General features: G+C 40.0%; 6 protein-coding genes across 8 annotated transcripts in view; 4 read left to right on the top strand and 2 right to left on the bottom strand.

Moving 5' to 3' along the window:
* The window catches only part of mylpfb (myosin light chain, phosphorylatable, fast skeletal muscle b), a 3620-nt gene extending 2103 nt beyond the window's left edge, over positions 1 to 1517 (top strand). Inside the window, exons 3-6 of the mRNA XM_017484242.3 lie at positions 231 to 411; positions 678 to 756; positions 868 to 916; positions 994 to 1517. Of these exons, the coding sequence (XP_017339731.1) occupies positions 231 to 411; positions 678 to 756; positions 868 to 916; positions 994 to 1095 (411 nt within the window). The 3' untranslated portion in view covers positions 1096 to 1517. The remainder of the gene's footprint in view (positions 1 to 230; positions 412 to 677; positions 757 to 867; positions 917 to 993) is intronic.
* Positions 1518 to 4116: 2599 nt separating this feature from the next.
* pgap3 (post-GPI attachment to proteins phospholipase 3) lies at positions 4117 to 13506 on the top strand. The gene is made up of 8 exons (XM_017483483.3): positions 4117 to 4582; positions 6540 to 6637; positions 7921 to 8073; positions 8641 to 8703; positions 9223 to 9284; positions 9512 to 9648; positions 9989 to 10193; positions 10438 to 13506. Exons 1-8 carry the CDS (start codon positions 4384 to 4386, stop codon positions 10499 to 10501), a joined length of 981 nt encoding a protein of 326 aa, XP_017338972.1. The 5' UTR covers positions 4117 to 4383; the 3' UTR covers positions 10502 to 13506.
* A 2065-nt stretch (positions 13507 to 15571) lies between these two features.
* On the top strand, positions 15572 to 38168 carry erbb2 (erb-b2 receptor tyrosine kinase 2). Its single transcript, XM_017483481.3, has 27 exons — positions 15572 to 15889; positions 23487 to 23638; positions 25310 to 25478; positions 25578 to 25718; positions 25859 to 25927; positions 26989 to 27104; positions 27191 to 27332; positions 27551 to 27679; positions 28041 to 28167; positions 28575 to 28648; positions 28810 to 28900; positions 29393 to 29595; positions 29768 to 29900; positions 30057 to 30147; positions 30238 to 30392; positions 30551 to 30595; positions 30719 to 30854; positions 31168 to 31290; positions 31643 to 31741; positions 31986 to 32171; positions 32405 to 32560; positions 32682 to 32757; positions 32850 to 32996; positions 33246 to 33343; positions 33608 to 33781; positions 33917 to 34268; positions 34379 to 38168. The coding sequence occupies exons 1-27, from the start codon at positions 15796 to 15798 to the stop codon at positions 34687 to 34689; spliced, it is 3789 nt and encodes a 1262-aa protein (XP_017338970.1). The 5' UTR covers positions 15572 to 15795; the 3' UTR covers positions 34690 to 38168.
* On the bottom strand, positions 37483 to 51348 carry kcnh6b (potassium voltage-gated channel, subfamily H (eag-related), member 6b). Of its 3 annotated transcripts, XM_017483476.2 has the most exons (12): positions 50850 to 51348; positions 49632 to 49782; positions 46443 to 46859; positions 45755 to 46151; positions 44957 to 45156; positions 44552 to 44804; positions 44083 to 44276; positions 43900 to 44005; positions 43544 to 43813; positions 43164 to 43338; positions 40719 to 40917; positions 37483 to 39729 (listed from the first exon to the last, which is right to left on the bottom strand). In XM_017483476.2, the coding sequence occupies exons 2-12, from the start codon at positions 49743 to 49745 to the stop codon at positions 39430 to 39432; spliced, it is 2625 nt and encodes an 874-aa protein (XP_017338965.1). In that variant the 5' UTR covers positions 49746 to 49782; positions 50850 to 51348; the 3' UTR covers positions 37483 to 39429. The 3 variants fall into 3 exon arrangements, with proteins under 3 accessions (XP_017338965.1, XP_017338963.1, XP_017338967.1); XM_017483474.3 differs by lacking the exon at positions 50850 to 51348 and having other exon boundaries at positions 46443 to 50489; XM_017483478.3 differs by lacking the exons at positions 40719 to 40917; positions 50850 to 51348 and having other exon boundaries at positions 39603 to 39729; positions 46443 to 50493.
* A 142-nt stretch (positions 51349 to 51490) lies between these two features.
* On the bottom strand, positions 51491 to 56963 carry LOC108273850 (translational activator of cytochrome c oxidase 1). Its single transcript, XM_017483479.3, has 6 exons — positions 56830 to 56963; positions 56310 to 56545; positions 55817 to 55923; positions 55230 to 55363; positions 54966 to 55128; positions 51491 to 51853 (listed from the first exon to the last, which is right to left on the bottom strand). The coding sequence occupies exons 2-6, from the start codon at positions 56539 to 56541 to the stop codon at positions 51644 to 51646; spliced, it is 846 nt and encodes a 281-aa protein (XP_017338968.1). The 5' UTR covers positions 56542 to 56545; positions 56830 to 56963; the 3' UTR covers positions 51491 to 51643.
* A 1805-nt stretch (positions 56964 to 58768) lies between these two features.
* Positions 58769 to 70369, top strand: part of pth3r (parathyroid hormone 3 receptor) — a 16568-nt gene continuing 4967 nt past the window's right edge. Inside the window, exons 1-5 of the mRNA XM_017482831.3 lie at positions 58769 to 59073; positions 64971 to 65076; positions 67190 to 67300; positions 67635 to 67759; positions 68670 to 68764. Of these exons, the coding sequence (XP_017338320.1) occupies positions 59017 to 59073; positions 64971 to 65076; positions 67190 to 67300; positions 67635 to 67759; positions 68670 to 68764 (494 nt within the window). The 5' untranslated portion in view covers positions 58769 to 59016. The remainder of the gene's footprint in view (positions 59074 to 64970; positions 65077 to 67189; positions 67301 to 67634; positions 67760 to 68669; positions 68765 to 70369) is intronic.

Here is a 70369-nt window from a genome sequence, read left to right as displayed (position 1 = left end):
TGAATGAATGCCTTTTATGGTCACTATACATATGTACAATGAAATTAAGAGCCACTCCTTTTTGTTCCGTGCAAACATGTACATATCCTGAATATCATGAATAATGAGCTTTAAAATGGTGTCAGAACTTCTAATTAACTTCATATTGCTGAGAAGGGTCCAGAATCATGGCTAAACTTCACATCCATGCTGCCAAAAAGAATTAATCCTTTGTCAAATTCTTTTCACAGGCCTTCACCATCATCGACCAGAACAGGGACGGCATCATCAGCAAGGACGATCTAAGGGATGTGTTGGCCTCCATGGGTCAGCTGAACGTGAAGAACGAGGAGCTGGAGGCCATGATCAAGGAGGCCAGTGGTCCAATCAACTTCACCGTCTTCCTCACTATGTTTGGCGAAAAGCTGAAGGGTAGGTTGCAAATTAACATTAGCCACATTTATGTCATTTGAAACAGAATTATATAACAATAGCATGTTTTCTACTCTCATGATTTCAGTTTGTTTATTTGGGGGAACAATTAAGGATTCTATGTAGAACCATACAACAGATGGTTTCCCTTTCAGAGAGGGTTCCTTGAAGAACCATTTGACAACTGAAACAGCTGTTTATAACTATACATAGTGTAAAACATACAGATTATGAAATTTATCATATAACATCTTGCAACCTTTAAGGTGCTGATCCCGAAGATGTCATTGTTAGCGCTTTCAAGGTCCTTGACAGCGAGGGTACCGGCTCCATCAAGAAGGAGTTGTACGTGCGGTTCTCATTTAGCTCAATTTATTTATTTTTACTTCCTTTGACAGAGATATTTTGGATGAATGCATAAACACTTATGAACTGAACTTTTCTCCTTCTCTCCAGCCTTGAGGAGCTTCTGACCACCCAGTGTGACAGGTTCAGCGCAGAGGAGGTGGGTTTTCTGTAACTAGCAAAGCATTTATGTTTGAAGTTATTGATCATTAAATAATAAGACTCTTATTGTTTTAGATGAAAAACCTGTGGGCCGCCTTCCCTCCAGATGTGGCTGGCAATGTCGACTACAAGAACATCTGCTACGTCATCACACACGGAGAGGAGAAGGAGGAGTAGACTCCTTTCCATCTACTATTTATCTACCTCTTACCTCAAACCCCTCACATGTGGCTCCTTCATTGGTTCCTTCTTCTCTATGGCATGCTCAGGTTCTCCCCTTCCTCTCGCTCCCACGGCTGATAATGAAAGACTTTATCTCCATCTCTGAGATCCTGAACTTGGTGGTGGGATCATTTTCAATAAACAATAATGCCGTGTCATCAAACCACGCCATTTCGCAATGTTCTCTCTGCTTTTCTTTGGTGCATGTTTGTTTATTATCATAACCTACAATAAAGAGCAGAGGAACAAGCATTTTTTGGTGCTTCCATCAACAATGCTGTTGTAAATATGCTGAAGTATTTTTTTGTTTTGTTTTGTTTTGAATTTGAGAAAAGCAAGTTCAGTTTTACAGTAAAATACAAATCGATTCTCCTCCATTCATGTCCTTTCTTTATTTCTCTGGAAGTGAGAGACGACAAGGAGAAAATAGTGAGATAATCACCTGAACACATAATAATAATAATAATAATAATAATAATAATAATAATAACTTTAACAAGCTTACATCTTCCTTACCTTTGTGTTGGTTGGCCGGTTGGTACTGAAGGCCATAAGAAGTCCCCCAAACAACCTAAACACTGAGTTTACTATATGTATATAAGGTTAAATATAAGTATGTAGTTACAGCATGTTGTTTAGCTTTCCATTTCATTTATAATTTTATTCAAAATTGTTATTCTCTTGAAATGCTACCCAGCTAACATTAGCTACATAATAATTCCTTCCAAAAACTTATTTTTACTTGAAATTTTTACTTTATTTTTACATTATTTCCTAGCTTAATTGAGCATTAATTTACTGAATAATAATTTAAAAATAAAAAAGTTTATAGTTTTGATATTTTCAAATAAATAAAGGATTTTGTACAACTGAACAAAAATGTAAAGCTAAGACATTTTACACATCTCAGGTAAACATACCTACGTTATAACATTCCTATACAAAAAGCTGTTTACCTGAGAAGCACAATATTTAGTACCTTTAAATTTCTGTTCAATGTACAAAATCCTTAATTTGTTGAAAATATCGAAGCAGTACTTCGTTTATTTTTCATTTACTCTGTTTTATGTTCGTAGCAAATTGAGCCGATGAGTTAGCGCCACAGCTAGCAGTAACAGAGAACTAGCTGCTAAATATAGTCAATCTTTCACAATTTTAAAGTGATTTTTTTTTTTTTTTTTCATTTTATGAACTGGAATTCATTAGAGCTGACTGTTTAATCATCTTCGGTAGTAAGGACTATCCATGCCACGTAGTGATGTTTTGTTCACGAACGAGTCGAATCTTTGGCCCGGTTCTTTTCTGTGAACGTTGGAAACCGACTCACATTTCCGAAGGGACTTTTAAAACAACAACAACAACAACAACAACAAATTAACAACATGATGTTTTCATCGAAAAGGTTTCAGTTCATATATTCATATATCTGTAACGCTGCTAATTACACGCAGGTCAACCGTGAACAAATAGAATCCGGCGAATCAATAACTGAGTCGTTTGGCGAAACAGCGATTTAGAGTCGGTGTAATGTACTGAACAGTTATATACCTACACAAAACAATTCATTGAAGAGTTCAAGCGATGGATGGCTGACAACTTGAGGGGAAAAATCCTAGCAATGAGAAGTCTGGGAAAGAGTCGGCTCTTATGATGGTGTGATGAGCCGACTCATCGGACTCACTGAAAAGAGCCATTATGCACATTGACCAGTAGGGGGCGATGTAGCCATAATCGTCAATGCCGCAAAACGCTGTATGGAATCAAAAAGTCTATTACTAGTTAATGATTAGATTTTATTTATTATTATTTTTAGTTATCAAATTCGCCATAAAATATTATTCAATTTTAAATAACGGATTGTTGAATGATACGAACCAACCATATAACACATGTTCATAAAAAATGTTTTTAATGTGGTCCCTTCAGCACCATCTCAGGTGGCATTTCAGGAGAAACTAGTTCTGCAGGATTTTCTCCCTCAGAGTTTTCTTAGAAACCAGGCTGAAACAAAGGCTGAAACATGTCTGATGATCTGATCTGCTGCTGAGGAATATATTAATATTAACTGATCATCTGGATTATAATTACATGGCTATATTTGCCCTCATCCTGACTTCTTCTGTTTTTGTGTATATCTCATACTAAATTGCTTCAGAAATTAAAATGAAATCTAAGATAAAACAAAGGCGATCTGAGTAAACACAAAATACAGTTTTTAAATGATAATGTTATTTACTGAAGCAAAATAGTCATCCAATACCAACTGGTCCTGTGTGAAAATGTATTTGACCCCATAGCTGCTAATGCCCACAAATCTATGAAACTGCATTGATAATGGGGTTCAGCTGGACTAGACACAACCAGACCTGATTACTGCAAACTCTGTTCAATCACATCATCACTTAAATAGAACTTTGCTGTAGTGTAAGAGGAATAAAACACTTTGTGGAGGTAACAGTAACAGTAACTCCACTTCTTTACACCACCCTGTTATGGAAAAATAAGAACGATACCTTGTTGTAAAGATTTTTAATAAACGATTAGTATCAATGATGACTGATTTCCCTGCTGAAAACAACAACAACAACAACAACAGGAAGCATCAAATAAATTCTAATGGTTTCCGCTACAAATATCATTACAAGCCATCAGCTAACCATTAAAACCATCACTGATTCTTAATGGTATCCACTTGACATAACATGCCACCAATAGAAAGCAACAGATTTCCAGTAGAGAGCCCACGGGGACAGTTACAGTTTCCATTAAAACCAGCACGATTCCCATTATAACCATTACAACTTCTAGGACAGTACATTTGCCTAAACAGTCTATGAACATGTGAATGAGCGAATGCTTTGTTTATACAGAAGACGTTTAGGAGTTCAGTTGGCTACTTTCCACTTTGGGGTGGAAAAGTACAAATTTCCACAAAGCGCGAGAGTGAGAGAGATTTACTTCCGGGTTTCTGTCCGAGCTGTTCTGCAGCTAGCTCTCCGCGCGCACCGCGTTTCCGCATACTTTCCAGCAGATTCACCTGCGCGTGTGCACGCTCAAATAAAACGCCCAGGTGTTTATAACATAACAGAGCGCGAGCTGTCATGTCGCCGTAACCACCGCTGGTTAACGTTCATCTCAGCTCACATGACGTGACAGGGACGGATCGCTCTCTCGGTGCTTGTAGGTTTTTTTTTTTTTTTTTTTTTTTTAAACATATATTTATATATACACCGTGTGGACACCATGATGGCTTGCTGCACGTCATTAGGTCTCGCGCTTTTCACCGCGCTGCTCCTGTGCTCACCGAGTCGCGTGCACGGCTCTCAGGGCGATAAGGAGCCCGTGTACCGGGACTGCGTGAAGCAGTGCGCGCGCACCAACTGCACGGGCGCCAAACTGCGCGGCTTCCAGTCCGCTCAGCCGCCTTACATGGCGCTCACGGGTAAGTTTCCGTCTCACAGCTGACAAGTTCAAACTGTACCAGTCTTCTATACTACATTACATCATAAAAAAAATAAAGTAAATGATCACGTCAACGATACTGGATTTGCTTAAAAAATGTATTTTTTTGTTTTGTTTTACTACCCATATTCGTCTGAGAAACGGAAGTCCGGTCCCGCCTTCTGCGCTAGGAATGGTCAGCAGTCCGCGCTCGTGCGTAGTCCCCGGCGCTAATTGGACAGCGAAAAGAGCTGTTAGCCAATCCGGTGCCGATTTATCAAAACAAACATACGAAATTATATTATAAATAATTTCATGAAATTATATCTAGCGTTAGATAGTTAAATAAAATATATAAACGTTGTTGTTTTTGACCAATTTGTGCCCCCCCCCCCAAAAAAAAAAGTTCCTTCAAAGTTTTCAAAAGCAAAAGGCATGAAAACAGTTCCCCACGTCACAGAATCAAGACCTTGTCCAACTGAACTGACTACATTTCACATAAAGTTTTGAATTATTAGGTTGACAGCTAGTTCCTTTGACATTTGAGAGTGAACAAACACAATACACTAGTTCTAGTGGCTAAAGTGATGAGAGCACTGTTGCTAGGCCACTTACTGTGTACATACAGACACCAAGTATAGCCTACACTATTAGCTACTGACTGAGGCCAACAATTTAGCTAGCTAGCACAGAGTCCTGTATGTAGAAATGTGAAGGCAGAGTGACAATGGAAACCATACATTATCCGTCAAGAGCGTCAACATTTACCTCAGATGTGTTGGTTTACTAATAAAAGACTCCGTATAATATAGAATTACATGTTGTAGCATACACTGCTCGCCAAAGCAATCTGGGTTTCTGCGGAAATTGAGTAATTATTGGGGCACATCTTTTTAGTTTGGTTTGTTAAAACAAATTTGACAGAAAACCAGTTACTTCAAACAAATCTGTCGGTCATAACCCAGCAAGTTGTGTGGTTATATCTTCTATTAAATTTTTAGCTGCAAAAACTGCTGCTTAGCTAACTTTTTATCCCCCAAACTTGTTGACACGATGAATTTCATTCACACTGCTTGTAAATATGTCTTGAAGAGTTATAAGGCTTTTTATGACTATTTATGCTTCTCTGTGGAAAAGAATACCTCGCGGAAATGATCAACGTCAAGAAATCCACGATACCAGCCTAGTTCTTGGCATGCTTTGACACAACATGTCTGTCACTTTATCAAAAAATCGATCAAAATTGGTTTAGCAAGATATTAAACGTTAACTGGGAAACATGCACGGCGAGTTAAAAAGCTAAACCAATCGAATTTTTAGCTAAAGTTTAATTGTGTTTAACATCACCACGCCACTTAAATGTTAGCAGTTCTTATACAGTAGGTTTCTAAAACTTTCTACAGCACACGTTTCACAGAAAATACAGAATTGTTTTAAGCGACTATGAAAAGCGAGGATTTGTTAAGAGCAAAGCGATGGCACGGCTTGGATTTAGCATAAGTAAGCTGAGGAGAATATGAAAAGAATGGAAGCGTCATAATGTTGAGTTTCCTGCTTTTCCTGAAAGAAAAAAATTTCGCTTGGGAAACTCTACTGAAGTTAGCTTTTCTTTTTTTTCTTCTTCTTTTTTTTAAGTGAACGTTTTAAGAGCTATAACAGTGTAATAAATGTATTTCCCACCAACTTCATAATTGGGGGGGGGGGGGGGGGGTATTTTCTTTTCTGGCAACTGATCATCAACCATTTAAGATGTCAAATGGCAGCTGCAAAACCACAGCACTATTCAGCACACGCTCGTGTTAATGATCGTGGCCCAATTTGTGACCACCCACTCGAGCGCCATTGTCTTGATGGTCCCAAATGGATCCCTGTCCTGATGAACTTTGTAAATATTTCCTCACTTTTGGTGTCGTCGTGTCTGGTGTTTATAAGACTTCAGTGTGTGATTCTCACTTCAGGTTGGACGTGTCGGGATGATTGTCGTTACCAGTGCATGTGGACCACGGTTGGACTTTACCAGGCCGAGGGCTATCGAGTGCCTCAGTTCCACGGCAAGGTATCGAAACAGCACCCGACATAATTTTACTGCCTTGAAGTTAATAAGACAAGAATAAATAAATAAATCACAGCTTGTCATGTTCCTCAGACACGATAAAGCCTGAATTCCTGAAGATGTTTCGGAAAGCTAAAGTTACAGCTTTCAACCTCTGACTGTTACAAAGCGCTGACACTGGAGACTCCTTCCATAAATGTTACATAAACATCACTTCACAGAAACAAAAACATATTAGAACGATTATAACACATTGTTATAAACCGTCTGACAATTAGAGTCCAGAATTCAACAGCGTTGTAGCATAAAATACTTAAATTAATACAGAAATAAGTTTAAATTCCGTTGTAGTTTGATGAACGTTACTGAGCAAACCTAGTTAAGCAGTAGAGTACTGAAATCCGACCCTTTCCAACACAACTCCAGCCTTCAGGACATTCATTAATGGAATGTGGCTCTGGTGAAACAGTTTAGTGTGTGTGTGTGTGTGTGTGTAAATGATACCATTTCATTAAATGTTCAGTCAGAACAGGCAAATATTGACCCAAGTGGGCAGTTTAAAGTGGGTTTTTTTTGTTTGTTTTTTACCCCCACATGGTGAGGTGACATTTGCATTAAATTAACCCTGAGGCATTTGCTGGAAGTATTACTCAAAATTCAGAAAGCCAAAAATACACCATACTATGAACAAGGAATACTTGGAAACAGCAATAAACTCAATACAGGGAAATGCAGATGAGAGGAAAAACAAAGCTTATATGCAGGTGGTGGAAATGAATAACTTGGCCGAAGAAATTAGTAGTTAATGTAATTTAAGGCCACCCCCCCCCCCCACAAAAAAAACAACAACAACAAAACAAAAAAAAACATTCATTTTATTATTAAAACTCAATAACATTACTCAAGAAGTGTTACTATGTCATAAATTACAAGAGCCAATAATATACTGATCTTTCTGGTGTTGGGGGCGGGGTGTGTAATTTGCATATTTACAGAATGTGGATTTGTTGATGAAGGTAAAAGTGTTGGCGCTTAATATATATATATAATGTATATTTTTGCCAGTATATTATTCGATATAGAAATGTGAAGGTCTACATTACTAAGTATTGCCTAAATATGGAAGGTGGTGATAAAAATGACACGCGACTGAAATTTGATTTATCATTTACTAGAATTTTTTTTTAATAAAAAAAAAAGTTTTTTTTAAAGTTTACGCCTTGTAAGAATGTTTGTTTTGTGAAAAAGGCGTATTATTCTGTGTAACGTTTGTAATGTGTGTCCAGTGGCCGTTCGTGCGCTTCCTATGTTTTGAGGAGCCGGCGTCAGCTCTGGCGTCACTGCTCAACGGTCTGGCGTGTTTACTGATGCTGCTGCGCTACCGCAGCGCCGTCCCACGCCAGTGCCCCATGTACCACACCGTCACCGCCTTCTCGCTGGTGAGAACCCTTCGTGTTTGTGATGACGAATATGTTTGTTTATTTATTAACAGGTTCACTTTATAAAGCAAGTTGTTGTTTTTTTTTTTTACACCCACGGTTGCTTTACATAGTATGTAACACAAGGGAACACAAATATATAATACATTTTGGCTACTTACTGTATTGTTATCACAACTTAAAAAACAGGCCACGCCCACTATACACAACCCTGGGGTGTTTTTTTGCTTGCTACATAGCGTACGTTAATGTACAATGTAACGTAGTTAGTTGAAGACTTAACCTTAACTTATCACCTCGTGTCACTTATCTTAGTTTTTTCACGGGTTACCTTGGTTTCACTTGTAACACGTACTAAATATATAGCTACAGGACGTACACAAAAGCACACCTTTTATAACTAATCGGATGTAGATTACTTTTACCACACTTTAGTCAACAGGAACGTCTTATAAAGTCTGCCCGACTTTTTCTTGCCCCGCCCACTAAACTTAACGCCAGCCATCACTTCACTTCCTGTTGACTTAACGTGAATATTCCTCTTTTCTTTTCTTTTTTTCCCTGCAGGTGTCGCTGAACGCCTGGTTCTGGTCCACAGTATTTCACACCAGAGACACTTATCTAACCGAGGTACTCGAGTAAAGTCAAGTTTAACAAATATGTCTTTCATAGGAGTGCAGCTGCTTCCAGTCAGTCTCCGCCCACTCGTGAATAATACAGGAATCCCGCCTATTTTGTAAGGAATTGCAATATAGTACGAACAATACAGGAAGAATCATCGTAAAAACGAACACACTGGCGATGAGGAGTTTCAAACGTGAAACTAACCAACTAAGCTAGCGACTAATTTCTGATTACGCAATACAGTACATTGCGTAAGATATCTTGTTAGCAAGCCTGGCTACTGTTTTTCACCACACAGTCAGAAAAGAATTTACCTTTCAATATCACCTGTGCTGAGGTAACCGTATAGCTAGCTAACATTAGCAAGCTGACGCATGTATGTAGCTAGTTCTACTACTAAGCTGAATAAATGTTAAGAAAGACTGTAAGGGAGCGTAACTCGTGAACATTTTTTTGGTAAATATTTTTGATGTGATGCAAAATAACATCTATAACAGCTTTTTTTTTTTTTCTTGGTCGCTCTAGAAGATGGACTATTTTTGTGCATCGGCGGTGATCCTCTACTCCATCTACCTGTGCTGCGTCAGGTAAGTATTTATGAAACGATATATTTAACCAAACATGTTTGTCTTAGCATCTTAGCAGATGTTGTAAAGTTGGGACAGCTAGCCCACATACGTAGCCTGTAAAAAAAAAAAAAGTTAACCATGTATGATTTAGCTTAGCGTTTTTGTAAATTTAGACTTAGGTTCTGATTTAGGAACACAGATTTAGGTTCTGTGTTTTAAATGAAATGATGCTGTGTGGTGTTTAGGACACTGGGTTTGCGGCGGCCCGGTGTGTCCAGCATCGTTGGAGTTTTGCTCATCCTGGCCTTCACCTCTCACGTCTCCTATCTCACCTTTGTTAGCTTCGACTACGGCTACAACATGGCCGCCAACGCAACTATAGGTCGGTAAAGACTTTTCACTCTGTGTTTATTTCTTATTAGAAACCTTGCAGTCACACGTGTTGATGTTTAAACTGTGATGTGATTGCGTCCCAGCTTTCAAACCAACCAGGGATTAAATAGCATCTAAGAATAGTATCTATCTTCAGAACCCGCCTGCTAAGCTAGTTATCGATTAGCTACTTCCATAGGAGGTAGCGGATGAGGTCTTTTGGCAGTCGGACATGGGAGTGTCTAAATTTCCATATTTATGCACAGTGGCGCTTGAAAGTTTGTGATCCATTTTAGAATTGTCTATATTTCTGCATAAACGTGACCTATAAACGGATGACCCGGTTTCAGGCATGATAAACCTGCTATGGTGGCTCGGTTGGTGCTGGCAGAATCGGAGGACATTGCTATACTGGTGGAAGTGCGGCGTGGTGGTGGTGCTGCTTCATGGCCTGGCGCTGCTCGAGCTCCTCGACTTCCCGCCGCTCTTCTGGGTGCTGGACGCTCACGCCGCCTGGCACCTGGGCACTGTCCCCGTCCACTTCCTCTTCTACAGGTACACAACGTCAACACAGCGTCTTCTCCTCTGACGCTGTCGCTACACAAATATTGTGCTCGTGATCGTTACAATGCACTTGAATATAAATTTTTATATCTGGATTCTGATTCATCAGAGGATGTCGATTAACGCGCTTGTTCCAATACGTTATCGTTTCTATAGTAACAGCTCAATGAAATCCAAACAGGGATGAATTCTTAGTACTTTAGAATTTATTCTTACGAACGATTCCGTTTTTCAGTTTCCTCATAGACGACAGCCTCCACCTTCTCAACACGGAGAAGGCAGGAGTCAAGCTGGAATAGGAGGAGCCTGTCTCGGAGCCCCGCCCCTTCCTCTCCCATCACTCCAGTCAGGACGAGTCTGTGAATTTCGAGTTTACGAATTGAGTTTACACTTTTTAACCACTCTGCTACAGACGGCTGTGAAGAGAGTTTCTTTTGGTTGCTTTGCTCACGCGTGTTTGATTTTTTTATTATTATTATTTGTATTATTATTATTATTATTATTATTATTTTACATTTATCACCATGCCTTTTTTTGCCTTTACTGAGCTTTGCCTTGAGTAGAAGAGCTTAGAGTTGGATATTTCGCCAAACTGTATTGACATGGTTTGTTTAAGGGTTAGGGGGTGGGTGGATTGTTTGAGAAACTATTGAATTGACCTGGTGAAACACCATCTACGCTTTTAAACAACGCACTCCAGGGTTTTTTTTTTTGCGGTCGCGGAAATGAACGCAAACTCAAGCAAACACTGCGATATTCGGAGGAGCTTGCAATTTTATTTTTATTTTTTCCAAAATTATCACAGATTTTTCCACAGATTTGGGTCCAAGACGCATTTGGTGTTCGCTAAAAGGTCTCGTTTACCGACAAACATGACCGCGAAAGAAACAATTCTGTGCAGTTGTGTTTTTGCAAAAAAAAAAAAAAAAAAAAAACACACTAAAACCTTGCAACATTTTGAAGATTTAAAAAAAAAATGGATAAATGCAAACAAAAATAATTATCGTAATTATCGTATGTAATTTTTAGAATTATCGTAAGTTTAAATTGCCTCACGGTGTAAAACCAGCGCCCACCAACTATCGCACCAGCGAGTCCAAAAACACCAGCGAGATGCACCAACATTTCTAAATAAATCGTGTCAAAATACCACGTTAACATCAATAACACACTGTTTTGACGTATATTTTAGTGCAATGGTGCTGTAATGTTTTTTGTTTTTTTTTTCTTTCTCCTTGGTGCTAGCTGAAGCAAAAAAAACCCACAAAAATGAATTTAGACGTATTGAAGGGTAAAAGGGGTGGGGGGTGGCGATAATATCGTGATACGACTCGCAGACGATATGTTGGAGCAGCTGTAAGGTTTGCTTCTTTTCACTGCTGCTGTATTTGCTTCTTTTGTATTGTTGTGTTGATTTGTATTATTGTTTTCCCTTCATGAAGGAATTTGAAGCGAGATTTTCACCTGGAATGCCTTTTAGAGTTTGAAACCATGTGTGTGTGTGTGTTCCACGTATGCCTTATCCCATCTTGTCCAACATACAGTTGCTGTCTCGTGTCTTCACTGAAACTCCACTGTTTCCGTTGAATGATGTGAGTGCTTATTTGCTCCCTGGGGAATTAACACCGATGTCAGCGTGTCTTTGTTCCAAATTGCCACTTGTGCACTTTTGTGGATGTGTGTGTGTGTGTGTGTGAGAGAGAGCATGTTCAGCTGGCGGGTAAATATAGCCTTAGATATTTTGGAGTGCTCAGAGTGTGTTCATAACAGTCACCATGAGAACGCTGAAACACTGAGAGGAGTCGACCGGGTTTTGATTCCAATGAAAACACAACCAAATCTTTTACACACACACACACACAAAACATTTTTTTGTTTGTTTTTTTTTTGCACCGAACGATGTCGATCAGCCAAGAAGTGTTAAGAAATCTTTTCTCAAATAACGTGCTTGCTTCAAACTACATCGTTACGCTCCGCAGTGTCGTTTTTTTGTTGTTGTTGTAAATGAACAATTGCGTTCAATGGGAGGCGGGACTAGAGGGCGACATGGACGTATAAAATGGCGTCTTCCATGAACATTGTTCCAGTTTGAGCCACACGGTGAGGTTGAAGAACTGAGGCATCGACCATTTTTGGTTGAAATCGACTTGACTTCCACTAATTATGTTAGTGTACGTGGCTTTTTCTAGACCGGTCCAGAAAACCTTTCTGGATTTTCTAGATCAGTCTAAACGAATCGAGCCAGCCTTGAACCCGTGAGTAGTTTTTCTACATTGATCGAGGTTCACGTAGATTTTCCCTGACCTTTTATCGGCCCGACGATGTAGCTAGAGTTCGATTTTATTCCGAGTCTAGACAACGTAGCTACGTAGAAGAAATCTTCACACACCCCACCCCACCCCCCCCTCCCGGACATGTTTCGGCTAATCATCGATGTTGTTTGGATTAACGGGATTAAAACTCATGTACGTTTGATTCAGATTTTTCCACACGAAGTTGAGAAGTGAAATGGTTGTTAAAAATTGTTGTTGTTCTCGTGCACTCGGACATAATGATAGTTTAATAATTTATCATTTTTTTCCACCTTGCTTGTCAATCATCCCATTAATACCAAGCTGCAATAAATGGCTTATGGGTAAAAATGAAGGTTAAAATAATCACTGTTCAACATTTGGTCAATTAAAGCCATGATACGTTTATTTATTTAGTTATTTTCCCCAATAATTTTGATATTGCTCTTGGTTACACAAATAAGTGTCATTAACCAGCCCAATAGATCACACTGATATTACCCCTTTTAGTCTACTCACAAAATTGATTAATCGCTACTAATTGATCAGGAACAGATACAAGGACATTGTATTTTATTGTAGCTCCAGCTAGCTAGATTCAAATTTAGACCGACCTGGCAAGTTTTTCTAGACCTGTCTAAAGAAATTGAGCTAAATGTAGATGTGTTTCAATTTAACTTGATGTTTGTTAATCCAGAAGATTATCTAGAATTTTATCTACAGTATACATTGACAGCAATGGGAGTCGTCCCCCTCCCCCCCCCCCCCCCCCCCCCAATTATGTTTATTAGATTACAGTAGAAAAAAGGGGTTCAATGTTAAAATGCGGAGTTACGACTTGAGTGTCCCAACAGGTCCACCAGCCAATAAGGAAGCTTGAAGGCACCATGTTGTTGTTTTTTTTTTTGCCATGTGCATGTCCATCACGCTCTCTTTTTTCTTTCTTTCTTTCTCCCTTCACTGGTGTGTGCAAAGAAGCTTTAAGAAAGAAATAAAGTGGTTCTGTATTAAAACTTGTTGTTTTACTCCTTCCTTCGGCAGTAGTGCACTATGTAGGGAGCAGGGGGCTGAATCCCACATTACCAAACTTCTAGTGCACTAGATATGGCTAGAGGCTTTTCATTTATTCCCTACATAGTGTTTATAATATGTAGTGTCATGTTGGTAATGAAACTGATTTTAGCAGCTCATCCAATAGAGGGACCCATTCTAGGCAAAAATGAGGCTGGGGTAGGACACACACACACACACACACACACACACACACAGAGTGGGAGGAGGTTGGAGAGTCTTGTGAAAGGAGTGTATTCTTTACCCGAATGCTGAGACACAATCAGGCTTGTGATCAGTGCGTGGCAGAGCATGCCATTGTAAACTGCTGGAATGTAGTGTGTGTGTGTGTGTGTGTTTGTGTTTGAGTGTGTGAGCACACTGAAGAAGTCAAACCCGTCCCCGAACTGTCATAAACAAGCCTGAAAACAATCTGCGCCTGTGCTTGAGTAATACTTAATTAAGCACTTAATTAGGTGAGTGCACAATCACAATAGACTCATCTAGCCAGTATGGAGTGACCTCACATCCCAAATGCCTTGCTGTTTAGACACACTGGGCACTGCATAGGGCCTAGGAGCTATTGCTTCCTATCCTATATAATGATGTAGTGATTAAGGAGTAGTGAGTGGAATACCAAGAGGCTCTGTATCAATCGCATATATAGTGCACTGTACAATGTTAGTGCCATAATAGAGAGTGCAGGGCACTGAATACCAAATGACTCCATATCACATGCATATATAGTGCACTATATAGTGTAGGTGCCATGACTTTAGTGCACTATATAGAGAGTGCAGTGCACTGAATACCCAATGAGTCTATATTAAATGCATATATGGTTCACTATATAGTGTAGGTGTCATAATACATGGTGTAATGAGCTAAAAATGCACTCTATAGTGTAGATGCCATGAGCTTAATATAGAGCAATATATAGAGACTGTAGTGCACTGGACACCAAATGATTCTATATCAAATGCATATATAGTGCATTATATAGAGTAGGTGCCGTGAGCTAACTATAGTGCACTGAATACCAAATGACTATATCAAATGAATATATAGTTCACTATATAGTGTAGATGTTATGATACAGGCTGTAGTCAGCTAATTATAGTGCACTACTTAGAGAGTGCAGTACACTGAATACCCAATGAGTCTATATTAAATGCATATATGGTTCACTACATAGTGTAGGTGCCATGACACATGGTGTAATGAGTTAACTATAGTGCACTGAATACCAAATGACTCTATATCAAAAGCATAGTTCACTATAGAGTGTAGATGCCATAATATGTGGTGTAATGAGTTAACTATAGTGCACTGAATACCAAATGACTCTATATCAAAAGCATAGTTCACTATAGACTGTAGATGCCATAACATGTGGTGTAATGAGTTAACTATAGTGCACTGAATACCAAATGACTCTATATCAAATGCATAGTTCACTATATAGTGTAGATGCCATAATATGTGGTGTAACAAGTTAACTATAATGCACTGAACACCAAATGACTCTATATCAAATACATATATCAAATGCATAACCCTAACCCCTAACCCTAAATATATAGTGTAGTGAGCTAACTATAGTGCACTGAATACCAAATGACTCTATATCAAATGCATTCTATAGTGTACAGTAGGTGCCATGAGCTAAATATTGAGCACTATATAGAGCGTGTAGTGCACTGGACACCAAATGATTCTACATCAAATACATATATGATTATAGGTATGGAACATGATATAGCCCAGTGATATAGTGTAGGTGTGAAAATGCTCCCTACTGTAGGTAGTGCACTTGTATAGATAGAGTAAGAGTAGCTAATTAAATTCCAAAACGTTTACTATAGTAAATACAGTGCACTTCTCGATGTACTGCAGTTATAATAGGGACTTAACAACAACAAACAAACAAATCATTGAAGAGTGCCGAGGCGTGCGGCGCTCACGAGTGCGCGCTTGGCCGAGGAACGCGCGTCACCGCGGCCGAAACTGACAAGTCTCCTCTCTCGCTCGCTCGCGCGCGCACGCGCGCTCACTCGCTCGCTCCTCGGCAGGAAGTTGTCGAGATTGAAAAGGGTGAAAGAGACAGGACAGAAAACAAAACAAAGCCGACGCGACTTATTTATGTTTCGGGAAAAGTTAGGGAGTCGTTTCAGGGTTGAGTAAATCTCGGAGGGATCACTGAAGGGGGTTTAATACCGCAGATAACGACCTGGAGGCTGAATATGGACTGAATGGTGGCCGAAAGCCCTATGGAGGCGGCGAGAAGTTTTCGGTTCGTCCTGCTGCTCCTGCTGTTGGGAATGACGAGAGTCTCGGCGAGAGAAGGTGGGTCTCTGCGCAACCTTTCTCAATATTTATCAATATTTATCAATATTTATCAATAAAAAAACGCATCGATACGAGCTCCACGTGGCCAGACGGTGTTTTCAGAGCTCAACGCTGTATAAAAAAGCGCTCATTAACGCTACATAGTTTCAGTGTGTTTCAGTAATAAGGGCTGCACCAATATATCGCTCGCTCTTTATCGCGATATAAAGCACTTTTTACCATAATTCTGTAGTCGATAAATCACAGAAACCCACAGTGTAAGTGTTGCTGCATGCTATTCAGACATCAGTGTGGTGTTATTATCTCTCACAGCTCGGCACACTGCAATCACAATAAGAAGCAATGTAATATGATCTTTTGCTTCATGCTATGTAGTGTCCACACACACACACACACACACACACGCACGCACGCACGCACACACGCCTGCCTTACAACCTGCCATTATATGCACCGTAAACAGAAAGCTCAAGGTTTGGGCAAGGTAAACAAACACTGATGTGAATGCGAAAGAATGAGGGTGCGTTCATGTTTTTAAAAAAAATAATAAATTATTATTGCAGTTGTTCATAAACACATTCGATACAGTACACTGCTGCAAAAGTCATGCGATAGTCAGTTTTATTTATATAAGGAGGACAAAAAAAATGTATATAAAAAAAAGTATTATTATTTTTTATTCCTTACTTGTCGAAAAAACCTGGAGGATATGCAGAACATGATAAAAAAAAAAATATATATATATATCGTCTCTCCTGTGTTAATCTCAGTGACACTAACCGATCATCTTTGAGATCACGTATATACGGATTGTCCATCTTATGAAGAAGTTTATGGAAAATGGATTAGATGTGTAGAAATTCAAATAACCTAAAGTTCATGTGCCAGTCAAAGTGTCCCGGTGTGTGTTTGTGCCAGATGTAATCTCGGCCATGATACGATGCGTCATGAAGATTAGATTAGTGCGCGTGTAAAGCAGGTTTCAGAGTGTACTGTGATCCTTTAAATAAATAAATACATAAATTTTTAGAATGAAAAAACTTTCATGCGGTTTCAGGAAGTTTGATCGGACTGTTTTCAGTCAACACTGAAAGTATATCTCAGTAAAACACACAGGGACTCTTTCCTGGTAGTTTCAAAGGTCACAAGTGTGTCAGGGTTTTGATTACTCATGGAACAAACTTGGACTGTTGCACACAGGTGTGTGTGTGTGTGTGTCTGTGTGTGTGTTTGTATGTCTGTGTTATTGATTTGTAAAAGAATAGGTGGGAATAAGTTTGACTGTATCCAATCGGACAACAGTTCCTGTCCCCAGTGCCAGTATAATCAATCAGAAAACAGTTCTTGTCCTGAGTTCCACTGTACCCAGTCGGACTACGGTTCCTGTCCCCAGTTCTACTGTACCCAGTAAGACTATGGCTCCTGTCCCCAGTTCCACTGTACCCAGTCGGACTACGGTTCCTGATCCCAGTTCCACTGTACCCAGTTGGACAACAGTTCCTGTACCCAGTTCAAGCCCAGTTCCTGCCTCGAATGCCACTGTAGTCAGTCAAGCTGTTGTTCCTGTCCCCAGTCCATTTCTTCCAACCCCCAAACCAGTATGCTGGTCGTGGCAGTATTTTTTGTTATACCCGTGAGAAGTTAGTCATTGTATGCTAACTTGGGGACATTGTTATTGTTAGTGCGGTTACAATGGCATTCAGTAGGCGAGGATTTTTTTTTGTAATGACTTTAAACCTAAGTGATAGTGGTCCAGGATTCACTGTTGCCTCCTAAAAACATTTTGCAGCGACGTTCAGCGCCGTATTAATGAGAAATCCAGCGTAGAATAGTGGAGACAGCAAATCTGGAAAAAAGTCCCAGAACGAAGCGGAGCTATAGAGATGCGACGCGACTTGGCTAGTTAGCGATCTTCAAGTGGACGAATGTGATGCTGTTGACAGCCGTATTAGCTTGATTATTAAGCATTGCTCTCTTAACTGCAGGAGGTAGTTTAGAAGGTTGGTGACCGGTATTGTGGGTAATGTAGGAAAAGCGAAAATGGACCAACATGTCAATGAAAGCCGATTTGTTTTGTTTTCGCTGCGCTCAAATCATTCATTGTCAAGGAACAACAGCGGCTGATCAATCGTCGAGTTTTATGTTTTAAAACGTTCACCAGTTGCACTTTGACTCCTGTGCAGCGCGTGTCTCAGTGCTCGCCGAACTGAATTGCAGTCTCTCACACGTGACAGTTTCTCTGCACTCTCGTGTCCCTGCTCTGCACGCTCACGCTGGCCGTACTATTAAGCACACCATTTAAATGCCATAACGATGTTTTTCTAAGGTTACTTGTATCGTATGTAGACGCGTTTAGTTCCAAATTCGCGTTCTAATATCTTCAGGGAATAGGAGTTGAGGCTTTTTTGCCGTTTTTCAGTAACACGAGAGAGTACGAAGTCGCCATGGGGAGCGACCGTTACGTATCCCGGTCACAAGTGACCGCTTATTTGGCGGACGTTCCACATCGTTGAAGGTAGCTATGAACGGACAAAAAGTACGCTGTTGATGAATAAAGCCTTTTTGTGACGATGCCGTTTGTGTTCTGAGCAGGAAGCCAGAGGCCGTTGGGCGCGTGCGGACGTTTTCATTTCGTGCGAATGTGTCATACTTCGGAATCTGTGTGCTGCTGCTGCATTCACGCTTTGTGTGAGTGTGCGCGCGTACGTGCACCCATCACCTGCGCACTCACACACTCCGCAGCCGGTCCAGATCCTGTTCTTCCTGTTGGTTGAGCAATACTCGTTTGTTCAAGGATTGTGTGTGTGTGTGTGAAAGAGAGAGTACACAGTGCGATGCTGCATCGAGCTTGTTTTTTTTTCTTTCAAATTTACTGCTTAAATGTGTAAACAAATATGCAGAGTTAAACATGGTATAATAATTTACAATGATATTATAAATAATATTAATATTTAATAAAAAATAATAATAATATTTGTTCTGGAAATGGATGTTTGATGTGAAATAAATAAAATCATTTAACGTTTCTGACCAGGCGCTCGACGGATGTGTTCTGTAAAGCTGCCGGTGTTTGTATAGGCGCTGAAGTGGTAAATGATTTGATTGGTCGGATTGGCAGGTACAGTGATGACATCAGAGGGTGTGATGTCATCGAGTAGTGGTGCTGTGCAAAGTGAAGGTGTGTCTGGGATCATTGTCGAGCTGCTGATTTACATACTATCTCTAACTCTCTCTCTCTCTCTCAATTTTTTTTTCTCTCTATCTCTCAATATCTCTCTCTTTCTATATTTATCTCCCAATATCTTTCTCTCAATATCTCTAACTGTCTTTCTCGCTCTCTCTCTCTCCCACTATATATATATATATATATATATATATATATATATATATATATATATATATATATATATATATATATTACACATATACACAGTATCTCACAAAAGTGAGTTCACCCCTCATATTTTTGTAAATATGTGATGATATCTTTTCCTGTGACATCACTGAATTTCAATTCAATTTTATTTGTATAGCGCTTTTTACAATAGACATTGTCTCAAAGCAGCTTTACAGAAATATCAACATGGTAAACAGATATTAAAGGAGTGAATTTATCCCAACTGAGCAAGCCACTGAGTGGCGACGGTGGCAAGGAAAAACTCCCTAAGATGTTATAAGAGGAAGAAACCTTGAGAGGAACCCGACTCAGAAGGGAACCCATCCTCATCTGGGTAACAACAGATAGTGTGAAAAAGTTCATTATGGATTTATATGAAGTCTGTATGGCGTTAGGAGCAGCCGTAGTCCCAGCAGTCTGGAATTAGAGAAGATTTGAGCTCCATCCAGAGGCAGAAAGGATCTGGATCTCTAGTATCTCCATAAATTTGTGTGGGGCTCGGCGAAAGGAGCCCCTTTGAAACGACACTTTGCTACAGTGTAAAGTAGGGAGTGTACATCTTGTGTAACAGTGTAAATTTGCTGTCCCCTCAAAATAACTCAACACACAGCCATTAATGTCTAAACTGCTGGCAACAAAAGTAAGTACACCCCTAAGTGAAAATGTCCAAATTGGGCCCAAAGTGTCAATATTTTGTGTGGCCACCATTATTTTCCAGCACTGCTTTAACCCTCTTGGGCATGGAGTTCACCAGAGCTTCACAGGTTGCCACTGGAGTCCTCTTTCACTCCTCCATGACGACATCACGGAGCTGGTGGATGTTAGAGACCTTGTGCTCCTCCACCTACTGTTTGAGGATGCCCCAGAGATGCTCAATAGGGTTGTTTATGTCTGGAGACATGCTTGGCCAGTCCATCACCTTAATCCTCAGCTTCTTTAGCAAGGCAGTGGTCGTCTTGGAGGTGTGTTTGGGGTCGTTATCATGCTGGAATACTGCAGACTGATCATGCTCTGCTTCGGTATGTCACAGTACATGTTGGCATTCATGGTTCCCTCAATGAACTGTAGCTTCCCAGTGACTTCAGCACTCATGCAGCCCCAGACCATGACACTCCCACCACCATACTTGACTGTAGGCAAGACACACTTGTCTTTGTACTCCTCACCTGGTTGCCGCCACACACGCTTGACTCCATCTGAACCAAATAAGTTTATCTTGGTCTCATCAGACCACAGGACATGGTTCCAGTAATCCATGTCCTTTGCCTGGTTGTCTTCAGCAAACTATTTGTGGGCTTTCTTGTGCATCATCCTTTAGAAAAGGCTTCCTTCTGGGACAACAGACATGCAGACCAATTTGATGCAGTGTGCGGCGCATGGTCTGAACACTGACAGGCTGACCCCCCACCCCTTCAACCTCTGCAGCAATGCTGGCAGCACTCATACGTCTATTTCCCAAAGACGACCTCTGGATATGACGCTGAGCGCGTGCACTCAGCTTCTTTGGTCTCCCATGGCGAGGCCTGTTCTGAGTGGAAAATGTCCTGTCAAACCACTGTATGGTCTTGGCCACCGTGCTGCAGCTCAGTGTCAGGTCTTGGCAATCTTCTTATAGCCTAGGCCATGTTTATGTAGAGCAACAATTCTTTTTTTCTGAGGATCTGAATCTGAGTTCTTTGCCATGAGGTGCCATGTTGAACTTCCAGCGACCAGTATGAGGGAGTGTGAGAGTGATGACATCAAATTTAACACACCTGCTCCCCACTCACACCTGAAACCTTGTAACACTAATAAGTCTCATGATACCGGGGAGGGAAAATGGCTAATTGGGCCCATTTTGGACATTTTCACTTAGGGGTGTACTCACTTTTGTTGCCAGCGGTTTAGACATTAACGGCTATGTGTTGAGTTATTTTGAGGGGACGGCAAATTTACACTGTTACACAAGCTGTACACTCTCTACTTTACATTTTAGCACAGTGTCATTTCTTCAGTGTTGTCACATGAAAAGATATAATTAAACATTTACAAAAATGTGAGGGGTGTACTCACTTTTGTGAGATACTGTGTGTGTGTGTGTGTGTATGAATGTATACATAAATATATATCTCTAACAAAATATTACCGTATCTTGGTAACATACTATACTATAGCAGTACATTATTATTATTATTATTATTATTATTATTATTATTATTATTATTATTACAGAAGTTGTAGAAATATTTTTATTACATTTTTCTTATGCGTTCATCCTGCTGCTTTGATTTTGTTGTTGTTTTTTGTTTTTTGTTTTGTTTTTTGTTGTTTTTTTTCCCCAAGTTGTTACTTGTTTTTCCTCCATTTATTTTGTATTAAATATAAAAAATCCAATTCATTCTTAGCATCAAAACCTAGCCGAAAAGTCTGTCAGAGGAACGCTTCAAAACGCATTTCATTTCCTGCGAATGTAAATAAATCCTTTGGTGTCAAAAGCTGTTTATCACTCAGATTTTGTTTATGTATGTTTTTTTTTCTTTCTTTCTTTCTTTTTCTTTTTCTTTTTTTTTTGCCAAGCCAATAACAATAGCTTGTGTTTCGCGTGTGCGCATGTTTTTACCTCAGCGTGCTAATTCTTTTCCATGTAGCATTTACCAGAGACAGACATCAATACAGAAAGACAGACATAAAGTGAGACACTGACAGAGAGAGATAAAGAGATAGAGGCAGACCTAGTGAAGCAGAGAGAGAGAGACACACACACACACAGAGGAACTAATATACATAAAGACAGGAAGAGACAGACAGACAGAGATAGAGGGACACGGATTGGGGTAGAGAGAGAGAGTGAGACGGATACAGAAAGAGACAGACCGAGAGAGGGAGACCGAGAGAGAAACAGACCTAGAGAAAGAGAGACACACAGGAACTAACATAGATAAAGTCAGGAAGAGACAGACAGACAGAGATAGAGGGACACATATTGGGGTGAAGAAAGAGAGAGAAAGAGACAGACAGAGATAGAGGGACACAGATTGGGGTGAAGAGAGCGCGAGAAAGAGACAGACAGAGAGATCGAGAGTGAAATTAGAGGCAGGGGGACAGAAAAAGACTCGGACAAAGGAGGGGAGTGTGTGAGGGGAGACAGGAAGTGGGTCGGATTCTATTCAAGGCCAACAGCCAGTTCCTACATGCGCGCACACGCACGCACACACACACACACACACACTGATAGCCCTGTGAGGGAATGTTGGGTTTGGGGGTGTGGTTTGGATATTAGAGAGTTAGCAGAGGGACTTTTTGTCTGTCAGTGACCGTGACATCATGTCCTGCAGACCTTGTCCATTTCGTGGTGTTATTGAAGTTAGTTGTGTGTGTTCAGTAGGTAATGTGTGTGTTTGTGTGTGAGAGAGCGAGAGAGCACTTCATCTAACAATGGCTGACAAATTGATGTCATGGAAGAGAAGTAGCACTGCCAGTAGGGCAACATTTTTGGAATCCACATACGAGACGCTTCATGTTTTTCTTGGCCAACATTCCTGCCGAGAACACACTGTGGTGTAAACAAGATCGATTATTTTGTCTACCCGGAGTTTTCCCCCGATCATTACGTCTTTGTGGACGTTTGGTAGTTCATTTTGTAGATATATAGTTACTTGTTGCAGCCCATCCGTTGCACTACACAAAGTATCGGCACCCGGTGAGCAGTATAGTCGTCACATGAGAGGAATTCCTCGGCGGGACGTTCTCGGTCCAAACTTGTTATGCAAAATATACAATTTGACGTTGACGTTCATCTTAAAGAGCTGTTGTTGTCATTATTGAATTGGAATCAAGTATTAGTCAGAACTCATGCCTATGACATTGTGAAACAATAGAATAGGAACATTAAAAAAAAAAAATGTGACCCTCGGCTGACCTTAATTGTAGATCTCATCCACTTCCGGCTCTGCAAGAGGCTTTCGCATCTCCTGTTTTGTTTCGTAAATCCGGTTTACGTACAATACTGGTGATACCCGAGCCTGCACTAATTATAACAGACCTGCACCTTGGTCATGGTTTGAGTCTCGTCTGAATTTCACTGTCGGTTGTCTGGAAAATAAATCCTTGTTAGCGTTGTACTAGGATTATCCAGTGTCTAGGAAACGGGTTCATGTTTCGAGTCGAGGATTACGGGTCACTCGACACTCTTAATAACGACCTGTGTTGATCCTACAGTATGTCTGGGCACGGATATGAAGCTGGCATTGCCCTCCAGTCTGGAGAACCATTACGAGATGCTGCGACTCCTTTACACCGACTGCCAGGTCGTCCACGGCAACCTTGAGATCACACACCTGCAAGGGATGCCAGATCTTTCCTTCCTCGAGGTAACTGTAGACTTGTACATTCCTCAAGAAATCATTCATACTCGATTAAATTAAGTTGACAATTTACAGCAATGAGAGATGAAACGTCTTGTAGCTTTCCTCTCAAATTTCTTTTACACTTCTAGCTTTTCTTTACATTTCATAGGTTTTGTTTTTTACAATGTTTATCTTTCCTATCTTTCTTTGACACTGTCAGCTTTCCTCTACACTTCTACCATTTCTTTACACTACCAGCTCTTCTTTACAGTATTGTATTTTCTTTACACTACTAGTCTTTCTTTACACTATCAGCTCTTCTTTACAATATCAGATTTTCTTTACACTTTTCATTTCTTTACACTATGAGCTCTTCTTTCCGGTATGAGATTTTATATACAATTCTAGTCTTTCTTTACACTACCAGCTCTTCTCTACAATATAATATGTTCTTTACACTTCTAGCACTTCTTTACACTTTCAGCTGTTCTTTACAATATCATATTTTCTCTTATACTAACAGCTCTTTACAATATCAGATTTTATTTACACGTTTAGTTTCTTTTCACTCTCAGCTCTTCCTTACAGTATCGTACTTTCTGGACACTTATAGTTTTCTTTACACCATCAGCTCTTCTTTACACTTTGTCTTTCTTTACACGATCAGCTCTTCTTTACAGCATCATATTTTCTTTATGTTTATAGTTCTCTTTACATTATCAGCTGTCTTGTGTAACCTTTCTTTCTTTTCTTTAAAAAGATCAGTTTTTAGCTTTCAGTTCTATCTTTTTTTTTTTTGTACAGTATCAGCTTTCCTTTACACCACCCCTGCTTTACATTTCTAGCTTTCCTTTACATTTCCAGGTTATATTTACACTGTCAGCTCACCTTTTACACTCTCGACTCTCCTTTCCATGCCTATCCCCCCTTTTTAATTTACATTTCTTCTTTTCCTTTAAAAAGTTTTAATTAACACTTTTTTTATTTTTAATTTTTTTTTTAGCTTTTCTTTATACATCTTTCTTTTCTTAACACTTTTAGCTTTCCTTTACACTTCTAGATTGCCTTTACAGTATCAGCTTTCTTTACAGTTCAGGCTTTTCTGTATATTATCTGGTATGTAATTTTTGTACACTTCTGGCTTTTCCTTACATCATCAGTTTTCCTTTAGACATTTACCTTTTCATTACATGTCTAGCTTTCCTTTGCCCTTTTAGCTTTTCTTTACGTGTATGTGTGTATGTATGTGTGTGTATATGTATGTGTGTGTATATATATATATATATATATATATATATATATATATATATATATATATATATATATATATATATAACATTATTAACTGTCCTTTACATGTCTAGCTTTTGTTTATTACAATATCAGCTTTTCACGTTCATATTTCTAGCTTTCCTTTAGATTTCCAATTTTAGTTTACAATATTAGCGTTTCTTTACAATATTGAGCACGGGGTATCACTTTTACAATGATTACTTCTGACAGAGGAATTCACCTGTTTTTTTAACCAGTGTCTTGGAACATTATAGGATGAAATTGCCAGCTTCCCCGTTCTGTAAAGTTGAGCTAACAGATATAGACTAACATGAGCAAGAACAACAATATGAAATTACAGATAAAGGTGACGTTGATGGTTGTGACGATGATGATGATACAGTTAAGTCGTTCTCTCTGTAGGGAATAGTGGAGGTTCAGGGCTATGTGCTGATAGCCCACGTCTCCGTGTCCACGGTTCCTCTGGAGAACCTGCGCATCATCAGGGGCAGTCAGCTGTACAACTCGAGTTACGCGCTCGCTGTTCTGGGCAACATCGACGTCAGGCAGCTGTGGCTCAGAAGTCTCACAGGTAAAGATCTGTCTGTCTGCCTGTCTGTCTATACAAATGTATTCCAGTAAAACAAATCTCTGTATTTGACTAATCATTGCTGCATTGTTCTCTCCCTAGAGATTTTACTGGGTGATGTTTACATCTGGGGCAACCCCGAGCTGTGTTTCCCCAACCCTCGGTCTATCACCTGGAAGGACATCATGGCTGATCAGGATCTAACTGGAAAACTGCAGCATCTACAGTCAGCAGCGCCTTACTGTGAGTATGATGACCTTTAACCTTTACATGACATTACAAGGCCTATATTTAGATTAGTATTGCATAATTTGATGATGATGTTGAGCTATGTTACATATGGCTTCGTGCTATTTATTTATTTTTTGAACATTTTTTAACAGGTCCAGCTTGTCCTCAATCATGCAACTCCAGGGGCTGCTGGGGCCTCAATGGGTCTGACTGCCAAACACGTAAGCATTTTATATATATATATATATATATATATATATATATATATATATATATATATATATATATATATATATATGTAATATAATATAATATAATTATAGCTGGAAAATTTTTGAAGCAGGTTTTTTTCATCTAATGTCAAGAACTGGAATGAGCACACGTTCAAAACATTAAAATAATACCAGAGTTTAATTATATTACACTTTCTACTTTACCAGAAAGTATGTAGCGTTAGGGTTGTTGTTGTTGTTATTATTATTATTTTTTAAATAGTTTTTATTATTATGTTACATTATTAACTTTTCTTTACACTGTCATATTTTCATAGTTTGTCATAGTTTTGGCTGATGAAAATCCGCCCTAAAGCACGATGCTGCCATCACCATGCTTCTTTTTTTGTGCCAAACAGATCTTTTGGAATTATATAATTATTATACCTTCTGGAACACATTTCGGCAGATGGTTTTGGAGTGATTTTGTTGAGCTTGGTTTTTTTCCCGTCTAGCCAAGTCTACCCCGTCACCCTTGGCATGTGATCAATATAAGACATTGTTTGTTTTCACATGCAGAGAGTACTCAGTACTTGTCAGATATTCCTGCAGCTAGTTTAATGTTGCCTGTAGGTCTCTTGGCACCAACTTTCTTGGTGAGATTTTGTTTCTCGGCGATAATTTTGTAAATTTTTGAGGGACGCCCTGTTCTCGGTGATGTCACCATAGTGCTCTGTTTTTTCCTGCTTGTTGATGACGGCCTTCACGGCGTTCTGTGATACGTCTAATGTTGTACCCCCTCTCCTGACCTCCTGATTCCATTTTGACGGTGAGACCCCGTAGACACTTCGTAAGCTCTTTTTGCAGACCATGGCTTTGACGTTCGGACAAAACCACGAAGATCCGAGGAAAATCCTAGAGAAAAAGCCGGTCTTTATTTGGGGTTAATCCCAGTAGTTATTTCATTGCTAACGGCTGCATGATAATTACTTTTGAACATGAGGACAAATGTCACAGCCACATTTCTACTGTTTGACCCTATGTATGTTTGCGTGTTGTTGTTTTTTTAGTGACAAATGTGCGCTGTACTTCAGGCTGTAAGCGTTGTAAAGGTCCTGATGCGAGCGACTGTTGTCATGTGCAGTGTGCTGCCGGCTGCACTGGGCCCAAAGACTCCGACTGTCTGGTGCGTGTTTCCTTTCCCAGCTGTATTTTCGGATATTTCATCCTGAACTTAGAGTAAGCCTGTATCCTCTTTTTCCTTCCCCTCAGACTTGTCGGCACTTCAACGACAGCGGCACGTGCAAAGACAACTGCCCTCCTCCCGCCATCTATGACCCGGTGACGTACCAGTCCAAACCAAACCCCAACAAGAAGTTCAGCTTCGGCGCCACCTGTGTGAAAAACTGTCCCAGTAAAGTGTCCTTTTTTAAAAAAAAATAAAATAAAACTGTTAAACCTGTTAAAACTTTGACCCAACCCAAATACAGCTATACTTTGTACCAAAGCAAATTGTGCAAATGCTTCTAATCAGAGCCATCGGATATTTTCATTAAAATAATGCAGGAAAATGAAAGCTCTTCTTGTTAATTCTATTTATTGTCATACATAAAAAAAATCTTTTATCTATAGATAACTATTTAGCCATGGATGTAGCATGCACAATGGTTTGCCCCAAAGCCAATCAGGAGGTCATCATTGTCCAACCAGATGGCCTGGAGACACAGAAATGTGAGAAGTGTGAAGGAGAGTGTCCAAAAGGTAGGAGTGTGTGTGTGAGTAATTAAGTGTATATCCTGATTGTCTACGCAGTGCACAAACTTATTGTAAATAACGTCTCTGTCTGGTTGTCTGCCTTGTTTTGTCTTTCTCTTTTTCCTTCTGTCTCTCTCTATTTGTCTATATGTCATGTCTGGTAGTCTGTCTGCCTCTCTCTCGTGTTCCTTCTTTCTCTGTCTTTCTGTCTGATCCAAGTTATGGAACAGTGAAGCGTTTGGTTGTATCGTTACTATAATGTTTGATGATAAACTAACGGTGATTCCCTGTGTGTGTGTGTGTGTGTGTGTGTGTGTGTGTGTGTGTGTGTGTGTGTGTGTGTGTGTGTGTGTGTGTCGTGGCTCAGTATGTTACGGTCTCGGGATGGGGAACCTCCAGGGGATAACTGCCGTGAACTCCTCCAACATCGCTTCCTTCCAGGGCTGTAAGAAGATCTACGGCAGCCTGGCCTTCCTTTCGCAATCGTTTCAAGGGTACGTGAATAGCCATTAGGATTTTTCAGGTGGCGATAATTCCAGAGTACCATCAGTCCTCCCACCCTCCAAACCTTGTGTTGACACTCCACTCCAACAGTCAACAGCCCACAGGCTCGACTAAGCAGCTGGCTGCGTTTAGAAATTCCCATTGTCAGAAATAGCATTCAAAGATCGCAGTTAAGTGGAACTGTGGAAGTAAAAGCACAATGTGTTCGTTCTTCCAACAGGACTACCTTTTATACAGAAAAGGTGGTATACGTACAGGAGTGGTGGTGCAACCGCTTTACTGCACATGCACAAACATGATCTGCTTGGAAGAGTCATCAGCAGGAATCCTTCCCTGCTTTATTATTGTTGTTATTATTTAACTTATCGAATTGAAGACGTGTACATATTCCCCACAGGGACCCGCGCAGTAATTTATCAAGCCTGCAGTCGAGTGACCTCGAAGTGTTCCGAACTTTAGAGGAGATCACAGGTAGCTCAAATCTCTCATACGTTAGTATGTTCATGCGTTACATATGATCGCAGCGTTTCGTGGTTAATAACTCTTCCTGGTGTTTTTGCGTGAGAACCCGGCACTAATCTGAGCTTTTTGCACCCCCCCCCCCCCCCCCAACCCCTCCCCCCATCCTCCAGGTTACGTGTACATCGACGCGTGGCCAGAGAACCAGAGCGACCTGAGCGTGTTTGAAAACCTGAAGGTTATCAGAGGTCGAATGCTTTACAAGTAAGTCCCGTCAGACATCCTCCACGCTTGGTGTTTTCATCTGAACCACAAAAGGAAAATATATGTGAAATAAGATTTTGACATTGTGGGGACAATGAAATGTTTATTTAAATAAATAAATAATCAGATAAACTAAAAGAGCTTAAAGGGTTTTATTTTGGTTACTGAAGGTAAAATTCGGGTGTTAGTTTCAGGTGTAACCAATAGTAAGTACAAATAATGCGACGTGCTGGATCAGGTGCTGTTTTAGAAGCTGTGGAATAATGAGGGTAGGAAGCCATTTTGTTTAACGAAACCAACTTCTAAAAAAAAAAATCTTCTTTTTATGTTACATCATATTACCTTTTTCGATTTTTTTTTATTTGTATTTTTTGGTTTTAAAGTTAGCGATCTAGACACTAACAATAAAAACACTTCTGGGGGAAATAATTCCGGGTTGTTACGTAAACGAACCGTACTGTTTGTCTTTTCTCATCCTTTCCGCGGCCGTAGGGGTGTGTTTTCTCTGGGAGTGCAATCTCTCCACATTGAGTCTCTTGGCCTGCGTTCTTTGCGCCGCGTCAGCGGCGGCCTCGTGCTTGTCCACAACAACTCCAAGCTGTGTTACACGTCGTCTCTGCCGTGGGCCGCTCTGCTGTTCCCAAGTCAGGAGCTCAACCTCATCAGCAACAACAACCGCGACCCTAACACCTGCGGTAATGAGCTCTCGTGCGCACAATCTCACACCCGCTTGTTTAAAAAATCAAAAAAAGAGTAACAAGTAAGAAGTATTTGCAGTGGGTGTGTCCTCTTCAGAATATTCAATATAACAATAGTCACAGAATTCTCTTAAATTTGGCCAAACGTGTGTGTGTGTGTGTGATTCAGTGGCCGAGGGTCATGTGTGTGACTCGCTGTGTGCGAACGGAAACTGCTGGGGTCCCGGGCCAAGTCAGTGTGTGTCATGTAAGTCATTTCAGCGTGGTATGGAGTGTGTGGAGCAGTGCAACATCCAGCACGGGTGAGTTTAAATGTAAATAAATAAATAAATATATATATATATATATATATATATATATATATATATATATATATATAAATATAAAATGTGTGTGTATATAAATATATTAGTATTTGATAACTGATGAACAACATCTAAATGTGTTTGTGTGTGTAGTGCCATCAGAGAGTTCATCGACGGATCCTCTTGCGTTCCCTGTCACTCAGAGTGTCGACTAATCAATGGCTCCGCCTCCTGCACCGGTCCTGTAAGACACTTTAATGACACGCACACACCCACATTTATTGTTTATCGTTGTTTTGTTTAAAAAAGTTTCATTGGAATCTTTAAATCGCAGGGAGCGAACAAGTGTGTGGAGTGCATGCACTTTCAGGACGGCGACACGTGCGTTGAGCGCTGCCCGAGCGGCGTGAAAGAGGAGCAACACACCATGTGGAAATACGCCAACGAGAGTGGACACTGCGTGCCCTGCGCCACCAACTGCACCGTCTCGTAAGGAACGCTCGCCAGGACTGCTCGAACCTGCGATTTACTTAGCACAGGAGGCTGTTTTTTTTTTCTTTTAAGTTCAGGATTTTTTACTACTTCTACAAAAACTATTGCGTGTTATTTTATTTTTAGCACTGATTGCATGTTTGTTTTTTCGCCAGCTGTACGATGGATGACCGAGGATGTCCCGTTCAGCAGAAAACTGGGTACGTTTTAAACATATAGCGTTAAATCTCTCTTGTTTTCTCTCTTGAAGTTAATTTTTAAAAAAAAAAAGGGAGTACACCGGGAGTAAATTGACGTGACGTTGTTGTTGTTGTTGTTGACAGACCTGGGACGACGATAGCGGCGATCGGTGGTGTCGTTCTCTTCGTCATCCTGCTGGCTCTGCTCATCTTCTATCTGTGCCGGCAGAAGAAGCTGAAGAAGAAGGAGACCATAAGGAGGCAACTGCAGGAGCATGAGGTCTGAGATGCAAAAGTGTTATGAAAGTAAACAAGGCTTCACAAGGAAACAAGGAAGTTAGTTAAAGGGCAATGGCCAAAGGGTTCATGCAATTAACAAGAACAGGAAGTAAAGACCATATAAGGAATAACAAAACGTCAGGGAGGTGAGATAGGATAGGTGTGCGGAATGTGCGGATGCGCGACTCTTCATGACAGATGCCACCAGATTCCAGGTCGATTTATTAATACCGTAATGGTTAATGTCAAGCCTTCAGCAACAAGAAATGCCCGCTTGTGGAATTCTTTAATAATCTTTTATTTTTCACCTGCAGCTAGTGGAGCCACTGACGCCGAGCGGAGTACAACCCAATCAGGCTCAGATGCGCATCCTGAAGGAAACGGAGCTCAAGAAGTTGCGAGTTCTTGGATCCGGAGCGTTTGGCACTGTCTACAAGGTACGAATCACAGTGCTAACTAAGTTTGAACCGAATAGATTGCTAATAGCAGGAGTTATACACATGATCAAAGGAGTAGAATTGTTACACCCATGTGCACGTTCAGGTGAATTAAGTAAAAAAGCAGCATTTGTAAGTGCAGGGGTCTCCGATTCAAAATGGCCGCCTTTTGAAGCCAGTGTCTTTGCGGGTCTGCAGATGATTGTTTAAATATCGGTTGGTAGTGTCGATATTCCATTCGAGAACTTGTTAGTAAAGGTTGAAGTACATCATCTGTTTAATCACGGATTACTAGCCTTATTGTATTGTACACAAGCTTTTCAAATTAAAACTGATCTCTCTGTGCCTGCAGGGTATCTGGACTCCTGATGAAGAAACCATGAAGATTCCGGTGGCCATTAAAGTGTTGCGTGAGAACACGTCCCCTAAAGCCAACAAGGAAATTCTGGACGTGAGTTAGTTCGCATAACAAGTCATACTTTGAACCAAGGTTAACTACAAACATGTTTTTTTTTCCCCGCTACGTTAGTAGCTACTTGTTATCCGATTGTTGCTATTGGTTACGTGTCCAAGGAAGTCCTCTTGCTCTGTTCTTGTCACTTTTAAATGTCCAAAACATTTGACCCGGTGACTTGGGTTAGCCTTGAGCTTAGTAGAGCGGTAATACCAACCCGTGGTTGTTTTTTTTCGCACAGGAGGCGTACGTGATGGCGGGTGTGGTCAGTCCGTACGTGTGCCGCTTGTTGGGAATCTGTCTGACCTCCACGGTGCAGCTGGTCACTCAGCTCATGCCGTATGGCTGCTTGCTTGATTACGTCCGAGAGAACAAGGACCGCATCGGGTCTCAATACCTCCTCAACTGGTGCGTGCAGATCGCTAAGGTGAGCCGCTTGAGTGTCCAGATGCTCCGAATCTGCTCGGATATTACTGTTATAGAAAAACATCATCTTCTGACCAATAATATTCCAGAATTCGAGAGCAGTGATAAGAGAGATTCGAGACAGTATAAGCCACCAGTGCAGTGTTGGTCATTATAGGATCAATATACAAGATATTGGTATTGAATTAGACCAGGACTATCAACAGACAAGTGTGTGTGTATAAACATCTGCAGGGAATGAGTTACCTGGAGGACGTCCGACTGGTCCACAGAGATCTGGCAGCCCGGAACGTTCTGGTAAGGAACCCAAACCATGTGAAGATCACCGATTTCGGCCTGGCTCGCCTCCTGGACATAGACGAGACCGAGTACCATGCAGACGGCGGAAAGGTGTGTGTGTGTGTGTGTGTGTGTGTGTGTGTGTGTGTGTGTGTGTGTGTGTGTGGTGATTTTCTTGTTAAACTGACTGATTTGTGGTGATTTTAACTAACTGTGACCTCATGTCCTGCAGGTGCCCATCAAGTGGATGGCTTTGGAGTCGATACTTCACAGGAAGTTCACTCACCAGAGCGACGTGTGGAGTTACGGTCGGTAACAAAAAACAAACGTTGCCGTAATCAATCAAACATAACATAACACTGTTACACGTACACTAAAACATTTATATAATCACCCTCAGGAGTGACCGTGTGGGAGTTGATGACCTTCGGCATGAAGCCGTACGATCTCATCCCGGCACGGGATATTCCTGAGCTGCTGGAGCGAGGAGAGCGTCTTCCCCAGCCTCTCATCTGCACTGTCGATGTCTACATGATCATGGTCAAATGTGAGTGAGACTTGTGTGTGTGTGTGTGTGTGTGTGTGTGTGTGTGTGTATATGTATGTATGTGTATATATATATATGTGTATATATGTATATATGTATATATATATATATATAAAAAACAGGCGATTTACGCAGCAGAAACTTTTTCTATAGTCGTGCATAGACGTACGGCGAGAAAGTTCGTCCAAGTATCAGTTAAACATCTTGGACTGTTGGAACAAGGTACTGATGATCTACTCTGACTGACAGGCTGGATGATCGATCCCGAGTGTCGACCCAGATTCAAGGAGCTGGTGAATAACTTCAGCAGCATGGCACGAGATCCTCCACGCTACGTCGTCATTCCGGTGCGTACACATAATACATACACGTAAAGTCATACACTTTTTTTAAATTTTTTTTTTTTATTTTTATTTTAACCCCCCGCCCCCAAAGAACAAAAAGCTCCACCTGTGCCATCTTCTTTTTGTTACGACATATGTAATTCGACTACACAACTATATGACCACACCTTAAATCACGGCACAAATATATCATATAAAATTATTATTAAGATTATTATTATTATTATTATTATTATTATTATTATTATTATTATTATCTTTTTTCAGAATGACGAGCAGATGAGTCTGTCGAGTCTGGTGGACAGTCAGTTTTACCGCACGTTGCTGGAAGAAGAAGGCGGGAACGTGAAGGAACTCCTGGACGCAGAGGAGTATTTGGTGCCCCAACCCGGATTCTTTGAGAACCAGGCGAACGGACTGACAAGGCATCACTCACACAGGGTCAGATCTGTTTCTCTCTCTCTCTCTCTCTCTCTCGTTCTCTCGAACGTTTCCACTAGAAACGAGGAGAAAATACACTCGTCAATCAAGCATATCATGTTCCTGTCTTTTTAATATATGTTCTCAACCAATCAGAGCACGGATCTGGTCCTGGAGACGGACGTTGTGCCGAGCGGGCGGAGCATGCACTCGTCGGTCAGCACGTTGGGGCGGAATCTATACCCGACACTTCCTGTCGGAGCTACGGCCAACGGAAACTGGGGAGGCTCTCAGTACCGCTCGCTGGCCCGAAGCCAGTCCCATTGCTCCGCTGGCGGCCAATCCGACTCCGTGTTTCTGGACGGGGGCAGGGACGAGCCTCCGTCCAGTCCCGGCCGCTACAGTAAAGACCCCACTTTCCCCGGGTGCATGGATGGAGACTTGGAAGTGGACGGGCCGATAAGTTACCCGTCGCACTCGCTGCCACGCAGAAAACAAACGCAACCAGGCGAGTCACGATACTACGCTATCACTATGTGAAAAATCAACATTTTTATATGCAATAGGATCTTTCTGCACTATAATAGGGTATGAATTGTTTTGTTTATTTCTTTTCAGAGTATGTAAACCAGGCGGTCCAATCAGATCGGGCGAGCACGCTGCCACGGAAATCCACCGATAGGCGGTTACACAACGGCCTTAGTGCTGGACGCAGTGTGGAGAACCCCGAGTACCTAGTGCCCACGTCTCCCGCTTTTGACAATCCGTATTACTTGGATCTTGTGGCTAACGTGCCTCCGGGTGGGGCTTCAGTGGGCGGAGCCACATCTCTAGCATCACCTCCCAGGCAGGTGAACGGCTATGTGACTCCTACAGCGGAAAACCCGGAGTACCTGGGATTGGCCGAAACCTGGAGCGGGCAAAGATAGTGCACCCGAGAAGGGGCAGATCGGGTCGAGTGATTGAATGAGTGAGAGTAAGTGAACACATGAATGCATGAGTCAAGCACTATTGTATTGTATGTTTTAGGGCTGTCGGATCGCTTTAAAAGTTGCATCTTGATTTGAATGATTTACGAACTTCAAGGAATGGAGTCAGAGTAAAACCCCCACAGGTGTCGCATTTTTATTTATGTATAATTTTTTAAAAATCAGACATCACGTCATAAGACATCATAAGCTACAGAACGGTGTTGCAGACACGACGTAGTACCCTAACGAGACCCAGCCACAGAAACATTCTGGAAACATAACGACGACGCCACTCGGAAAAAGAACGCATACTTTCATTTGCTTGTTTTTACATTTAAATAGAAAGTTAATGTGTAAAAAAAAAAAAAACTGAACGTAAAATTATTATTATTATTATTATTATTATTATTATTATTTTTTTTTTTTTTAGTCATTTATTTCGACAGCCCTAATGCATCTGAAAAGGTGAATGTCATAGATGGATGGATGGATGGGTGTGTGTGTGTGTGTGTGACTACAGGAAACTCAAATTCCATCGAAAACAAGGAATTTCCTTTCAAAATCCAATGTAGCATCCGGTGTGTGGACAGCCTGGACGTTTTACTTTTTTTTTTTGTGGCGGTTTACCCATCACTGAAAGACGTAATTGGGACAGTGAATTCACTGAACTTCGACAAATGATTCGATGCACGAAGGGTAGACCGAACACAGAACGATCTAACGGATGTGATTATCTTTCAACCGTAAATGGTACGAGCCAACAGGGACGTTTTTAAAAATATATATATATTTTAATTATTTTAAGAGGACACTAATGAAGCACGTGAGAATGTACAAACCAAATGACACTGGAACTAGAAATCACTACTTTGATTGTTTGGTCATTCGTTTCTTTGTTTTCTCTCGCCCCATTTCACATGCCACTGCTTTTGTTTTTTGTTTTTCGGTCTTCCAAACACGGCAGCTCAAACCCGGTGTTGTTTCCAAGCTAAACTCGGACATCCGGCCCGAGCAGCTTTTTTTATACAGTAACTATACGTTTAACATGAGACTCTGAGAGCGATGGAGGAGGACAAGAGGGGACGGGTCGACTTTGCCTTGCTGGAACCGCCACCATTATGAAGACTTGCGACTAAGATATGATTAGTTTACGATTTTCACAACCTATACGACATACACTCGAGTGGAAAGTCCTCATTGTGCTTGTTATGTGTTTATATATATATATATATATATATATATATATATATATATATATATATATATATATATATATATATATATATATATATATATATTTCAGTATGTGGTATGAATCCAATAATTGTCTTTTTATTAAATTATTTCCAAACCGTGGTACTAAACTCCCAGCACAATCAATGTTTTAGGACAAAAGGTTTTTTGTAGAATTATTTCGAAACTCAAATTTGACGAATCTGTGGGTTTTTAAAAAATATATATGTATAAAAATTATCATTTCTTTGAATTTCTGACCACGTCAGAATCACGTTCCGAATCCAGATTTTGGGCTTTCGTCAGTTGCGCTTATAGGAAATATTTTGGGGGGAAAAACCCCACATTGGTGAATTTAGTTCTAACTAAGAAGTTCTAACTGCTTAATTGGTGGTGTTGTTGTAAATCACTTGCTTAATATCTGTTCAGTCATGCCTTTAATTTCTTACATGACCTGATTTCAAAATTACAGCTAGTTGTTGTAAATACAACAAAATTAAAAATATATTTTTGTGTCCATTAACAAAAGCTTCACTTCTAGACCCAAACTAGATAAATAACTAGTTATAGAGTAAAAATAAATACACGGGGCCAGTCAAAAGTTTCCTTTTCTTTTCATTTTATTACAGTTTTATCCACTATTGCCAATGAAATGTTTCAGAAATTCTTCGTAAAATCCCCAAATCTTTGCAAAGACTAGATTTTGTGTTAATTTTTTTTTTTTTCCCACCAATAAAAGATCAAATAAAGTCACAAATCCTTCTCGGTTCACTTTCAGAAATGTTCTATTTGAGAGGATTAAACTTCGTAGAAATATCTATCGGGAGTTAAAAAAAAACATTTGACTGGCAGCGTACGTCACTTATCAAACGCGCACACCATATTTCGTTTAGATATCGAAATCCGATAATATTAATAGCCCTTACCCTTTTAAATGTTCTCTCGCTTTATATTTCTGCTTTCGTGACCTAAATTCCAAACACCCGTGCATCCGTCATTTCGCATCCCGATCCTCCTCGTCTTACATCACTTAATTTGTTTCGCAATGTAGATAAAAAAAAAAGTTTCGAACAAAATAAGTTTGATGAGTTTATTTAATAGCTACAAAAAAACAAACAAACATGGAGAGGGAAGAAAAGAAAAAAAGAAAAAGATTCCAAATCAGAAAAATGCCCATGATGTTAGAATACACTTTTTTTTTTTTTTTTTTTCTGAAATATCATTCAACATGACACTAATATTATAGTCATATCACCTATAAAGACCTAACAAAGGACACTGTTTGTTTAAATTTTTACAAATTATTTTATTTTGTTTTGGGTGGACAGCAAAAAAAAACAACAAAAAACGTTTCAACGTGTGACTCTATGGTGGCAGCGTGAAGAGCTGTAGCTGTAGCTTTCTGGAAAAAGAGCCAGTAGTGCATGTTAAGTTCCAGACAAAACAAAGAACGGCTTGTTTTCCAGACTGGATTGGTGGGGTGGGGTAGGTTGGGGTGAGGTTTGGTGGGGGCAGACGCCTGCCAACCCAGCAGTGCTAAACACTGTTTTAGCTCGAATTTTTCTTACACATACACAACAATTTCCAAAACGATCTCCAGGACGTATGATTCAGCTCAGGCTTCAGTCCGAATCTGCTCACGTTAACACGTCGTTATAATACAGAAGGAGAGGCTACGGCGAAGATCATGACGAGAACACGAGCCACGTGTTTTGTAGTTTAAAAAATATAATTTTAAGCTATAGAACATATGTAGAAGGAACTTGAGCAAAACTTTGCAACACTAAAGAGGGGGGGAAAAAAGAAATCGATACAGAGTACATTGAAGGAGTTGTGAAAATTAATTAATGTATCGTTTGTGATTTTAACAAAAGTATCTTTTTATATGTTTGTATGTTTTGAGGATTTTTTTTTGTTTCTTAATTTTTATGGTACATAGTGTATTTTACTGTATTTTTAGAGTTGTTGCACTCTGATGTCTGAAAACTGCCAACTTTTGTGAATATGTTGCGTCTTTAACGTATTACGGATTATCCATTCGGACCGTGGTGTGTTTTATTTTATAGTTATTAAGAAAAAACAAACAAACAAATGTACATTGTGATTTTTGTTGTTGTTGTTTTTTTTGTAAAAGCTAATCAAGATGTATCCACTTGTTTCCACTGGGTGAAAAAAAAGAAAATATATTTGTATATTACGCATAACCTGTATGCATTTTCTTCACTTATATTATACTACACAATATTTTCTTTTCATTAATAAAGCATGCCGATTAGGCATGGAGTAAGAATCTGAAAAAGGAATGAAAGAAGGGGGGGTACAGTGGTAAAGAATTTAAGGCGAAAGGAAGAAAGATTAAGGACGAATGAAATATGGAAAGGAAAGCGAATAAAGGAAAGAAAGAAAAATGAAGCTATTAAAAAAAGACGCAATTCAAAACAAGAAAAACATTTGACCAATAACAACAGACAATATTACAAAACTATCTAGCCATGTAATTTAGTTAATTTAGTAAAATTAAGAAAAGAAAGAAAGACAAAATGACAACAAATTAACAACAAAGAAATACTTCAGTAATACACCACGCTACATTACTAAACTTTCATGCTAGTTCGCTATTTAGTGAACAGTCCGTACAGGATTTTGCTGAATTTTATTTATTTTTTGATCGTTGCGGCCGAAAATGCTTAATTTTTTTTCTTAGAAATTTGCGATGCAACTTGTGAGTCCTTTGTGCAACTACTTTGAATTGGCGAAATTGCAATCGCACAAAATTGTTTCGCACGGTCTTTCACAGCGAAACGAGACCTTTTTAAAAAAAAAAAAAATTTTTTTTTTTTATTATTATTATTATTTTATGTATTTATTTGTTTATTTTTATTATTATTATTTTTTTTTTTTATAGCTGTACTCAAGTTTGACGCGCGTCACATTGTGACGTCTTGGCCTCAAACCTGCGGTAATTTCGAAAAGTCACAAGCTCCTCCAAATATCGCGTCATCAAGTTTGCTTGATTTCGCATTCTTTTCTGCGATCGCAAAATCCTGGAGGGACCGAGTTAACTGAGTTGTCTTCTTTGATTCGGACATATACTGGGTTTTTATTCTCGGCGCTTCAGTTTCACATGCTCAGAAATCCTTGTAAATTCAACACTTTGTTCCAATCCTACACTGATCTCACGTTCTTCCCGTGCGGTTAGCTGGTTACCCGAGAAGACGGTGGCAGTGGTGGGAAACGTTGCACTTTCTGCACAGATGCACGCTCGGATACATTGCAAAATTCTGTAATGCATAATGGTTGTGACTGTTGATGGGATTGCCCCTGGTCGTTGTATACTCTTCTTTAGCTCGTCTTTGTACATTCTGATGAAACTCACAGTAATTGGTTTTGTTTTTCTCCAGCAATGCAAGCAAAATCCTGAACACATGCCTGTGCTTTATTGAAACCCAGAATTCTTGTGCAAGCTCAGCTTTGCAGTCGCTGGTTCAAGGTTAAGCCGGGGTCAGATACATGTTTATGGATTTCAGCCAAGGCTAACAAGGAATCTAAATTACCCGGCAGCGAGGAGAACCTCAGAGCAGTGTGAAGCCGTGTTGTATCCATCACGCTGGGTGCTGCCTGGAGGATGGGGGTCACACCGGGCGATGTCTTTGAGCTAATCCGTCTGGTACTTTCTTCATTCTTGGCTGTCGTCATCAAATGGATGCTGCTGAGCTGGGAATCCAAAGACTTTGTCGTGAACGCCGAAACGGGTCTGGTCACATTCTGATGAGATACAAGTTACACGTTAAATTCTGCATAGCAAAAACTGTACCTTATGTCCAGTGCCTTATGAAAAGTTATTTGGAATCATATCAGCTCTGAACTGTGCATTTCTGAAAATAAGGGTAATGGTTAGGGTCCATTCTGAAGTGATGAAGACTGCTTTGAAACTGAAGACTCGTCATTTGGGTGGCCCAGTGGGGGCACACTTGCTCCTGAGATTCTGTGTGCTGTGTTACTTCCTTGGACTTATTTTGATTTTCTGCGTCTTCTATCTCCTACATGTTCAGGAACCAGCGAATGGGATTGACGTCATTGGCCAGAGACAATGACATCACGTCATACTAGTTAACAGCTGATACACACTTTTGTATAGTCGAACCTTATCTTTGTACTTTGTCTTTTTTTTTGTCCCATGCTACTCTCTGGATTTTATGTAATACAACATTATTCTAGCTTTTGCACTTGATTTTGAGCCCCTCTGGAATGTGTTGGAACAGGAAAGCAAATTCTTTTGTTTTTGCTACTTTTGTTTTTGCTTCTTTTGTTGGGCTTGAGATCAAAAGATGAATATGTAGATCAGAATTTCAGCTTTCATTTTCTGATATTGACATATAGAGGTCTTAAACAAACTGAACTCTGTACAGTAGGTTTCATGTTTAATCGCTATTTCAGGTAACATCACATATTTGGTTGAAAATTGACGAGATCCGACCACGCGTTCCTAAATGAAACTGGTGATAGCGTGGGCATAGTGTGGTTAGTTACTAAACTGCAATACTTGTTATGCTTGTTCTTTCAAATGAAGTTCAAAAGGCTGTATGAATGAATATGTTTGATCCCTAAAGAGGCGGAGACCCTTCACGGTTCTCACTGTAGACAGTGGAGTCTTGGAAATGAGGAGGGCATAATCATGATCCCTTCAGAATGGACTGTTGATAATGAGAGACAATTTCACTTGGTCATTACAAAAACTGTGAACTTTTCTTCACCTGGATCATAGTAGTGCTGCTCTCCATTTGAATGGGGTACAGGTTGTAGAGTACTGGCGTGCTAGTTCCATACAGGATCGAGGGGTCTGGGCACTGGCTACCAGGTGAGACAGAGCTGTATGCTGGGGGTACAGGGGTAATCTGTCTCTGGAGGAGCTGAAGAATCATGTTAATGTCTGCAGTCATTCGTGTCTCCAGTCTAGAAGATGAGATGTGAAATTCATACCTTTAGCCAAACTTTTTTCTACCAAGGTAGGCTCAAGGTGTTCTTAACAGTGAGAACATATCAGAGGCTGTTGATCACTAGTTTGGGTTAGTCCAATGGACTCACTGCCCCTTACAATTCTTCCCAACTTCCCGAAGGGTTCAAAGACTGCACCTTTTTGAACTGCTACACATGCTGCTGAGAAGAAAGCACTCTGTTCTCTTCTGCATACATGAGCTCACAGATGCCCACGATTGTATGTTGCCGTGATTGACCCAGAGGAGAGAGTATGCCATCCCTCCCACCCAGAGAGCACAGCCAATTTTGCTCCCTTGGCTCCCAGCCATGGATGGCTATACCATCGCAACTATACGGTGAACACACATAGTCACTCAGGAGCCCTGAATCACGGAACCATTGACACTGTGCAGAGAAGTGAGTCCCCAGGACTATAGTTGAGAACCTCTGGGTAAAATAACCATACTGAGAAGATTGCACCGGCACAGCCCTAAGAAGATTCATGTCTAATAACCCACAAGAACTCAAGGAGTTCAACACACACACACCTCCCCCCACCTCAGCTCTGGATCAAGCTGTCAGGAACAAATGAGATAAAAACTTAAACATTCAAACATGACATTCAAAAAGCGTGGAGGAGAAATATAATTGGTTTGCAATTAAAATGTTCACATCTGCCCAGTATCATTTGTGAAGCATGGGAACAGGTTGCTACAAGGGATACTACATCACTTATCTTTATCAATGATGCAACGCCAAAAGCAGCAGCAACTGAATGAATTCTGAACGACTACTGGTCAGACCTAACCAAGTCAGTGAATGGTGCGTCAACATTCCAAACATTTACAGTCCCCTCTAAAAGCATTGGAATGGCAAAGCCAATTCTTTTGTTTATTCTGTACACTGAAGACATTTCAGTTTGAGATCAAAAATTTAATATGAGGTGATAGATCAGAATTTTAGACTTCATTTCCTAATATGTACATCTGGATGTGTTAAACAACTTAGGGTTCTCCCTTCAGTCTCCTCTTCAGGAGGTGAAATGCTGCTTGAATGGGGTTATGGTCTGGTGATTGACTAGGTCAGTCTAAAACCTTTCACTTTTTCCACCTGATGAGGTTCTTTGTTGCGTTGTCAGTGTGTTTTGGATCATTGTCTTGCTGCATGATGAAATTCCTCTCAATTAGACTAGCATTTAGCATTTCTCATTTAGCATTTCTCTGTAATTTGGCTTCTGAATTCATTCTGCTGCTACTATCATGAGAGAGAGCCCATTCTAGAAGACAATCATGCAAGCCCAAGCCATGATACTACCTCCATTGTACTTGACTGATGTTTTGGATGATGAGCAGATCCTTTCTTTCTCCACATTTTGACTTTTCCATTACTTTGGTAGAGGTTAATCTTGGTTCCAGAACTTTCTGGCTCATCTCTGTATTTCTTTGCAAATTCCAATCTGGCCTTCTGCTTCCTAGTACTGATGAGTGGATGGTCTTGTGGTATGGCCTCTATATTTCTTCTCTTGAAGTCTTCTTCGAACAGTGGATTGTGATACCTTCACCCCTGCCCTGTGGAGGTTGTTGGGGATGTCACTGACCGCTGTTTTGGGGTTTTTCTTTACAGATCTCCCAATGTATGTCATCAACTACCGTTGCTTTCCTTGGCATACCTGTTTGATGTCCAATTGTTAGTATACCAGAGTTTTTTTTTTCTTTTTCAGGACATTCAGAATTGTTGTACTGACTATGCCCAATGCTCGCGCAATAGGTCCGATAAATTGTCCCTCTTTTCCCAGCTTCAGAATTACTTGCTTTTCTCCCTTAGACAGCTCTCTGCTCTCCATGTTGGTTTATCCTTTTGAACAACGAATGTCTTTACAGGTGAAACCCAGGGCTCAAACCAAAAGTAGACATTCAGAGCTATTACCTGTTTAAACAATCAATCTAACAGAGCATACCTGGGCAACAAAAGAAAAATTGTCCTTGCCATTCCAATACTTTATGAGGGGACTGTCTACCATTTTCAGGGGCAAACAGTGAAATGTTCTTGATTTTCTATGTCAAACACTGGACCTAAAATAGTGTAGTACAGAGTCAGAACCAAAATATTTGCAATCTTTTGATTACACATGGAATGCACTATACTGTATTTTTGCATACTATTAAGTACACCTCAATGCTTGCAAATAAATGGGCCAGGAATAAACATTTTAAATGACCTACCTGTTAAGCTGACTTTGCAGTAACTCTAGTCTGGACTCAAGCTCGCTGGGACAGTCTTCTGCAAATGGAGGTGGATGATATGAGGCTTGGACGGAAGAGGATCTATAAGAGCGGCCTGCATATTGAGTGGACCAACGATCTGGCCAGTAATGGTACAATCCAGAAGGATGAGCTCCTACAGTAGGATAGACAGGAATTTGGCAGATCCAGAAATTATTTAATGTTTTTGAGCCTTCTATGAACTGTTTTGTGCTCTTATTTACTCAACGCAGTTATTCCAGTCAAGGATACAAAAAAATTTAACACAAAACAATTTAGATGGTTATTTGTTCCAGGTATATTACAGCAAGGTCAACTACCCCATAGATTGGAGTAACTACCTCTGTCCATGCCAGGGTCTATGCCCATCCCAGATTTGTTGTTGGGTGGAATCACCCGTAGGGCAGATGGAGGGTAATCCTGGGGGTCTCCTTCAGGGGTGTATACCTGGCTGTGGGAAAGAGGTGGTTTGTTGATGTTCTCACTAGACTGAGTTCTGGAGGAGACACAGCTACACAGTTCATCCCAGTGAGTGTGAGGGCCAGCAAAGCAGTGATGACCCTGGCCAGTACATGTTTGAACTGAATAGGAATCATCTTGATCCATTCCATCTGTCAGGATGTATAAAAAGTGGGCATTTTAACTTAATTTAAAAGTTAAACTAGGCATCCTTTGCTCAATATGGTTGTCTACTTACCTGGTCTGTTGCGTCTCTCCAGTGAGTTTTTGTGACGTCTTGAGTGATCAATATGGTAATGGCAGTCATTATCTTCACTGTGTAGGGTGTGAAGGACCTCATCTACCTGATTACAGACGAGATTCATGTGGACTTTGAACCAAAGCTTTGTATGTTCCATAAAGAATAATGGTGTATGTGTACTTCTCTGAGGTTGAAGGTGATCTCCAGATTTCTCCAGAAGCTTTCAGCAAAGGCTGGGTACATGTCTAGGACCTCCAAGAGATCATCTCTCTGGATTCGATGGAGATCAGAATAGGTGAGTGTCCTCACATCAGCATTGCAGTGTCCAGGTTCTGTGTACAAGTTAATGGGCTCGCCAAATATATTGTTCTTGCCTGCACAGAAGTGCATATGGAAGAAATCATTTGGAACTGTCAAATAATAATTAACAACGGTATTATGTGCTATGGCGAAGACCTCACTGTTTACATCTGGAATTCTATAAAGCTGCTTTGTGATGAGATCTATTATTAAAAGTGCTATACAAATAAAACTGAATTGTAGATTAGAACACTGCACGTTCTGATATACTGATCTCCACACTTTTCTCCACTTTTAAGTAAACAAAGAGGGTTAAAACAGATTATGCTCCATGGATCACTGTGCTCACCTAGTATAGCAAGCACAACTTCATTGCAGGACACCTGAATTGAGCCATGAGAGATGAAGTAAAGTGTATGGAGAATATCGCCGTGATGGTAGAGAGTGTCCCCTGGTGGAGAGTGGGTGGTTTTTAAACGCACAGCCAGGGCTCTCAGGCAGGCTTTACTGGCCCCTTTGAAGGCCTTGCAGTTCTGTAGCAGGTTGCGGTTCAAGTGCAGGCAGATATCAGCCTGTAAGCATTCAGGAAATCCTTTCAAAACCTACAAGAAGGTCAAGAACAAAAGAAGTTTTATCCAAAAATACCAAGCAACACACCATATCCATCATAATTATGTTTATCAGTCAATTATATTGCTTGTCTAGGTTCACAGGTTGTTTGACTACATGGTGTTGAGGTGCACATGTCCCTTACTGCATTCATATCAATGCCGTTGGTGTAGGACCAAGCATGCTGGAAATACTCTTCCAGCCTCTGCCTCAGACCTGGTGGTATTTGGTGGAAACGGATGAACTCTTTGACCCTCAGCAACTGCGTGTGGTAACGTGTGGTTCCAGAATAAAGACGCTGTATGATTGCTGAGACATTCCCAAATATGCTGGCATACATCAGGGCTGGAAGATTGGAGAACAACATAAAAGTAATCTTGCTTCTTCAAGTAAAGATTAACATGCAGTTAAAACTTCAATTTACAAGGGGCTTTTATTCATATAAAGACATCCTCGCATGTAGTGTACCTTTCAATTTGGACCTCACGGACCAAAGTTTTACCTTAGAGGGTACAGATACCTTTTCTGATAATGTATTAAAAGCATAAGACTTGGGATAATTTCAGGAATCTAGAGTACTACACTATAGTTTTCTAGGTATAAACTCTTGTCACCAAGATGGTACCTTCCATGGTACATTCCTTATATACTTAGGTAAAGGATACAGAATAGATTGTGCCTTTAAGAGTACACTACCTTTTTCTGTACCTTTTGGAAACTGATAATATAAGAAAAGCCTCAGAATTTGTTCAACAATCTAAGAAAACTAGGATACAAGGATGTAGCTTTCAAGGTACAAACTCTTGTCACTCGGTTGGTGCCCACAAAGGTACATCCCTTGCATCCTCAAGGCAGAGTCCCTTTAAATTTGGACCTTTAGGATGACAGTTGGAACTAGTAACATAAGAGCGGTTAAGAGTTGAATGTATGTGGAATGACTTACAGCCAATAAGCATGACACAGATGGAGAAAATCTTTTCAGAGTTGGTGTTGGGTGAGACATTCCCAAAACCCACACTGGTCAGGCTGCTGAAGGTGAAGTACAGTGCAGTGACATACATATCCTTTATGGAAGGTCCTGAGGTGGCGTCACTGTCGTTATAATACTTCCCCAGTTGATCAGCCAGGTTATCCAACCAGCCTGTTTTCATGTAGGGCCTCTCCACATGGCCAATGGCATACCAGATACATGCCAGCCAATGAGCGATGAGCACAAATGTACACATGAGCAAGAATAGGACTGCAGCTCCATACTCTGAGTACCGATCTAACTTCCTGGCCACGCGAACCAATCGGAGCAGTCGTGCGGTCTTCAGGAGACCAATCAGAATGGTTGTTGTCTGAAGTTAAATAATAGCAAGCAGTGTTAGAAGGGAAGGATAGGGATTTTTATCAGTTAGTATTTTTCAAACAGTCTACTATTTTTCACTCATTCATCTTTCAGTAACCAACGTTGAATTGAAAGCTTAGAAAATTTCATCAGTAGAGGGCATCTAATGGGAAGTTTTAATGTATATTTAAAAAATGTAATGCTTTTTATTTAGTCTTTGTAGGCAGGCCAAATTTGGGGCCACTGTTAGCCAAGTTCAATATCCTTCCACTACAAAGAAGGTTTCTAGATATTTTCTCACCTCATCTGACCCAGATTTAAAGATGAGCAGGTCAAAAGGCAGGGCAGCCACCATGTCAATAAGAAACCAGCCTTTAATGTAGTGGATGGCAATGAGTTTAGGATGTGTTACCACCTCATCGTTATGATTGACGTATGTGGTGCGAAAGCTGATCACTATGTCCACCATGAACAGAATATCCACAATGGCATCCACAATGTTGAGCGGGTTGCAGGTGTACCCGCAGACGCGTCGCTGTTTCTGTGCCAGCTCGTTAAGCAGGAACGCGGCTGAGTAGGGGGTGAAGATTGCAGTGTAGAGCACTAGCAGCAGGATGACCCAATCCCACACTGCTTTAAAGGGACTGTAGTGCAGCATGATCCACTTATGGATGTCTGGATTCTGGAGCTGATACACATTCGTACCCAGAGGCAGCGTCTGTATAAAGAGACGCATATACAGAGAGCTTTTGTCTTGGCATGAGTACAAATTTACAGTACAACAGGCACCAAAAAGCAGATCATGGGAAAATAAGTCACATTGTGAAAATTGTATTTGTAAGATGGCTAGAAGAATAAAAGGCACATGTACAGTAGCTTTTTTTTGTGTGTATTCAGGTATGCCAGAGATGGAAATTTGGTAAATACATTGGTGTACTGGCTGCCTTGAGCCCACCAAAATGATTATCATGCCATGTTGTTTTTTTTTTTTGGTATTTAGCATTTAGCTAGAATCTTTTTCACATTTACATTTAGCAAATGCCTTAGCCAGATTGACTTACAGAAATGCTTTGTAGTCTCAATCAAAACACATATCAACGTGCTGGTTTAATAGGTCAGAGTCTAAGAATACCGTTGAGCTAAATCCCTGTTAGGAGGAAGATATTACAGCAAGAAAGGAAAATACACACATTAAGGGAGTGTTTGTAAATAAATAAAAAATAAATGTTCATTCAAGTGCTTGGTGAAGAGCAGCCAGCGAACTGTTCAGCCAGTCATGGGAAGTTCATTCTACTACCTGGGTGCCAGAACAGAGAAGTCTTGATTCATGTCTTCTTTCTACCTTGTGGGACAGTAGGTCAGTCAGGCCATGCAGATGCTCCAAGGGAATGTGGTGCATAGTGGGGTGTGATAAGTACCTTCAGCTAGTTGGGGCCTGGTCTATTTTTGGCTTTGCACATGAGCATCAGTGTTTTAATCTAATGCGGACAGGTGCATGCACCTAGTGGAGGGAACGCGGTAATGGGGTGACATGGGAGAATTTGGGGAGAGTAAAAAGCTGTACAGCAGCATTCTGGATCAATTACAAGGGTCAGATGGCACACCGGGCAGACCTGCCAGGAGCAAGTTGAAGTAGTCCAGTCTCAAGCACCTGAGTGGCCTCCATGGATAGAAATGGCCAGATCCTCCTGTTGCTGTAAAGGAGAAACTTGCATGACAGAGTAATGTTAGTAATGTGAACTGAGAAGGATAGTTGGTTGTCCACCTTAGGGTCCAACTACTGTATGCTAAGGTTGCATGCATCTCTAGGCTTAGTCTTGCTAGGATTTAGTTTCAGCTGATGAGCTGCCATCCATGACAAAATGTCTGCCAGCCATGATGAGATCTGTACTGAAACATGAGTGTCTGAAGGAGAAAAGGAGAGCATGAGTAGGGTGTCAGAAAACACGAAAAACATGTGGACCCAGCACTGAGCTTTGTGGGACACCAGTGGAGAGTCTACATGAAGCACATGTGGATCCCCTCCAAGTCACTTGATATGATCATCCCTCCAAGTAAGAAGCAAAACACCACTATCACTAATTCCAAGAGTCTTGAGAATGGACAGGAGAGGTTTGTGATTGACATTGTCAAAGTCAATCATAAAATGCCTTTCTACAAAAAAAAAGGCTTAGCTGTGTAACACCAGACCAAGTCTTGCAGCTGTCAATTTGTTGCCAGATATTCTGAGCCAGATCCTGAATTCAGAAGTTGAGTTCAGAAAATATGAAGGAAAATACCTAAAATACTGTCTGAATGTTAAAGGGCCAAATAGAATCTGGTCACATGCATACTCAGACCTGAGTCTATGCTTCTGTTCATCCATCCACGCCTGAGAGGGTTTTCTTCCGTTCTTTACCATCACACTCCCATTCCTTCCTGTTTGTGCATGAGTGAAAACACTACCCTTTTAAACAATATGGATTTACAAGGAATCATTATCCCCTCTTAATGATTTCTTGGTGTTTTCTATTGTTTTCCATCTGGGTTTGCTCTGATGAATGAAATTGCCCTGACCTACAAACTGCCGCAAATTGGACTATTAGAGTGCAGGGTCAAATGAAAGAGACCAGGGATGTGGAAAGATGAACAGTTCCAAATTTGACAAGAAGAGGTGGTATTTATGTCCAAAAGGTTGTGGTTAAAGTAGTGTGGACTGGATGAAAATGATCTCCCACAGAAGGTGTAAATGCAAGTTTCAGAGGTTGCACATTGTGCTTCATCACTAGGAGAAAAAAACAAAACAAAGGGAGTGGACTTCAGCTGACATTAGGGATTGATTTGATTGCAATCCCTCTCTGTGGCGAAATCTCTGTTCTAACGATCTTTCCACTAGTGGATGTTCACCACACTCCTGTCCCTATGCATTCTGTCAAACCAAACGGGCAGCAATTGATTCCTTGATGAACATCTAGCGCAACATACTTACATGAACATTTGGACCCACATTAGGGATGTAACCAAAAAAAGAGAATACATTATTTTGATCAAACAGATAATGTGTTCTAAACAGACACAAATTAAAAAAGAGAAAAAGCTTATGGTTCACGGAGTTGAGACTAGAGGTGTGCATCAGGACTGGGATCCTGCAAGACACCATCTCTCAATTTTGACAAAACATGAGATAATTATTGACTTCAGGAAGACCTGTGGTGATCACTCGCTACTGCATATCACTTATGTTATAAGTATGCTGTGGAGAGAGTCAAAAGCTCCAAGTTGTTGTTGTGTACATCACAGAGGGCTTCTCCTGGATTCTCAACACCACCTGTCTAGCCAGACCAATCAAACCATTCCCAACACCTACTATCACTTTGGGTTTAAATTTGGAGAGATCACAGATACAAATCCGACACAAATAGTGGCACTATACAAATACCCCTAGCTCACACGTATCTCATTGATCTACTTGGGTGACCTTCTCGGTGATGTTCTGTTTGTGTTCGTTCACCTTAGGGATGGTGACGAGCTCGATGTTTGAGGGCGAACTCCTGGAGATGGAACGCCTGGGACGGCTAAACCTGAGGGAGAAAGGTGGGAAGCGGTTGGCAACTCCGCACTTCATCTGGTCAGGGTTAGCAGGAGAGCTCAGCACACCAAACCTGCGTAGTCACATGGTAAGAGGAAGTTAGGACCAGTTTGGTAACAAAGTATGGGAACAGCTGAAAAAACTGTTTCCAGCTGTGGGTAATGTAGTGGCTGAAAGTGCTTCACCATATTTTGGTCAGGCCTTCTAGCCTACTTCCAGCATGTCAGTAAGTCCCTTAGCTCATAAAAAATATAAGTAGTGACACTAAATTTGATCCTGTAGTGGAAGGATCTGGGAATTGGGGCATTTCTGTTGTTCCTGGTTAGTATTCTTGTAGCAGCAGTTCAATGGGCATCAGCTGTCTAATAATCTTTTTGGAGAAAGTGGTTAAGACGGTTTATTAAAACAATCTAGCCTGCAGGAAGTGAAGGCAAAAATATTTTCCAAAAGATGCTGTTCATGAAATATATGCCATTATTATTCTTTTTTTTTGAATGATATAATGAAATAATGGAATGGTATGTTTTCTACTATTTGGAAACCTTTTGGAATTTTTACATAAATTTGATATATAGTGTAATAGTTAAAATATTTATAAATTAAAGTAGAAAAGTAAAAGTAATGTGCTAGTAAAAGTATGGCTAATAAAAAAAAAAAGACTTCTTTTTTTTTTTTTAAATCAGTGATAGATGTGAATAAAAACGAAGGTTACATGGATCTTAAGACACCATTTGGGAAGATGTTTATTTACATTTCCATTTGTTGATGCTGTAATTTATTGTCTAGAAAAATGCATTGGCTTAACACTGAATTCTGTATCTATAATTATATATATATATATATATATATATATATATAAAACACATTTTAGTTGATGTTTTTATATTGTATATTATTTTCTCTCTGTCAATGCTATTTTGTGCATTATTTATTTATATTATTGTCTATTTTAATGAATTTATTTTTTTTAACCACCTTTTATTTCTTTAAAAAATATTTAAATCTGCATTTTAAAAGTGAATATAAACGCCATATAAAGAAAGTTTATTAAAGGAAGGTCAAACGACCAAGAAATTCTCTCGTGATCCACCCACCGTTCGATTCAAAGCGAGAACCAGGATGAAAAGTCTTTGCTCTTACCGGAGTAGCGTGTCGTTTCCTCCGTTTGTCTTGTGTTCTGGATTTTAACGAGCCCTTCGTCTTTTTTAGACTCGCATAGTCTTCTTGCGACTGAGTGTCAGCACTGTGGTCCCTCACACAGAATCATTCTCCAAAGCGAGAACTAATCGATCACTCGCCACAGCAGTGGGAAGCTCATTAACAGATCAAACCGCCAGATGGCTCGATCGTTTCACACATCACACGTCAACAACAATGACGACGATAAAGAAAGGCTTAAACGGACTAATAAATTAAAAGATAGCAGAAAAGCCATAGTATTGGCACCTGACTAATCAATGTCCACTGCAGCTACAGAGCGGCTATCGTGGTATGGTATTGACCGAGTGTCCGGATGCGGGTCTGCATTTAGAGCAGGGGATGATCTTTAGATTTCACGGCACATTGAGCAGGCCTGCTTTCATGAGATCTGAATGAAGAAATGCCATCAGTAGTGTGGCTGTAAATGTCAAAGCTGAAGATATCAGGTGCCTCTCGGGAGATTTGGCATTTTTTAAATAGATTCACTAGAGACAGATAGGAATTTATAAGACTTTAAAAAAAAATTCAGCAAATATTATTGCAAACACGTTTGCGTGACCATTTCAGCATTTTTAAAGAAATTAAACCATAAATACAGCTTTATTTTGAACACACAAATGTGCACAAATACACATATTTTATATAAGATACTGAGGATTTCCCTCACTCGTCAAGCTTCAGTCCTTCACTTGAAAGGATCTCGTGAAACATTCAGCGTCGTCTTAGTTCCCGTCTTACTCCAGCGCCTGAATGTTGTCCCACACTCTGACCACGTCTGGGTAATCGTTGAGAGCCTCGAGTAGGGTGGCACTGGCGTCCAGCTGGTCCTGTGGTAGAGCAGCGGGAGTGTTGGCGATGTACTCCATCCCCGCTGACAGAGTGTGAACCCCGAGAGCTTCCAGCGCTGTCCGCACAGCTTTTGTCGAGTTCATGTCACAGATGAACTGAGGAGGGAACGGAAAGGGATTATGGGAGATTCTTAGACACATTTCTCCAAATTTAAGACTAATTCACAACAAATGGACATTTCACAGAGCAGATACACTTCCTCTTCGCTGAGTTCTTGATTTAAACTAAATCAAGATTTTACCCAGATGAGGATGGGTTCCCTTCTGAGTCGGGTTCCTCTCAAGGTTTCTTCCTCTTAAAACATCTTAGGGAGTTTTTCCTTGCCACCGTCGCCACTCAGTGGCTTGCTCAGTTGGGATAAATTCGCACCTTTAATATCTGTATACCATGTTGATATTTCTGTAAAGCTGCTTTGAGACAATGCCTATTGTAAAAAGCGCTATACAAATAAAATTGAATTGAAATTGAATTAAATCGTCCTGCGACGATTTGAATTTGAGTCTTTTGATCTACTTTTTAACCCTACAAAATCCTATGAAAATAAGCACACCCCATGGAAATTGTTGGCTTTTTTGACATATTTGGACGAGCAAACATTTGATCTTCTTTGAAAGTGTCTACTAATGAAGTTGATATATTTGAACAAAACCTCAAGGAAAATTATATTTTCAATCATTTATTCAACAGAAATATCAGTAGATGTGATATTCTTGTGTGGGAAAAAGTAAGCACATCCTTGGCTTCAGAAGCTAGTATTGCCCCCTTTAGCAGAAATAACTTCTTGGAGGCGTTTCGCATAATTGTCCATCATTCTTGCTGGAATTTGTGACCACTCTTCCATGCAATATTCTTTCAGAGTCAAGACTTTTGAGGGTTTTCTTACATATACTGCCTGTTTCAGATCCCTTCCAACATTTGAATGGGATTCAAATCCGGGCTTTGACTAGGTCATTCCATAACCCTCCATTTCTACTTTTTGAGCCATCCCTTGGTGGATATGTGAGTGTGCTTATGATCATTATCCTGTTGAAAGGTCCTTCAACTTCAACTTTCGGACAGACGGCCTGACGTGCTTTTCAAGCACTCTTTGATATGATGCAGAATTCATAATTGAATTAATCAATGAATGCAAGCTGTCCAGTCCCTGGGGCAGCGAAGCAACCCCAAACCATAACATTTCCACCACCGTGCTTCACAGTTGGTATGAGGAGTTTCTCCTGAAAAGCTGTATTTGGTCTTTGTGGCAAACATGTCTGCTGTTACTGTGACCAAACTACTCTATCTTTGATTTGTGTGTCCAGAGCACATTATTCCAAAAGGCTTGGTCTTTTCCTGTATGCTCATCAGCAAACTGTAGTCTTGCAAAGGCTTTTTTCTGGCACGCCTCCCACGCAGGTCAAATCTGTGCAGTTTCTTTCTGATTGTAGAAGCATGCAATTTGACACCAACACTTACAGATCCTGTGATGAAATTTTGGGGTTCTTGGAGACTTCTTTTTGCATCAGACGGTCTGATCTTGGGCTGAATTTGCTCGGACAGCCAGTCCTGGACAAATTGGCAGTCGTTTGAAATCTGCGCCATTTGTGAATTTTTTTTCCTTACAGTGGAATGATGTATTTCATATAATTTGGAGATTTTTTAAATCCCTTACCAGACTCATAGGCATCCACGACCCCCCCCCCCCCCCCCCCCAAGGCCTTACAGAACTCTTTAGATCTTGGCATGATGACTCCACACACCTCAATAACAAAGGGAACACCAGACACTAGATATGAGAGGGGAATAAATAAGACCGGTTCCACCTGCACTCCCTAAGCAGGTTCTAATCACTGGCACCCGATCTTCAACACCTGATTCTCATTTTATGGATTTGAAGGGGTGATAAATGTAGGGGTGTTTTTTGTTCATTTAAATTGTGAAAAAAAATTTAAATGTCAATTTTATGTGTCATTTGATAGTATATCAACTTCAAAGAGGATCAAATATTTGCTTGTCCAAATATGTCAAACAAAGCCCAACAATTTCCATGGGGTGTACTTATTTTTTCACATGACTGTACATTTATTAATATTGGTGAAAATATTATTTTATAGCCCCTTTCACTGTATAAAGTCATCATATTCGGCACAAGTGTGTGTGTGTGTGTAATTGAGTTATAACTGTTCATTTATAAATCAAGTACAAAATATTGAACCACAAGAAAGGTCTTTGGGGAAGTAAACAAATCGATGTGCTATTTGGGGTTTCATATTTGTAATGAAAGTCATAAAACAAACACAGTTGTTGCAAATTCAACTGACTGGACATGATTGGTGTGTATAAGATCCCACAAGTCACAGTGGATGTCAGCCCAAAAAAAACGGTTCACGAAGTCCAAGGAACTCTCTGTAGACCTGGGCAAGGGTATAAAACCATTTCATTTTAATGCTCCCATGGAAGACGTTTGGAACCACCAGGACTCTTTCCTAAGTCTGGCCAATCTCAGTAACCATGGAGGTGACCAAGAACCCAATGTTTCACTCAAACGAGATCATCATCTGCAAAGATGGGAGAACCTGTCAGATGGACAACCGTCCCAGACCTCCTCCATCAGTCAAGACTTTACGGTAAAATGTCTAGATGGATGGCTAAGGAAAGGCATGAGGAAAAAGGTTCTTTATTCAGATGAGACAAAAATTTACGTTTTTTGAGCTGAACGTCTGGTAAACTGGTCAATATCATCCTTATAATGGAGCATGGTGGTGGGAGCATGCTGTTTTGGGGGTGCTTCTCTGTGGCAGGGACAGCGAGACTGGTCAGAACTGAAGGAAGGATAAATGCGACCAAAATACAGAAAGGTCCTTGAAGAAAACCTGCTCCAGAGTGCACACGACCTCAGACTGGGTAGATTACAGCCAAGAAAGTGGCTTCAGGACAAGTTTACGAATGTCCTGGAGTGGCCGAGCCAAAGCCCAGACTTACACGGAATCCCACTGAACATCTGTGGACAGAGCTGAAGATGGCAGTTCACAGATAATCGATATTCAGTCATATTGAGCTTGAGAAGATCTGCCAGGAAGTATACGAGAAACTGCCCAATATACAAGTGTGAACTTGTAGAGAATGATCCAAAAAGACTCAAAACTGTAACTGCTACCAAAGGAGTATCGGGATTATTATTATTATTAGTGCGTTTATTGTGTTTGGAGGTTCGGATCAGTGTGTAACCTGTAAAATCGGCTTCTCATCCTCATCCTCAGCTTCGTGCACGTCTTCAGCCCCCGCCTCTATCGCCAGCTCCAGAGCTTTTTCAGTAGAAACTTGGTCTCGGGCCGCCACGATGACGCCTTTTCTGTCAAAATGATGCCGGGCGCCTTCACAGATCGCCCCCCTGTGGACAAGCGGAGACTCCACTTAAAAAAAAAGAAAAGAAAACATCTATCCGGTGTATCTGGCAGGATGCGAGTAGACAAGAGGAGACTTCACACTGACCCGTTTTTCGTTAAGATGTGCTTGATGGCCTGGTGTGAGCGTGTGCTGTTGTCCGTCAGAACCTCGATGAGCAGCGTGGAACCTCCGGGCCCTCGCGCCTCGTACGTGTATTGAGTACCAGCTTTCGACTTTTCCTACAAGATAGAAATAAAAAAAAGACAGACGTTTAAACTCTTTGTTAAATGTAAAGTCTTTTACTCCGTCTCAATTCTGGACTCCGATTGGTCCGAAGGTGTTGATTAATTTTTCTTTAACACCAGCTCTGACTGCAAGTCACATGCACTCGTTCCAATACAGTGCCTTATCGTTACTATAGCAACAGCTCGTTCATTCCACGTTGATGAAAGGAGTCTCCGGTGTCTGTGCTCTCTAGCAGTCAGGCGTAAAGCTGGAACTTTTACGTTTTGTCGTTTTATCTTCAGGACTAGAGGAATAAAACTCGAGCTGTTATCGTAAAACTTCATCACACCACTCTGTTAATTATTTGCCTATAACAGCACGCTCCTGTCATGGTTTATACCTTACATAATATTCTAAGCAGAAGCATGTCTGAGTCACTCCCCAAGAACTTTTTTCTTTTCACTTACCGCTCCTTTAATAGCAGCCTCAATGGTAGTTTTGGGTAGATTTTTATTTCTGCACTGCTCTAGAAGCTGAGCCAAAGTGACATTATACTCCGGGTTTGGTCCTCCCTCTACACACACACACACAGACATTTATTAAGTATCACAATCCATTTCCTGGCTGCTATGTTTCCATGTTCAGTTTACAGACTATTGGATCAAATTTCCTACATTTCTTACTCACAAACAAACAAAACAAAGTACACCAGATGGATTATTTAGGACAGCATTTTGGCCAAGTCTCGCTGTCTTTAAATGTGCTATATAAATAACGTGACATTACATACATATTTAATTTAATTCCATATCTACATTATATTTCTATAACTTATATACTTAAAAAAACAAACAAAAAAACAAACAAAAAAAAACCTTGCATTTCCACAATCACTGAATTTTGAATACTTGATTGTACTTATTATTATTATTATTATTATTATTATTATTATTGCCCCACCTCTCACTGCCACCCTGATCAACATCGTGTATTTGGCGATCATCCGCGCTCGAGCTGCATCTTTCGGGATCTTGATGTCTTTCACTTTGGACCATTTGTTGTGGCCCGCGTGCAAAACCGGACACACGTGCACCGTCCTGACGCAGAACGGGAGCGCACTCAGCCGCGGAACCTTCGACAGTTTAGGAGCGCAGCCGGACAGAAAAGAACGTAACACCGCTCCGACTGCCATTGTCCTTGAGTTCAGGAACAAGAAACACTAAGAATTAGGGAATTTATTACTAAAACGCAGTTATTTATAAGACAGGCAGTTGCGTTAAGACGTTGTAATGAGCCAAGTCCTAAACTTAACGCTATGGTGCTAGATAGGTAAAAAAAAAAATTGAAACGACACAATTGTAGCCTACTTTAGCAAAGTATTTAAGGTACCAGTGGCGTGCAGTTTGGGACGTAGCCATCGCTAGTGAATTAGCTAAGTTAGATTGTATGATTAACAGATTGTTTACATATCTTTACTTACTTTTATGCTTTATTTACGAAATAATCGCGCTACATTTCCCACCGAAAATATAAACCTCACGGATATTACGAAGAACCGTCCAAGCCGAGCCCTCTCTAGAGCGACACTTTACGTCATTTCCGTTTTGTCTAACGTGTCAACCCCCCCCAACTTTTCCCCCCATATATATATATATATATATATATATATATATATATATATATATATATATATATATATATATATATATATATATATATATAACAACAACCCTATTGTCACTATTAAAGAATGAACACTATACATTCAAGTGGTTTCACTTCAGCGTATGAATGTCTGTCATTTGCCGTATTAGAACTTTTGACCCTGCTCGAGCGCCTGAGGTGTTTACATAAGAGTTTATGAAATACTGTCGCCACCTACCGGGCTGGTGTGAACATGTGAACGTTTTCAAATTACTTTTCTGTTTTCATCCATCCATCCATCCATCCATCTTCTATACCGCTTATCCTACAGGGTCACGGGGAACCTGTAGCCTATCCCAGGGAGCATGGGGCACAAAGCGGGGTACACCCTGGACAGGGTGCCAATCCATCGCAGAGCACAATCACACACATTCATACATACACTATGGACACTTCGGACATGCCCATCAACCTACAGTGCATGTCTTTGGACAGGGGGAGGAAACCGGAGTACCCGGAGGAAACCCCCACAGCACGGGGAGAACATGCAAACTCCACACACACAGGGCCACGGTGGGAATCGAACCCCCCGACCCTGGGGGTGAGAGGCGAAAGTGTGCCCCTTGATGAATACCAATCACCTGTAAAGTGCAAACGCATGAACGCCATGGCTCATTTGCGTTTCGTGACACCCGCAAAATGCCATAAAAGGAAACCGAGACGAACGCATGAAATGAAATGTGTGGACGTTATTTTTACAGTTACATTTATATAGCACTTTTCTTGACACTCAAAGTCCTTTAAATAGCATGGGGGGTGAGTTGAATCTTCTTAACCACCACTAGCATGTAGCATCCACCTGGATGATGGGATGGCGGCCATATTGAGCAGAACGCCTACCACACACCAGCTATTAGTGGAGAAGAGAGAGTGATGTAGCCAATTCAGAGATGGGGGGATTATTAGGTAGCCATGATAGAGAGGAGCCAATGGGGGAACTAAAATGGTCTCGTATCATTCTATAATTGTCATACCTAAAGTGTAACTATGAGTGATGATTAAAGGAGCATTAAGCAGGATGTAGTTGCTATTGGGTCTCGAACAGTTAGGAAAGTGGGTCCAAGAACATCTGAATGATTTTTATTTACTTCTTGAGCCCACTCCTACATTTTCTTGCTTACTGTATGTACACAAGGCTCTGTCCCCAGAGTTAGTAGACTGTCATAACAGTACATTCAAGTGCACACTTTGCAACTGTTCCAGACAGTTAATGCAACTGTTAGTCCATTTTTATATCCATTCGCTGACCTGGACATGAACGATGGAGGGATTTTATTTTTGCAACCTCATATTTACATCTCAATAAATAAATAAATAAATAAATAAAATAAATAAATAAATAAATAAATAAATAAGGTCAAAGGCAACAAGAACAGGATTATTTCTGTCTAATTAAAATGGTCTTTAGGGGTGCCAATAATTTTGCCACGTTTTTTTTTTTTTTTTAGAGTAACCTATTATTTTTAAAAACAAGATCGGTTAAAAGACAGAATGAAAGAAAGAAAGCAAGAAAAATTTTAGTGAGAGAGACAGAAACAAAAAGAGAGAAATTTATATATAGAGAGATAGAATGACAGAAACAGAGATAGAAAGAGAGACAGAAGGAGAGAGAGAGCTTTTTTGCCAGTCAGTGAGGGGTTAAAAGGGGGCAGAAGGTCCATCTCTCTCAAACACACACACACACACACACACACACACACACACACACACACACACACACACACTGAGCTTTGAATAAGGAGCTCAGCAGTGACATGACTGTCGCTCCACTCTAGTGTGAGAGAACCCAAGACTCACTAGATCCCGACTCCGTTCTCTGCGTGGACGCTGCAGAGAACCGTTGATGGCTTCATGATAGATGAACACGTCTGAGCACCTGGAGGACACCTCACCGATCTCCCCAAGGAAATGTGCTTCAGACGGTGAACCAGGCGAGGCTGAAGAACCGTGAAGCGTGGTGCCGATGGATCTTTCTACAGCATTTGTTCTCGTCAGCGTGTTAACGACAGCAAAGGCGCTGGTGAGTACCCGACCTACAGCTCGCTCCCATATCTCGGTGACGTGACGCGTGCATTTCACGTGTGAAAAATCCAAACTTATACGTGTACGAAGTGAATTCCAGTGCGAAGTTTTCTGCGAAACATGCAGGTTTTAGGTTTTCACCCGAAATACATAATAAGAGTGAGAGAATGACAGAAAGAGAGGAGAGAGACAGGCAGAAGAATTTATACACTGATACAGCTTTAAACCACAAACCTACGTTTGAAAGAGAGCTGATTCCTGAACAGATCGACGGGAAAATACGATTTAATTCTGATAATGCTTAGCGCTTCATGTAAAGCATAAACGGAAAACAAATGAGACCTTTATACTTGCAAGTTATTTACAGTATTTGCAAATATTTTGCAAAGATTCTAATAAAAAAAAAATTGCATAAAACTCTTCTGGATTATGCTACTGATCACTACTTTCCATGTAGTCTTAAGGCCTGCGTTCTTTTATTTATTTATTTTTTAATAAGGTAAAACAAAAGAAACCCTTTTCGACAGTTTCTTGTACTAATACTAGTCGTAAATAAACTTTTTATTATTATTATTATGAGATTCTGAATCATGATTGTGAAAAACTGCAAATTGAATACATGCCCTTCAGTGGGATTAATATAAAAAGTTCCCTTATCGAAGATACTTTCAGGATGCTGTAAATAAATGTGTTTTATTTGCATCACCACTGTGCTGTAGGGTGTCATCATCAGGTTTGTCACCTTTTAATAAAGCCTCAGTATCCAGTTATTTACAAAAACAGTATTTTGCTATTCATCATCAATATACATACATGCCAATTAATTAATATATAATACTAGATGTATGTTAATTCATTGGCATGGCATTTGCCTTGCTGGTTTGGTGTGGAATAGATTCATTAATACCAAGCTAGCATGGAACCCCTGTTAACAAGCTAATCCTTTTCCTGCGCTGGATGCTAGGACGGTTTGAGCTCCATTTTTTTTTCAAGCTGTCAGCATGCAAGTTGAATATTGTCTCTGTTCAGTGGAGCAGAAAATCACTCTGTAGTGGAGAACATCGGAAAGTCAATTATTTCCAACTTTCATCATAACCCCTTGATTTAAAACAGTGCTTCAGCAATAAACTGCAAATCAGATACTTCACAGAGCGAATGATTTATTTATACTGTATATTAAGTCTCTAATACCTCTGTATTCTTTCATTTAGTCTGGTGTTTAGTAGATATTCAGTCTGGTCTTTAGTAAATATTTAGTCTGAACTTTAGTAAATATTAAATCTGGTCTTTAGTAAATATTCAATCTGGTCTTTAGTAAATATTTAGTCTGGTCTTTAGTAAATATTCAATCTGGTCTTTTGTAGATATTCAGTCTGGTCTGTAGTAAACATTTAGTCTAGTGTTGAGTAAATATTCAGTCTGGTCTTTAGTAAATATTTAGTATGAACTTTAGTAAATATTTAGTCTGGTCTTTTGTAGATATTCAGTCTGGTCTTTAGTAAATATTCAGTCTGGTCTTTAGTAGATATTCAGTCTGGTCTTTAGTAGATATTCATCTGGTCTTTAGTAAACATTCAGTCTGGTCTTTAGTAGATATTCAGTCTGGTCTTTTGTAGATATTCAGTCTGGTCTTTAGTAAACATTCAGTCTGGTCTTTAGTAAACATTCAGTCTGGTCTTTAGTAGATATTCAGTCTGGTCTTTAGTAAACATTCAGTCTGGTCTTTAGTAAATATTCAATCTGGTCTTTTGTAGATATTCAGTCTGGTCTTTAGTAGATATTCAGTCTGGTCTTTAGTAGATATTCAGTCTGGTGTTTAATAAACATTTAGTCTGGTGTTTAGTAGATATTTAGTTTGTCCTTTAGTAGCTGTTTAGTGTGGTCTAGAGTAGACATGGAATGAGTGGTAATCTTTCCATTTTATATAATTTCCACCAAGCTTTCATAGTTGTTGATTATGGTATTGGTGAAGCAGCCGTGTTGTTTTGTTGACATACAGAGAAACAGCAGGTCAGATAGTGAAATGGTTCTGATTCAATTTCTAACCAAGGGTTGTTCTGCTGGTTTGGATAGGTCCATTATGTGATGTGCTGTAGTTGGTTTACACGGCTATATGTTTGCAAATGAGTTGCTTCTAAACCTCCTGGAGCGTTGCTTTTCTAAAGCGATTTGTTTGAGTCTCGGTTTCTTGTTTTACCAGGTCAATTTTTCTTTGGGATTGAGTCTAATGAATTTTTACTGCAGTTGATGGATGGTTGAATTGATATCGCTGAGAACAGATAATTAACTTTGGGTCATATTGACTTTTTTTTATAGTTGCTTCTATGCCAATTAAGGTGATGGGTTGGTCCGACCACCACTGCAGATCATTATTAATTGCATTTAACAGGGGTTTGAAATTGAAATAGAATAGGTCTAAGAGCTTGTGGAAAATGATGATGCCAAGGTACTTAATATTACCATGGTAACAGTTGGGTGACAGTTTAATTGCATGGCCCAAGTGATGTCACTTAAGTGGAGACACTGTTGATTTTGACCGAAATAAAACTGGAATAATTCAAAGAATTAATTAATAAGCAATGGATCTACAGCAGTACATCATATACATACAGACTCATTTTTGCATCATACTCTTAACTCTGATACTTTTAATATTATAATTTTGTCTTATTGCTGTGGTGAGTGCTTCATATAAGCAAACAAGAATGGAAATAGTAGACAGCACTGCCTTGTACCTTTGTGTAGCGAGATATGATCCCACTCATGGTGACTATGTCCATTTGTATAGTGTTTGGGATGGTTGTCTTCTTGGTAAGTTATCACTTAAACTATTTGCAAAATTCACTGGCTAGTCCTTGTGTGTGTGTGTGTGTGTGTGTGTGTGTGTGTGTGTCTTAATCATCATATCATGGCAGCCTTTAACACTACAAAAGTCCTGCAGGTCACAATGGATACCCCCACCGGCTATGGCTCTTTAATCGATTTCTTAACCCACAATGTGCACGATAAAGATGTGCACTCTCTCACATGTTCAGCTGTGGAGCGCACCATTGGCCTGTTTAAAGGGTGATGGTGTTGTCTGGATGTGTCAAGTGGGAGACTGCTCTACCAACCTGAAAACATCTGCCGCATTGTGAGGGCTGTTGTGTCTTTGTGTTAGACTACAACTTGAGAAAGATAAAAGAGACACTCGGAGGTAAAGTTAACTCGTGTATTAACCAGAGCAAGAGCAAACAACATATATCAATGCGCATGGCTAATTACCAATCAGAAATCAATGCTAAGAGGAGTGATTCCACTTAAAGAAATAGATCCACTCTATACACTACAAGGGCATGTGCTGTGTTGCACAACAGAAAGGGCTCTGCTTTATAAGACATTTAGTCTGTCCTTTATTTGAGCTTTAGTCTGGCCTTTAGTAGATGTTTAGTACATCTTTTGGTAAACGTTTAAACTGGCCTTTATTAGATGATCCGTCTGTCCTTTAGTACACTTTTAGTATTTCCTTTTTTATAGGTTTAGTCTGTCCTTTATTAAATGATTAATCTGGTCTTTTTCATATGTTTAGTCTTTAATAGATGTTTAGTCTGTCCTTTAGTAAATGTTTAACCAGCCTATAGTAGATGTTTAATCTGATGTTTAGTTTGGCCTTTGGTAAACGTTTAATCTGACCTTTTTTTTTTCTCTGTCCTTTAGTAGATGTTTAGTCTGTTCTTTAGTAGATGTTTAGTCTGGCCTTTAGTAGATGTTTAGTCTGGCCTTCAGTAGACGTTTAATCTGGCCTTTAGTAAATGCTTAATCTGGCCTTTCCTAGACATTTAATCTGTCCTTTATAAGACGTTTAGTCTGGCTTTTAGAAGACGTTTACAATTTTAGAAATAAACCTAATTATGATCAAATATGTATTTCTTTCTGCGATGGGCTTTTTTTTTTCCCATAAAATTTGCTTCTGTTTTTACTTTTTAAAAAAACCAAACAAACCCCAACACTTTACAGTGTAGTCAATGTGTGAGAAATATCATTCCGGATAATTTATGCACATCACATTTGCTAATTTCATTTGTTAAGCAATAAAACAAACACAGACACAATCTGCTTAGACACTTAGATGCTATTTCCATCCATTCAAGCTCGCTGGGCTGGAATGGATGAAATGAATCACGGATGATAATGCCTTAACGAAACATTGTAAATGAAGGCGTAATCATTTAGGACAGATAATGATCTGAGGGGCTGAAACATGGACAAACCCGTGTCTGAGTTGTTGAACTGCTGAGATACGTCCGTGGTTATACTGATTACGCTTACTGTGATCTTTAGAAACAACACCGAGTCAAACAAAGGTTGCTCTCCTGTGCTAAATGGTTTACAGAAAACTGGTTTCATTTTGTCCATCACCTCATCACAGATGTTTGTCTTGTACTCTGTTTTCTCTTATTTTTTAATATCTCCCATACACAGCTCTCTGGTCTTCATGTTGATTTATCCTTTTTAACAACAAGTATTTTTTTTTTTTTTAATAAGCGAAACCCATGGCTCAAACCAAGAGCTATTAATCGTTTAAACAGCTGTCAGATATATGTTCCACTATTTTGTTCGCTTGAAAAACGAAAATGTTCTAAGTGCCGTGTTCTAGATGTAATATCAGGAAATGAAAGCTGAAATTCTAGTTTATTGTCTCATGTTCATCTTTTGATCTCAAACCCAAAACCCAAATGTCTTTGGTGTATAGCAAAAACAAAAGAATCGGCCTGTGTACACTCTCTCTCTCTCTCTCTCACTCTCACACACACACACACACACACACACACACACACACACACACACACACACACACACACACACACACACACACACACACACACACACACACACACACACACACACACACACACAGAGAGCTTGTTTCTGCTACTTTTGCTCAGTGGTTGTGAAGTGTATTTTAGGCACAAAGCCTCTTGTGTTCAACTCTCCACCTTTTCCAGCACAAAGAAGTGAGGAAGACAGATTAGAGCCAAAGGAAAGAGAGTGAGAGAAGGAAAGAAGGATTGAGAGAGTGAGACGACACAAAGAAGGTTAAAGCAGGACTGCCACATATCACAGTATGGTGAAAGTATTTCACAATCGCTAGAGGCAACAGATCAGGCCAAGGGGTTCTTCCAGACAGAGATGGAAAGCCATTGATGCTGAAATGCTGACAAGTGAGCTCATTGTCTGCCAGAAATAATGGCACCCTTCATAAAAACACCCAATACGTTTACCTAACATTTCCTAACGACAAAGTTGAGATCAACGATAACTACTTATCTGTGCCAAAATTATTTACACCCCTAAGGAATATTTGACAAAAATGCAAAAAAAAAAAAACCCCAAAAACCTCACATCTTTTTTGACTTGATCTCAGTCCAGAGGAACTCAACAGTTGCCTTTTACGATGTCTGGTCTTCCTAGCGTATAAATATGAAGCTGTACACATGTGGACAAATCAGGTAACGTACATAAAAAAGAAAAAAATGACACAAGGAGATAAAAAATACCTTTAAGCACAGTTAGGTTGCAATTATCACATCAATCAATGCAAATTTGGTTTAATTCAACAAAATGGGTTCCACTTGCATCATTCATCATCTTAGAAAATAACACTTGATCCAGTAATTTGCATTCGAGAGTAAATTGAGATCATGAAGTCGTAACGTGTGCATGGGATATCATTTTATCATGCTTTTAAAATGGTATTTTTGAGTCAAAACAAATTAACGAATTCCTGATTTCGGTATTAAACTTAAAACCGTTTGGCGAACATACTGTATATCTCATCTCAAGCCACCAGAAGAAAAGAGCCTAAGGAGATTTAGGGATGATCTCATTCGGACTTTTTATTCCCTCCTGTCACAGATCGATTCTGATGACGTCATTACTCGGGATGAGCAAATTTTCCTCCTGATTCGTGCACGGGCAAGGTGTGAGAGAAGCATCCGAGCCCAGCTGAGCACGGTACGAGGTACGTCACGGAAAAAATTGCTAAATCGTTGTTCAGAAGGCCAGATCTATGCCAAATAATACGAGCTTTGTTGCAATTTTTGTTGTAAATAATCTGACAAACCGACAGTTTAATAATAATAAAAAAGAAGAGCTTTCTTTTTGCTTCAGGGTGCTTTCATGCTTCAGTTAGTGAAATTCAATTAGGCGTCATAAACACACTGATGTAGCACCTGTCTTTTTTTTTTTCTTTCTCCAAAGGTCCTCTAATCCAATTTCCTGCACACAACAGCATCAATAAATCTAGAAAATGAAATGCTAATCAGTCCCAGGTTCAGACGCTTATCTCTGATCAGATTTGTTTCTGTATTGATCTCGCACAGTACGAATGTGCAATCAGTTCTATCACATTATTCCCACTGAGAGATATTGACGTCCCGTATCCCGTTGTTACCGTCGTACATTGTGTGTTTTCATTACTTGTACAATGCCATTGAATTCTAGACTCTAGATTTGTGTTGATTAGTTTTCTACGTGACCGAGAAAACCTCCAGGAGCTGATTCTGTGGTTTCTGGAAATAGCTGTCTTTATTTCAGCATGTGGGTATATACATTCAGTGCTGTGAAAATTTGTCTTTATTGTTAAACCTTTTGATTGTTTTGTTCAAAGAATTCACAAGAATACTCTGCTGTCATGGATATACAACAATTGTGCAAACAACAAGTTTATAAAAAAAAAAAGTTATTTGTTAAGTATAGGTGTGCAACAATTATTTTTGTGCTACCTCACTTTGCCAAAATAACAGCTCTGAGTCTTCTCCTATAACGCCTGATAAGGTTGGAGAATACATGGTGAGGGATCTGAGAGCGTTCCTCCATTCAGAATCTCTCCAGATCCTTCACATTTCGAGGTCCACGCTGGTGGACTCTCCTCTTCAGTTCACCCCACAGGTTTTCTATAGGGTTCAGGTCAGGGGACTGGGATGGTCATGGCAGGACCTTGATTTTGTGGTCAGTAAACCATTTCTGTGTTGATTTTGATGATGTTTTGGATCATTGTCCTGCTGGAAGATCCAACCACGGCCCATTTGAATCTTTCTGGCAGAGGCAGTCAGGTTTTCATTTAATATCTGTTGATATTTGATAGAGTCTATGATGCCATGTATCCTAACAAAATGTCCAGGTCCTCTGGCAGAAAAACAGCCCAAAACATTAAAGATCCACCTCCATATTTAACCGTGGGCATGAGGGACTTTTCCATATGGCTATCTCTCTGTGTGCTCCAAAACCACCTCTGTGTTTATTCCCAAAAAGCTCTATTTTGGTTTCATCTGACCATAGAACCCGATCCCATTTGAAGTTCCAGTAGTGTCTGCACACTGAAGACGCTCGAGTTTGTTTTTGGATGACAGTAGAGGCTTTTTTCTTCAAACCCTTCCAAACAGCTTGTGGTGATGTAGGTGACTTCAGATTGTAGTTTTGGAGACTTTCTGACCCCAAGATGCAACTAACTTCTGCAATTCTCCAGCTGTGATCCTTGGAGATGTTTTATCCACTTGATAATGCCCATTCCAGGTTGATTCATAACATTTCCAGTTTACTAGAACTTCTGAATTATTGCCCTGATGGTGGAAATGGGCATTTTCAATGCTTGTGCTATTTTCTTATAGACACGCCCCATTTTGTGAAGCTCAACAACCTTTTGCCGCACATCACAGCTATATTCCTCGCTCTTACCCATTGTTATGAATGACTAAGGGAATTTGGCCTATGTGTTACCTCATATATATACCCCTGTGAAACAGGAAGTCATGATTGAGTAATTTCCTGTTCCTAGTCACCCAGGTGTAAACCTGTGTTGTGTTTGCAATTGTTTGATGTCTATGAGTATTTTTGTGAATTTTTTGAACAAAAGATAAAAAAATTTTAACAATAAAGACAATTTTTCACAGCCTTCTTTGCTCATATTTACCAAGGGTGCAAATATTAGTGGAGGACACTCTGTGTATACTGTATAAAAGTGCTTTGCTTTACGTCATCACTTATAGACAAGTATCACCTGCGAAAGTACAATGAACGCATAAAGCAATTCTTTTTTATAAATTGTTTTCTGATTTATTAATCTGTATCCCCAGAAGGCGACTGCGTGCCGGAGTGGGACGGCATCATCTGCTGGCCGAGAGGGAAGCGCAATCAGCTTGTAGCTGTGCCTTGCCCTGAGTATATTTATGACTTCGACCACAGAGGTCTGTAGATCTGAGAAATCAGAAAGCGCTTGGTAAAGCTGACATGCGAATTCAAATCTTGTTTTGTTTTGGGAAGGTCTACGATTTTGCATTTCTACTTGTTGTCATTTTTCTATATTTGTATTGCATTAATTCTAAGTTTTTATCTATTTTTTTCCTTATTCTAATTCTATTCTTATGTTTCTTATTGTAATAATATCAATCTAAATATTTCTGTGCGGTAATTTTTTCTCTCTTTAACATGTAAGACATTTCTTGTTTTATGATGTAGGAGTTTGTAAAATGGTAATATATTTTTTGTTTTTTTTTTAAACAAAAATTATGTTTTGCTAAGGTCATGCGTACCGTAACTGCGATGAGTTTGGGAACTGGGAGCAGGTTCCCACCATCAACCGTACCTGGGCTGATTACACTGAGTGCACGATGAAGCTGCAGTCTAACCATGGCAGGCAGGAGGAGGTGTGTGTTTGCGTGTGTGTGTGTGTGTGTTTGCGTGTGTGTGTGTGTGTGTGTGTGTGTGTGTGTGTGTGTTTGTATTTTTTAGGTTATTTATGGCAAATCAAGTTGGCGTAAGCTTCAAATGATAGGCAAATATATAAACTGTCATCTCCAGAGTTATTGGCACCTTTGGTAAAAGAAAGCTATGAAAGAAATATCTTTGTGTAATTAATTAATTGGGGCGGCTGTGGCTCAGGTGGTAGAGTGGGTTGTCTACTAATCATAAGGTTGGCGGTTTGATTCCTGGCCCACATGACTCCACATACCGAAATGTCCTTGGGTAAGACACTGAACCCCAAGTTGCTCCCAATGGAAAGTTAGTGCCTTGCATGGCAGCTCTGCTACCATTGGTGTGTGAGTGTGTGTGTGAATGGGTGAATGAGACACAGTGTAAAGCACTTTGGATAAAAGTGCTATATAAGTGCAGACCATTAATTAGCGTAATCTCACACTATAAATATTTAAGACATCAAACTTTTAATTGAAGTAAATTCATCATTCTGGAGCTGACTGTATGGAAAAGTGGAAGTCCCTGTAAATGAGCTGTTAGTATAGCAATGATATTGTATTAGAACGAGCACGTTAATATAAACCTGTGGTTTGTAGCTGCACTGCTGTCAGAGCTGCTGTTTTTCAGAATTTGACAGTGATTATACGGAATATACCTGGTATAATTTGGAAATAATGCCCATGACATTAAATATATCTTGGGAAAAACATCAGCCAAGATGAAAATACAACATTAAATGAACAGAAATAACAATTATGATGTCTGCTCTCCAAACCAATCAGTTAAAAGTCAATTTCATTTTCATTCATGAGTAAATGATTCAACTATTTATAATCTCACCGTTGATTCGTTCTTCCCCAGGAGGTGTTCAGGCGGCTTCATGTGATGTACACTACGGGTTACTCCATCTCGCTGACCTCATTACTGGCAGCCGTCTTCATCCTCTGCTACTTCAAGTACGTTTAGAGCAAAATGCTTTGAGGTTTTTCCACACGTGTTCTGTCATATAAAGTGTTTTCTCGTACATTCATCATTTCACCACTGATAGAAGTCCAAATCTCTATTTCCACCTGGCATATTCACACGAAATGCTCTCACAAACTGCTTTTTCTTCTTCTTCAGTTTGCTCTTAATGTACAGAAAATATGTGGGGAGAAAAATAGCTTCTGGATGATAATGCACATGAATAACACTAAGTAATCTTTCAAACCATTTACCCTATTCCGAACAAAGCAAAAGAAAATACAAAGCCTACACTTTCACCCTATCTCACTAACAATGGCATGGCAGTCACTCATGTAGATTCTAGGCAGTAACAGTGATTACCTGAAGCATCTCATTACTACAACCCCAATTCTGAAAAACCTCAATTGGGGCAGTATGGAAAATTCTAATAAAAACAAAGAGGAGGGACTTGTAAATGTACTTTGGCTTGTTTTTAAACAGAAAACGTATAAAGACAAGGTATTTGATATTTTATCTAATCAACTGCATAGTTTTTTTTTTTTTTGAACCGTCATGAGTCTGTAATGGATATCCTGACATTTGCTCGGGAATACTTTGGTAAACCTTTGTCAGTTGAAACCATTCGCTGCTGCATCCACAGATGCAAGTTAAGGCTTTACTATGCAAAGCAGAAACCATATATACAGAAGCGCCGCCAACTTCTCTGAGCTTGGTCTCATCTGAGATGGACAGTAGCACAGTGGAATCGTGTTTTGTGGTCCAATGAGTCGACATTTCAAATACTTTTTGGACAAAACAGCTGTTGTGTTGTCCGGGGTAAAGGGGAAAAAGGACCGTCCAAGCTGTTATCAGTGACTATGTTTACATGGACAGCAGTAATCTAATTATTGACCTTACTCTGAATAAAACAATATTCTGATTAAGGTGTTTACATGAGTCGCTTTTAGAATACTCCTTTCCTGTTTTACGTTATAGAACATAGTTCGATTAACAGCCTGCGTCATTACGTCACCATGCCATGCCGTCTGAAGTCCCTCCAGAATTTCACGTATCAACATACAGTTCGTCTTCGTTATGGAACCGTATACAGTTTTGGGCGTTTTTATTAAAAAAAAATTTACGAACACTTCAAGTGCGGTTAATTATTTGTCATGCTATTCATGCTAATGGACGACTGCTTGAAGCCGAGGGCTCCGTCCCAAACCGCGTACTTACCGTCTATATAGTAGCCGAGATACATGTATTTTGCTTACTATAGATCTACAGTAGGCAAGTACGTGGTTTGGGACGCAGCTGTGCTCTCTTGTTTGCCGTAAAATGGTTGAGCGTTGCCGTGTGTACGTGTCCTGTCGCAAAATGCGGTGAAAACTCCCACACGGCGTTAATAGTGTGATTAAGGTGTGTACTTTTCTGTAATACACGTCGATAATGCGACTAAAACAGGAACACTCCACACATCTTAATTCCATTTATGTTTACTTCGAGTATGACCTTAATCGGATTAAGGTAATTAAAAATTGCTGTTTGCATGCTAGTTGCTTAATCGGAGTATCGTCTTAATCGGGTTAATATTGGATTATTGTTGTCCATGTAAA

Source organism: Ictalurus punctatus, chromosome 13 (assembly GCF_001660625.3).
Source record: "Ictalurus punctatus breed USDA103 chromosome 13, Coco_2.0, whole genome shotgun sequence".
NCBI classification, from domain to species: Eukaryota; Metazoa; Chordata; class Actinopteri; order Siluriformes; family Ictaluridae; genus Ictalurus; species Ictalurus punctatus.
This window is presented reverse-complemented; position numbering and strand designations above follow the sequence as displayed.

Bases quoted from the DNA above. Each gene is read 5' to 3' on its own strand.
- pgap3 (XM_017483483.3), top strand. From the start codon at position 4,384: ATGATGGCTTGCTGCACGTCATTAGGTCTCGCGCTTTTCACCGCGCTG. The intron at 8,704-9,222 runs GTACTCGAGTAA...TGGTCGCTCTAG, and splicing joins GAGACACTTATCTAACCGAG to AAGATGGACTATTTTTGTGC. The intron at 9,649-9,988 runs GTCGGTAAAGAC...ACCCGGTTTCAG, and splicing joins GGCCGCCAACGCAACTATAG to GCATGATAAACCTGCTATGG.
- erbb2 (XM_017483481.3), top strand. From the start codon at position 15,796: ATGGTGGCCGAAAGCCCTATGGAGGCGGCGAGAAGTTTTCGGTTCGTC. The intron at 15,890-23,486 runs GTGGGTCTCTGC...TTGATCCTACAG, and splicing joins GAGAGTCTCGGCGAGAGAAG to TATGTCTGGGCACGGATATG. The intron at 31,291-31,642 runs GTACGAATCACA...CTGTGCCTGCAG, and splicing joins CGTTTGGCACTGTCTACAAG to GGTATCTGGACTCCTGATGA.
- kcnh6b (XM_017483474.3), bottom strand. From the start codon at position 47,144: ATGCTAAATACCAAAAAAAAAAAACAACATGGCATGATAATCATTTTG. The intron at 45,157-45,754 runs GTAAGTCATTCC...CCAATCTTCCAG, and splicing joins CTGTGTCATGCTTATTGGCT to CCCTGATGTATGCCAGCATA. The intron at 44,006-44,082 runs GTACACATACAC...GTCTGTAATCAG, and splicing joins TCACCTTCAACCTCAGAGAA to GTAGATGAGGTCCTTCACAC.
- LOC108273850 (XM_017483479.3), bottom strand. From the start codon at position 56,541: ATGGCAGTCGGAGCGGTGTTACGTTCTTTTCTGTCCGGCTGCGCTCCT. The intron at 55,129-55,229 runs GTCAGTGTGAAG...GCTTGTCCACAG, and splicing joins CACATCTTAACGAAAAACGG to GGGGGCGATCTGTGAAGGCG. The intron at 51,854-54,965 runs GTTACACACTGA...TTCCCTCCTCAG, and splicing joins ATGAGAAGCCGATTTTACAG to TTCATCTGTGACATGAACTC.